General features: G+C 45.3%; 2 protein-coding genes across 2 annotated transcripts; both read right to left on the bottom strand.

Moving 5' to 3' along the window:
• Window positions 1-36468: 36468 nt before the first annotated feature.
• LOC119168012 (uncharacterized) lies at window positions 36469-45966 on the bottom strand. The gene is made up of 4 exons (XM_037419463.2): window positions 45446-45966; window positions 42065-42181; window positions 38727-38810; window positions 36469-36579 (listed from the first exon to the last, which is right to left on the bottom strand). Exons 1-3 carry the CDS (start codon window positions 45806-45808, stop codon window positions 38727-38729), a joined length of 564 nt encoding a protein of 187 aa, XP_037275360.2. The 5' UTR covers window positions 45809-45966; the 3' UTR covers window positions 36469-36579.
• Window positions 45967-57978: 12012 nt separating this feature from the next.
• On the bottom strand, window positions 57979-66312 carry LOC119168013 (uncharacterized). The gene is made up of 4 exons (XM_037419465.2): window positions 65944-66312; window positions 63665-63781; window positions 58983-59066; window positions 57979-58082 (listed from the first exon to the last, which is right to left on the bottom strand). The coding sequence occupies exons 1-4, from the start codon at window positions 66196-66198 to the stop codon at window positions 58038-58040; spliced, it is 501 nt and encodes a 166-aa protein (XP_037275362.2). The 5' UTR covers window positions 66199-66312; the 3' UTR covers window positions 57979-58037.
• Window positions 66313-72089: the final 5777 nt, after the last annotated feature.

Genomic DNA, 72089 nt, shown 5'->3' with positions numbered 1-72089 from the left:
TTTAGGACGATTTTTAGTGTGTGGTTTTGATTGCTGCGCAAGCAATATTGCGCGTTGTAAATGTGGTTAAAAGTATACCTAAAGGAACGTTGCATGTGTATTTTAACGCGAAAGAGTTTATTGCCGGCGTTCAACACGGCTCCACTTTCGTATTCCCTGCCTCAGTATTACTTTTCGAAACTACCGCTATGAGATGCAAAGAAAAAAAACTATAAAGATAAATTTCTCTCGCATGGAGTTTAATTTACAACCCTTCGTTCAGCAGTTACCCACGCTAAACGACTCGGCCACAAAGCACACGTTGATCAGCACAGTATCGGAGAGATATTTGTAGCTTCACGTCGTCTCGGACGTCCGTGGTGAAGTTCATTGGTCGTAGAACAGCACGGCTCTTAGAAAAAGGTGTCGGCTAAGTATGCCCTCTAAAAGGACAGCGTGCGCACTTGTTTTTTTTTTTTCGTGACCTGTGCCACTGGCCATGCATTTGACTCACTTTTACTCGAAATATATAATTTACCGTTGGCGGTGCAAGGAAATCGGGGGCACCCTTGCGTGTTCTCGTTATTATTACTGAGGTGGCGCGAAGGGCGCACTCTGGAGGCCGTGACCTGTGCGTGAAAGGTGCGCCCCCATTCGTGTCGTGGTTGGGATTGTTTGTACGTATTGTGCTTTCAGCACAAGCTTGTGTTGAAGTTACAGAAGGCACTGAAAGTTTGCTCATAGCAACGGCCCCGTTTGCGAAAGTATAGGTCGCTGTGAGAACTGTTACACAAATAACAATTGTGAGAGTTGTTAGTTCACTTTTGTCCAGTGCATACTTGTGTATTGCTTTCGTGATTCCTTCTTTGTGTTTGAACAGCCACTTTAGGTGTCGAGGTGCGACAGTCGCTGATTCGTGCTTCTCTTGTGTATGCTCTTTTGATGCGTCTTGTTGCTTCAGCAGTGCACAGGAATGTTCGGGCGACTCTGAGTTTTTCGTGTGACAATTACAATTTTCGCTTTCGCATAAATTGTTTCACTCGTGAGGCGAATAAGTGCACTACAAACGTTCAACTACCCTTGTGAATACACTTGCCACTTTTGTGTTATCCTGGTTCCTATGACAGAGGGATGAACTGTGATCCCCCTGTATACTATCATTTAAAGTGCCCAAAGGCCAGATTTTCAGATAAAAAAGTTGGCATATCCCACTTATTGTAGAAATTGATTATATGCGAAGCACAAATGAGGAAGATTGATTAGTCACTTAAAATGAACACTTTAAAATGAGTTAATAATGAGTTATTAGGTAGGCATAAATTAGGCCGTACATCCCTTTCTTGCCCTGATTATCATGTTTGGACGTGTCATTTATCTTCATCCTCTGTTCACGTGATCTGATACCGAATTTTGGTGAACCCGCAGGTCGCGGGATCGAATGCCGGCTACGGCGGCTGCGTTTCCGATGGAGGCGTAAATGTTGTAGGCCCGTGTGCTCAGTTTTGGGTGCACGTTAAAGAACCCCAGGTGGTCGAAATTTCCGAAGCCCTCCACTACGGCGTCTCTCATTATCATATGGTGGTTTTTGGACGTTAAATCACACATATAAATAATCATCTGATACCGAATTTCATGTACGTGAAGTAGCAAAACGACCGCGAGCACACCAAGAACGTGATGAGTAGTAATGACTACGCATAACATGAAAATTATGGCATGCATGTCATGATTTACACGTTATGGTCAGCCCCTTATGTCCTCCATGCAGCCATATCTTACCATACTAGTTTTGCAAAATGTCATGTGAACGAAACCACCGCAGGAGCAGCAAGATTATAACTGTAAATCATGACATTCACGACATACGCGTCATGGTTTTCATGTTATGACTTGTTAATGATGCTCGTCATACATTCATGTTATGCCATGCATATATGCGAAATAAAAAATACTGCGAAGACACGTTTTGACGCCTTGGAACTGCGTGTGACTGCTCTCGAAAACACATGCTCGAAAGCTCTGACTGAGCAAGATTCCGAGCAGCTTCGTTCCGAACTCGTTTGCTTAAAACGCACAGTGGCTGACATAACGGCTAAATTTGATGATCTTGAAAATCATTCACGAAGGAACAACATCATTATTCATGGTATACCAGAAGATAAGGATGAGAATCGTTACAGACTGCATTCCAAGGTAGTGAACGTGTTCAACAGGCTTGCCGTTGATTGTCCGCGTATTGAACGTTCCCATGGGTTAGGTAGAACACGTCCTGAACGTTCTCGGCCTGTCATTCTGAAATTGCTAGATTTCAATGACAAACTATTACTACTAAAGAATGCTTACAAGTTGAAAAATTCTGATATAAAACTGTCCGAAGACTTTTCCTCGAAAGTACGCGCCGTACGTAAAAAGCTATGGGACGCTTCAGCTGAGCACCGTAATAACTGATCAATTGTCAAGATGAGGTTTGATCATTTATTTATCGATAACGTTCGGTATAATTGAAATGGCCCCTCAAACAGACTAACAATAGCTCGTTGTTCTGACAGCAATGCCAGAACGACTAACGCATCTGCATCACTGCCTTGACCGTCCTATCAACCCGTCTTTTATCTTGCGTTTTTGAACGTTAATGCCAGAAGCATTACTAACAAATTCCCCCATTTTTTTTCGCTAGTTTCTTCATGTTCTCCTCATGTTATATTCATCACGGAAACATGGCTTCACGATGAAATTCACGATTCTGAATACACGCTTCCTGGTTACCTAGCTCTCCGTTGTGATTGCCAGAAAAAAAAAAGGGGGGTGGTGTGACCTTGCTTTTACGCTCATATTTAAGTTTTAAGGCTCCATCTAGTCCCCCTAATGTTGAATCAGTTTGGTGCAAGCTAATAATAAATAAGCAGAATTTAACCATATGTGGTATTTATCGCCCTCCTGATGGCCCAAACAATCTGTTCGATGATCTCTCACATTTCATACATGAGCATCACCTGGATAGTTTGAATTTGATACTTCTAGGGGACTTCAACATCACCGGCATTCACTGGCCTTCACTTACGTATTCCGCTTCTTAGTTACATTTCTTTGTCAGTTTCTTTGCTTAGTTACATTTTCCTTGTCACATAACCTAATACAATAAGTTCATGAAAATACTCGGCAGAATTCCATTCTTGATGTAGTGTTTGTTAGTAAAAGTCTTGCTCATTTAGGTGTCACATACTAGATCTTCGAAGGTATCTCTGATCACAATGCAGTCCTCGTGCACATTAACTCTCCCATTCCACATGAACGTTTCAGCTATACCACATATCATGATTTTTCTAAGGCTGATGATACGGCTATTGTTGATGCCCTGGCAGATAATCTTGATAATTTTGTGTCGCTCAATACAGAGTGTCATGTTGACGTGCTTGTCGATTACTTTGAGTCGCCAGTGAGGTCACGCATAACTTGCTACGTTCCACTGAAAACAAAAAAGATAAGCAATAAAACTTCCTTGCATTAACCGCGATATCTTGCGCCTATCACGATGTGTTACCAGGCTGCGTAAAATTAAACAATCTAATCCCGAGGCTCGCGTCTCCTTTGAAAAAGCTAAGGATGAACTTCGCACTATTACTAAAATGCTAAAGATTTATATTTTTCAGTGCAACTTCCTCAACTACTAAAATCAAATCCTCGAAAGATCTGGGCGTCAGTATCGCCTATTACGACTGGCAGTACCTGTTTTAATATTAACGATGCTGCAACCAACGGCCTTGATGTCATTTCGAATGCTTTCAACTCATACTTCCAATCTGTTTTCACCCTCGTAAACCATGCAGTTCCGGATTTTAGGTATGTCACTCAGAATAATAAACTAGAAAATATCGCAATTAGTTGTGATGGTGTCTTAAACCTTATCCTGAAACTTGATACTAAAAAATGTACTGGTTCCGATGGCATTCCTAATTCATTTCTCGCATGATACTCTTTATGGACATCAAAATACCTTACCGTAATTTTTCAGAAATCCTTGGACTCTGGTGTAGTACCACGATCATGGAAATCTGCCAATGTACTTCTCTTGCATAAATCAGGCGATAAACGACTTCTTTTTAATTACAGACCAATATTCCTTACACATTATTCTTGCAAAATGTAAGAACACATCATTCACAAACATAAAATCGAATTTCTTGACTCTAATATTATCCTATCATCAGCTGAACATGGTTTTCGTCGCGGATATAGTACTGTAACACAATTAGCCGATTTCATGCATGACGTTGCTTATAACTTAGACCTTGGTAACCAAATAGATGCCATTTTCATTCATTTCTCCAAAGCTTTTGATTCCGTAATCCATTCTAAGCTATTGTTAAAACTAAACCTCAATCTCGATAACCCTCGCATTGTTTCTTGGATAGCTAGTTTTCTTCATTCGCGCTCACAATTCGTTTCTTTCAGCTCGACAGATTCATCTCCCATTGACGTGACATCCGGTGTTTCTCAGGGATCCGTTCTATGTCCTTTTTTATTTTTGCTTTTCATTAATGATTTACCTCATAGCATCTCTTCTGAAATAAGACTCTACGCAGATGATTGCGTCCTCTATGAAACTATCAACTCCATTGACGATCATTACCATCTCGCACATTCACTCACGTCTTTTAGCAACTGGTGTGACACGTGGCAAATGAAAGTTGACTGCACTAAAACAGTCGTAATGTTTTTACCAATAGGCGCAACCCCTTCTCTTTTGACTATTTTCTAGGTGGCACCCAGCTCAATAGAGTTTCGCAGTACAAATATTTAGGAGTAATTCTAACCGAACACCTCTCATGGACTAGCCACAGTGATCATGTATGTCGTAAAGCTTTAAAAAAAATTAGGTTATTTGCGCCGCAATTTACCTAACACCCCTCGAGATACTAAACTGCTTTTATGTAAATCACTTATTTGCCCTGTTCTCGAATATGCATCCGTAGTTCGGTTCCCTTACAAACACTGTGAAATAAGCTTGCTAGATAACATTCAGCGAAAATCTATCCGTTTCATTTTTCATAACTATAGCCGCAACTTCTCGCCGACCACAGCCCTTCGATCATTAAACATCCCATCACAACTCTCGCGATACCAAAACGAAGCTTTAAAATTTTTATACGGAATTATTAACTCCTCCTCCGGCCTTCGTCATGGTAACCTCATCACATTTACTGATGATAGTTGTACCCGCAGTTCCCACGCTTTGAATGTAACACCTTTCTTTGCTCGTACTAATACCTTTAAATACAGTTTTTTCCCGCGTGCAATAGAACTGTGGAATTCCCTGCCTGGTAGCATTCGCTCCTTACCACTAACCGACTTGATAGATGCTGTCGATGAATATCTTACTGACGCGTAATTAACTTAATTTTACTTTTGCTTTGTTACAAGTGTACTTGCTTCACAATTTGTATTATTTGTTTGTATTTTTTTCTTCTGTTGCCTAGTATTATATAACGTCCCATTACTGCGATAGCCCTGAATAGGACTGCAGTATGTATAAATAAATAAATAAATAAATAAATAAATAAATAAATAAATAATATATATATATATATATATATATATATATATAGTGGGAGTAATAATTCAATGGGCCAGTTAGTCTTCGTGAAGGTATGGGATATGGCACAACGGGAGCGTTGTCAACAAGGATAAATATATTTATTTCCCAACAGTTTCGGGAGGGGACCTCCCTTCATCAGAGGATGAGTTATACTGACATGAGCTTCCAAACTTCCTTGCTGCCGCGGCAGCAAGGAAGTTTGGAAGCTCATGTCAGTATAACTATATATATATATATACATATATATATATATATATATAGTTATACTGACTATATATATATATATATATATATATATATATATATATATATATATATATATATATATATATATATATAAAGAGAGAGAGAGAGAGAGACGCTCAAAGTCGCCGGTGTTCGCTAAGAAATGCTTCGCATTTAAAAGATTTATTAATAGTTTTTATTTATTTGCGCTCTGCAATCACTTTTGGCGTCCAGCTACGTAGCAATCTACCTAGCCACCTACGTCTGGTGGCTCTCGTGACAACCCCTTTATCTTGTGCTCAACTGAAAATAGTAGGTGTGGTAATATGGTAAGGCGAAAACGAACCCCAAGTCATGACATTAATCATTTCACAATTCCTTCGTGTACGTCATCAAACACTTTTCGCCACACAGTGGCGCGTTCCCGCGGGAACGTACGCACCACTGGTATACGGTTATGTTTCACTGGTGCATGGCATCTTAACGCGATAGGGTTAGAGAGCCCGCTTCGCAGAAATTTCACTCTCAGCGTCGGTACCGTTGGTTGTGAGCGAAAATTCGTCCGTGAGCGCAGAATCGAGAATGAGGCAAATAAAATAAAGAATAAAATTTTCGGTTTCATTGGTGATTGAACCCAGGCCAACGCGTGGCAAGCAGGTGTCTTACCACAAAGCCACGATGTTACTTTTTTTAAAGGCGATGATCTTTCTTGGGGACCTTCGACGCAAAACTCTTGGTCTGTCTGTCTGTCTGTGCATTTGTTTAGTGAGCGCTAGGCCGCAGTACCATGAATACAGTGAAATAGTATATACCATGAACTCGAGGTGGTTAAAGGTGGGAAGTAGACCCGAAGTGCAAGCCGTGAGAAAGTGTACGTGTGCCACCTCTCGTTTAGTGGTATTGCGGATTAGTGGATGCATATTGGGTCTTGTATCAATTTATGCTCACTAACTTGACCACTCAGTGCTTCAAACTAAATATTTTCAATGAATCATAAATATTACGGGCGTTTTTGGTGGTAGCTTCATCTATAAATGAGAAATGAAGTTGTTTTATGCGAGTTCAAACATTCGCCGAACGCGGCGCAAATAAACAAAACGAAACGGGTAAAACAGGTGTGAATTATTTCTCCAGGCTTCATAGTTTGCCTCACAAGGTAAGTCTAGTCACCGAGCGTAACAAACACCAATCGTAAAAGGAGGAGGGCTGAGTATAATTCCCACTCGCACCACATTCCGCACCACATTCATTCCCACTCGCACCACATCAGCAGGCGGGGTGGTGTCATCAAGTGGCAAATTGTTTCGGTACGCGTTCGTCACGCGTTTACAGAAATAGCGTTGCCGCCGCGTCTTTAGTAAAGTGCAACTCTTCGTGTTTTGTGCGTTCCTTTGGGTTTTTTCATGCCTGTGAGGTTCGACATTGTGAAAGGAAGGACGCTGAGATGCCATGAGAATGATATGTATGTAGTGCTGCTTCGAAGGGGACACGACTTTTTTTTCTTTCTAGCCTTGCTTATGAAGACTGCTCAAATTGCACTTACTCTACAGAATACAAAAGTACCACAAAATAGCATGAAGAACCATCAGCTCTGAGCTGGCAATTACTTTGGCATTTGTACCAATGGTTCGGAGCTCACAGTCCACTCTGGTACATACTCTTGTCCCTTCACCACTTCAAGAAACTGGCACACTGATTCGCAGATATATTGTCACACAGATCGCATTTCTACATCCGCATTTTCGGTGGACGTTCCCAAATCTTGTAATCGCCAAGAATTTCAGAGTGAGCCTGTATGGACAACAAAGAATAAACCTGACTTTGACGCCCATGAGAATGGCCACATGGAAAAAATAGTGCTGACAATATACTGTAGCAGTGACGAACATTTTCGATGCGAAGCGTTTCTTTGCGTGCTGCAAGTACTTTTGGCGTCTCTCAGCGTATCGATCCATCTATCCCCTTGCGTCTGGGTGCTCTAGTTATCACGTGAACCGAAATTAGTATAGGAGGATAAGTTAACATCATGCTTATGACGCTGTACTCAAGACATGAATACTTTCATAATCCCGTCGCGTACGCCGTCAAACACCTTTCAATAGAAAGCGGCACAAACCTGCGGGCGGGTATGTGCCACTGGTATGCGGGTATGTGCCACATGTGATCGACACTACGAATCTACCCATCAACGACGAGAATACATAGGGGCAGTTTGAACTCGTGAGCGTTAAGAAAAACTTGACATCTGCAACGCCGATCCGACGAATGCAAAGATTAAATGTCCAGGTCTCAGCGGGAATCGAACCCAAGCATTATACTTGGCAATCAAGCATTCTACTACAAAGCCATGCCAGGTCTCAGAACTGCTTTTCAAATAGACCCTAATGTTGGTGAAACACTAATTGTGGCCGAATGGAGACGGCAAATGACTTATTGTGGTTGCCATGCGGGCTATCCAATTATAACAAGATTACATATGTACTCCTACAATACAGTCGTGACGTCGAGTTAACGTCAATTGTATTTAGTTGTCATGCGTTGAAGTCGATTTATGTAAGAGTGTTCAGGGTTACCATCCTGACGAGCACCATGCAGCGCTTCATATCAGCTTATCGCTTCTGGTGTTGCTAATACTTATGTTCCCCGTCGACATCAACGCAAAAGTGCAAAAAACTGATTATACAGACATCTGCAACGCGTGTCTGTACGTGCGAGATTTCTATATATATTTAGCGTCATTTTATGACGTGTCGCGATATAAAAATTGCAACATGGTCACCTTTCCTATGCATGCTTCCAATAACGTCGATTATTAAGGTACGTAGAATGCACAGATTTTTTTTTTGAAAAAACTGTTGCGGCAACCTCAATAGAAAACTTCTCGACGGCGCCTGTAAGTAAATATAAAGAAAACCCGCAACTTCCAAGAACAAATAGGCATTTTCGTGCTGATATAGCAGAAGCATAAAACAAACCTAGAGTCTGTAACTGTTTCACTCTAAGAAAAGTAATGCATTCTGATCTCTTTAGAAATGCTGACGTGATCGTGCTTGCTCGAAAAAAAACTTTAATGAAAATAAAACGACTACTTCATATGGAACCTCTTCTCAAAAGCGCTCCATATATTTACCGATCAGCCCCATCCTGAGACGTGACGTCATATTCGCAGGCAGGCTACTCTGCAACGACTCATTTACAATAAAACCATATGACTCCGAAGAAAGAAGAAAGATAGAAATATTGCAATACGTCATTTTTAGTACACTTTATTCTCGTTGACACATGTATATACGTGCGTAATATTGACACTTGCATAATTGTAATACTTCAGCTTTTTTTTTTCGAGTGTTCATCATACATTCTGAAGTAACCGATTGAAGTGTATATTGCCTTTTCCAGTGAATGGCAACTGATCTAGCAGAAAAGAAATCAATCTTGGATAGCATGTAAAAGTTTGAACACATGCACCATATACGCTACACGAACGCGATAGTCTATACAGGGAAGAAAAATGCAAATAACTATACCTTATGCAGCAATTGCATGTTTAGATCATATATCTTACTTTATGAGCAACCTTGAATGAACCCAGGAAGCTAGGTAACTCTCACTGATAATCTTAGCATCGCTGGCGTCGTCTAGCAGACGTACACGAGTGGAGGGTTCCCCTTCGAAGGGGAGTAAATGGTTAATAGCAGCGCCCTCTTCTACATCAATGCATTGAATGGGTGCGCATTCTATGCACTATAGTACGGGACAGATTTCGCGCACTGAATATTAGGGTACAAGACGGGTGGGGGGTGCGCCCACCGTGTTTCCCTCGTGTGCACGCCTATGCTGACAGATGTACTTATACTCCCTTTTATACATCAGGTGCAACGCTGTCAAATCTATGCAAGAAGTTCCGTCACAAACATGGGTGACTATACGCGTCTCGCGCTTAGCTTTCATCGTTGTAAACGCTCATGCGAGACGAGAACAAACGCGCCTGCAGAGCGTCGCGAAAAGCTATAAGTGAAATATCAATAAATAAGAACCAAGACAAGCCATATAACGGGGCGTTTTAATATGTGACGCACAAAGCAGAAAGAATAAAATAAATAAGGTCTCAGATGGTAAACTAATCGTACTATTTCTTAGTGCGAACGAATTCATTGCTAAAATTCTCGCCAGCTTTCACAGCGTTGCACTTGATGTAGGAAACCTAGTGCTGTAAAAGACATTTTTAGAACACATGGACATGAGCTCAGAGGTGTGGCTTTTATGTGGGTGCCATCATAACCCCTTATAATTTTCGAATATGCATAACCCCTCTTTATCCCGCCCTCCCACTAAATGCGGCGCTGAGCTCGATTGTGCTGCTACTTGATAATCTGCGTGTTCGTGCGATTACGTCGCATTTGGAAATCTGCTCTTGGCGAATATGAAGAATTCTCTAAAGCAAACACTTCGTTGGAGCTTAGTTTTCTATGATCTAGAGAGTAGCACAAAGATGGTGAAAGCAAGACGGGAAACAGCGTGAACCGACTTATGGATTATCCCATGTCATCACATATACCAGGTGGTTCACGTAATTCTCATAAAAAGTTTTAGAAAAACCATAGGCTTTAGGAGCTTCTAACTCCTCTATTTTAGTGTAAATCATTTGTTAAACTAATCATCAATGAGATGCACTTTATTTAGGTAATTGACCCTTTTGTTGTAGTTGGAGAGGGTGAAATTTAGCAAATAAACTCAGGAGCCTCATGTTATCTGTGCTGAAATGTGCCTGGCTGTTTTTGTAGAGTAAGGTACAATGGCGAAGGTTCAGCAGTTTCATGTGGCAAGAAAAACAAAAACAAATGACGTGCTCACGCGGCACTACATCAAGTCAGTGCCAAGGTCGTTACATCAAAAAGAAGGTTAGCGGCGATGCCATGTAGTGCACTCAAACGCTTCAAAGCGTTTGGTTGATGTCATCTTCAGTCGCTTTTCCATAGAGTTAAGTGAGCCAGAGAGACAGAGAGAGTGTGTGTTTGTGTATGTGCGTGCGTACGCGTGTGTATTCACACTTTGGTGAAACGACGCCGGTTTCAGTCTACCAGCTGTCATTGGGGCACCTTTCGTCGTGTCGTTGAAACGACGGCCACAGTTGGCGGATTTTAGGTGACGGACGCCGTCTGCATTTGTCCTCCTTGGTTTTCATCAAACGATTTCTGCCGCCTCGCGCGACATACAAGACACGCGTGAGGCGACGCTGACCGTACATGCGGGAGCAGTTTTCTCGCTTTTTGCAAGTGTCGATGAGTGGCGTCATCTTGTGTTCTTTCGAACTATTGCGAGAAGGAGGGAGTCGAACCACCACCTTAAAAGCAGACTGTGGGTCTCTCTGCCTAATCGGCATCCCCTGTCTCTCATTGCCCATTAGCAGCGATTGGCATGTTACAGTAGGAAACACCGGTTCATCACTGCGTGCTTTGCGCCTCCCTGGGTGCTCTCTCCTGCGCAACGCCACGATGAGGGTCAGCGTCAATCCCCCCCGCCAATGTAAGCGTCAGCGCCCACTGCTTCGCATCTTCATATAGTTCTTTTTAGCGGTAGATGGTGTAATCTTTACGAGCAAAGCTCCTTAAGCCGTGAGTCGTGCGTCCGCGATGTATGTACGTAGTAGTAGTAGTAGTAGTTGTTGTAGTAGTAGTAGTAGTAGTAGTAGTAGTAGTAGTAGTAGTAATAGTAGTAGTAGTAGTTGGTAGCCACCTCTCCTTTAGCAAGTAAAGTGTGGGATTGGGCTAGTTGGTAATCCATATAGAACTTCTAGGCGCGTAAAACTTCAGACAACTAACACAAGAGACGAGGACGAGCGCAGACTTTCAACTGATTTATTACTACTACGACACACATATATATGTTAGAAAGAAGATAAGATCACTTGCTTAAGCAAAAAAACAACACACAAAATCAAAAGGCGAAAAAAGAGAGACTGCAAAACACCACGTGCTCACCCTGGACCCTCACGTGCCAAATTTAAAAACGCCAATTCTTTTTCAGATAATGCTATCGATGGTTTGCTGATACAGCTGCCTCGAGCAATTGCTGCAGCTTCAATCACAAGTCTTGTGCCTTCATTAGGGTGGGACGCGAGAACCCTTGTCTTTTCGAACAAAGGCTGGCATCCACATTCGGAACAATGAGCGGCCAAAAAAGTGCTTCCGGTTCGTCGATGATTTCTTAATTTTGTTTGATTGCGATCTTGATGTCCTTAGTGAGTGCTTTCAGCAAGTCTTGCAAGTGTTCCAGGAATGCCTTGAACCACTGTCTCTCACGTATGAGTTGCCGGAAAATGGTTCCCTGAGGTTTTTAGATTTAATACTAACATTTTCAGCTGGGCACGTGTGTTGGACGTATGAGCCACGGGGGAAGAAACCCCTTTTGCCGTACGCGTCTTCTCACAGCAAACTGGTGAAGCGTGGAATTGCAAAGGCATGTTTATATAACGCTTTAACAAAATCTTGCTTCCACTCAGTCCAGCGAAGTTTCGACAGGCAGATTCTCCGTCTAGAGGCAGCGGGCTATCCCGGTTCGTTGCTAGTTTCTGTGTGTGAGAAGCTGCGCAGACAATCAAGGGCCGGTAACGATGGGGACGTTTTACAAGAAGCAACTCCCAAGAGGGTGGCGGTAATACCGTATCTACATGGTATCTCGCATAAACTCAAGAAAATAGGCCAGAGAGCGGGCGTGTCAGTGGTTTTTTCCGCACCGAATAAATTGTCAAAATTATCTGTCCAAACAAGCCCCGTAGGAACCACCGCGAGTAGTTGCAAAATTAAGCACCGAAAGAAGTTTGTTGAGTGTGCAACAGGGATTGTTTATGGCGTACCTTTGTCTTGTGGACTTGAGTACGTTGGTCAGTCAGGCAGGTGCCTCAATGTAAGACTTCAAGAACATTGTCAGAAAGTAAGAAATGCAGGACGGGACGGTTTTTTGGCCGCTCATTGTTCCGAATGTGGATGCCAGCCTTTGTTCGAAAAGACAAGGGTTCTCGCGTCCCACCCTAATGAAGGCACAAGACTTGTGATTGAAGCTGCAGCAATTGCTCGAGGCAGCTGTATCAGCAAACCATCGATAGCATTATCTGAAAAAGAATTGGCGTTTTTAAATTTGGCACGTGAGGGTCCAGGGTGAGCACGTGGTGTTTTGCAGTCTCTCTTTTTTCGCCTTTTGATTTTGTGTGTTGTTTTTTTGCTTAAGCAAGTGATCTTATCTTCTTTCTAACATATATATGTGTGTCGTAGTAGTAATAAATCAGTTGAAAGTCTGCGCTCGTCCTCGTCTCTTGTGTTAGTTGTCTGAAGTTTTACGCGCCTAGAAGTTCTCCTTTAGCCCTTGGAATGTTCCCTGGATGGCGGTAATTCTATATGATCAATATATATGATGAATAGGTACGAGATGGCAGTACTTGGAGTGTTCACTATATGGACAGATGGGTGGCCGCACGGATGAAAAGAGAGGCAAGCAGACGGACAGACGTACGGACGCGTGGACGAACAGACAGACAGACAAATCTACAGACGAACGAATAGATGGACGTATGGAAGGGCGCACAGACGGATGAATAGATTGCCACACAGACGAACGCACGGACTGACGCACGGATGAATGGACGCACAGATAGACAGAAGGACGCACGGATGGTCACATGGACGGACGGAAGCAAGAGCGAATGGACGGACGGGCGGTTGTGCGAACGGAGTTATGGACGCTTCGCCCACTCATCGTCGTTCACTCCATGGATATGCCGTGATGTTTTTTGTTGGGCCGGTTTTCGGTTTCTGTTGGGGTTTTGAGGGGTGTGATATACACCAACTAGGTTGGCTTTAAGGAGCTTGACCCCTAGAAGCTGGTATCGGCAGCGTTGACCGAACGAACGCATATAACAAACATGGTCTGAGCGGAAATCGAACCCCATCATTCTGCATGGCAATTCTATATTCTATTTCAGAGCCACTCCGGGTCTCGGAACTGCTTTTCAAGTAGACCGTAATGTTCTTACGGTTGCAGCGCTGGCTATCCAATATTATCAACAGCACATACGTTCTGCTACTATACAGCTGTCGGATAAGGTTAATCACAATTGTTGTGACGCGCCATCTCCTGAAGCACACTTACCCACCTGTCTCCAGCCCAATCATCCTCGCCGGTGCAATGGCTACAGATTACATTACCGCTTCTGGCGTTGCTAACCCCCATACTGCTGCTGGCATCGTTATGTAACAGTCAGTAAACATTTGACTGTTTAACTTATGTCTGTACGCACATGTGCGCATATCATCAGCGTCATTTTGTAACGTTCCGCTTTATTAAAAAAATATGACACATCACCTCCCCGACGCACACATGCTTCGCCTAACAGCGCTTCCCAAGATACGTCAGATCTGCCAATTTTTTCACCTTGTTATACGGCGACGCTTCAGCATCGATCAAACTGGCAGTTTCCTATATCAGTGACGTGCGTAGTGCTTACAATCATTATCTTTCATATAAAGCAGTGGCAGAAAGTGATTATTTTATAAATGAGCAAAGGAAAGTATTCGACCTATAGGGCTGTCAGCGCCTGCAGGACAGGGGGTGGCAAGCAGTCGCCATTCGCTGTGCGCCGCACATGCCCTATGAAGAACTGGTTTTAGGGGCGAAACAGGGAAGTTTATTGCAAACTGGTAACAACATTTCAGGAGAGTACAAGTGTCTGGTGTAACAAAATCACTTCAGTGGCGTGTACAAACAAGAGAACATATACAGGTGGTTTCTAGAGTTTTTTCTTCAAGTGTTCATGAACTGTTGCTCGCATCGGTTCCGAGAAGTCATTAGGATCCTACCGATACTATATTTGACCACAGTGAGTGAGTTTTTGTCAAGTTAGGAACAATTTCTTTTTCTGTGGAGCGGTGCCCTCTTTAACCCTAACGAGTGGCTCGGGAGACCGCGCTTTTGCTGGGCTTGTTCTCGCCTGCGGCCGGCCCTTCGGAGGCCCGGTGCGCGAAATTATTTGCTCACGATGGAGTATGAAGTGCACGGAGAAAATATTTCAGAAGAAGAGTTCACTCAAGATAAAGGTTGGCAGTCCACTGGGGCCAGAAGAGCTGGCGCTAAAACACGCACTGCTGACGCTAACGCACCATCGTCGCAGCCGGGCGCACGCCGCGGCAAATCGAGAGGCGCTGCGCTGAAGTACAAAGTAATACGCACGAGAAAGATGCCCTCCCTTCCTCAAGATGACATCAAGATTGTGATCCGACCGAGAGGTGGACTCAATATCTCGAAAATTGGCGCAGCTACGGTGGCTGACGCAATACTAGTTGCCGCTGGCATAAGCCAGGAACATTTGTGCCAGGATACTGTATGCCCGAATCTGCAGCAAAATATTATGGTTGCCAGTACTCCCAAGCGCGAAAACACAGACCGATACGTTCGGATGAAGCAAATACTCATTTCAGGCAAGGTGCACGAGCTAAGTGCCTATGAGACTGCCCCGCACTCCACTTGCAAAGGGGTGATTCGCAACGCCCCACTTCAAGACGGCCCTGATATCATCGGTGCGAAGATTGTCAACACAAATAATCCACTCGCCTTAGCAGCCAAAAGAATAGCCCAAACTGGCACGGTCATCATCGCTTTCGACGGGTATCGTGTACCGAACTTTGTCAGGTATGAACCAGTGCTGATGCAGTGCTGATGCAGTGCTCACTCTACCGCAAGCAAATCGACGTGTGTTATGCGTGCGGCCGTCTTGGTCATCGCGCTGACGTGTGCCCCACTCCCGGTGACACGATTTGCCAAGGCTGTGGTGCCGCAAGCCCTGACAAGCAACATGTGTGTACTCCCAAGTGCAAACTCTGTGGTGGCCAGCATCTCACGGCTAGCAAAGACTGTGCTGAAAGGTTCAAGATCCCGTACATTGTGCGCCGTAGTCGCAGTGAGCTTGCCAGAATGGCTGGTGCTGCGTCACAGTCCCCGCAACGTCACCTCGACACTGCGGACGAGTTCCAGTCTTCGTCACCCACCACGGATGCTCAGCACAGAGGACGCCCCCGTTCCAGGGGACGCTCGGGAGGCCGCTCCGGATCCGGGCGCCGTGGTGCCTCCAAGGGATGTTCCGGCTCGCGCTCCAGGTCGACAGAACGTGCCCGGGGAAGTTCCACTTCTCAGCCTCGCTCCAACTCAAAGCCGGGGCACGTTTCGTTGGGGCCGACCAGGTCCTGCTCCCGCACGCCCACCACCTCTAACAGCAAGAAGCCGACGCTCTCCTGGGCCGACAAAGCCCGAGGAAGACGTGAGTCTCCTAGAGGCGATGAATATAATCGCGGTTTTCCCCACACGAGTCAGCTCGACGAGATGCGACGAGCTAACGAGCAGCTGAGGAAAGAAAACGCGCAGCTTAAGCAAGAAATGAGCAGGCTAGCAGCGGAGATGGCTGAGATTAGAAAGCTCGCGTCCTCGCCCCCTTCGGCGCAGCCCGCCCCAACTCCGTTCGCCATGGATACGTCTGAGGCACTTCATAGGCCTAGCGGAACTAAGCGCCGAGCGGTTGAGAACACACAAGAAGAAGAGGCGCTAAACTTACTGTCGGAAGTCAAGGTTTCCTTTGTGAACATGCAGGCTACCTTAGCGAAAATTCAAGAAGCCGTGGCGCATCCAAAGATGAGATTAGGAGCACTGAGTGAACGCATAAGCAAGTTAGAAGAGGTCGATGCGAGGAGAGACCCCGGTCCGACTCCTTTGCAGGTCCCAGCACAACGCAATGTACTAGCACCACCGACTGAGGGCGCGATCCTCCGGGCTGCTATAGCTGCTCAACCATCCCCTCAGCCTAAACATGGATAGTGTGGACGAAAACTTCAGAATCTGCAATGGAACTGTGGCGGGTTTACTCACAAAAAGCCCATTTACAGCAATATTGAAGAACTCTCGATGTTAAGCCCCAAATCATCGCTGTTCAGGAAGTTGCGTCTGGCAGCCCCATCAAAATTCCGGGTTACCTAGTAGCATCATCACATTCAGGAGGTAGGGGAGTTGCCACACTTATCAGCAAAAGGTACAATTACCTATCGCGTGACCTCGGTGCAGTTGCCAATGGCATTGAGTACGTAATGACTGAAATTATAATGAACTCACCCAAGAAGGGTCTTCGAAGAAATAGCCTTTTTATTCTCAACGTATACTGCAGTCCCAGTTATCGCAGGGCGAGAGCAAACTCTCTCCTCAAAAGGGCTGTGAGCATGGCCAGTAGTTACCCCCTTGTAGTTGTAGGGGATTTCAACGCCCCACACAGCGTGTGCGGATACATGTATGATACCCCAAAGGGACGCGAGCTATGGCAGACTGCGACAGAAGCCGACTTAACGCTTATAACTGACAAGGATTTCCCACTAGGAAAGGTAACTCCATATGTAGGGATACCACCCCGAACCTGACTTTTGTGAAGAACATAGATGAGGTCATATGGGTCAACACGGCTCTAGACCTCAGAAGTGACCACTACAACATTGAGGTATCCTTCGCGATTGCCCGCTTTAGGACAAAAAAATTCAAGGTGGTCAACTGGGACGCTTTTCGCGAAGTCAGAGCTGAGAGAGCACCGACGGCTGGGACAGACTTTGAAGGATGGTACAAAGGAATCAGAGATGAGGCCACGGCAGCGACCAAGGAGGTCGTCACTGACCTCGATGTTGAAAACATGGACAGCCGGTTGGCACACCTACTAGAAGCCAAGCAAGCCCTACTCACGAGGTGGAAGGGACAGAAGCATAATAGGAGGCTCCGCAAGAAAATTTCCGATGTTAACAGGGCGATCGAGGAGCCCTGAAAAACCTTGTGTAAACAACAATGGCATGAGCTCTGTGAGAGGATCGAGGATCAGCTCAGATCTGTGAAGAGCTGGGGTCTTCTCAAGCACCTTCTCGATCAGGGCAGCACCAGGTCCAGTCAGAGGCGATCCCTCGCGCGAGCCATCCATCTTGCTACTGACTCTACCCCGGACGAATTGGTTGTCAACAAGCTTATAGACAGGTATCTGCGAGTCGCGGATAGCTCTGCACCCACACAGTTCCCAGACTACGCGGGGTGCGACGTGTCGGAGTTGGACCAGGACTATACTGTGGCCGAGATACGGCAGGCTCTCTTTTCCCTAGATGCCAAATCCGCCCCTGGCCCTGATGGCATAACCAATAAGATGCTCAAGAACCTTGATGATGACTCCATCGAATCCCTCACGGAAAAGATTAATGAGGTGTGGCGCAGTGGGGAGGTTCCCGCACAATGGAAGACGGCCTACACAGTTTTAATCCCGAAACCTGGTAAAGCACCAGGAATAGATAATCTGAGACCGATTTCCTTAACTTCCTGCGTCGGTAAGGTCGCAGAGCACGCCCTTCTGAACCGACTCAAGGTGCACCTCGAGACCAACGACATGTACACCCACAATATGATTAGTTTCAGAGCTGGTCTCTCGACACAGGATGCCATGAAGGTGATAAAGCATCAGATCATCGACCGGAGCACAGGAGATACCAGAGCCATCCTTGGATTAGACCTGGAGAAGGCTTTCGACAACGTTTCTCACGAATTCATTCTCAATTCTGTTGTCAGCCTAGGGCTAGGGAAGAGGGTCTACGACTTCGTGAGATCCTTTCTTTACCAGAGAACTACCAAGCTCAAGATCGAAGGGTACTTCTCACGAGAGATCAACCTCGGTTCACGCGGCACGCCTCAGGGCTCAGTTATTTCACCAACACTATTTAACATCGTGATGATCGGGCTCTCAAAGGAACTCGCGAAGATTCAAGGAATCAATCACACCATCTACGCAGATGATATAACCATCTGGTGCAGCGGCGGGAGCGACGGTCAAGTTGAGGATGTCATGCAGCGCGCCATCGACGTGACCGAACGTTTCCACCGTCCCACCGGTCTCAAGTGCTCCCCATCGAAATCTGAACTTCTGCTCTACAAGAAAAGACCCCGAGGCGGCGGCCACCGTGACTGGAAACCTGCGTCTCAAAGTGAAATACGGCTTTTCACTAGTGACGGGTCCCCAGTGCCAAGAGTGGATTCGCTCCGAATATTGGGAATGTATGTCGAGTCCAACGGCGCTAACGGAGCTGCACTGAGACAGATCACTACCAAGACGGAAAGTGCTCTCGGCCTCATCCGGAGGATCACCAACAGACACCGCGGAATCAAGGAAGGCAATCTCATCCGCATCATACATGCGTTTGTGCTCTGCCACCTTTCGTACTCGGCGGCCATGTATAATTGGCATGTTGCAGAAAGAAGTAAGCTCAATTCCCTCATAAGAAAGGTTTTCAAGCTCGCGGTCGACTTGCCTGTAAGCACTGGCACTGAAAACCTTTTCAAGCTCGGTGTTCACAATACACTCGAAGAGATAATTGAGGCGCAAGAGCGCTCACAGCCGCTCAGGCTTTCCGGAACCAAATCGGGCCGCAATATACTCGATGATTTGGGCCTCAACTCCATTTACCAGTGCCCCGATTCCATGCAGATTCCCAGAAACATCAGGTCTCAGCTGCGCATCGCACCCATTCCCCGCAATATGCACCCTGCGCACAACGTCGGTCGGCGTAGGGCCAGGGGTAGAGCTCTGCTCGAGCACGTCCGTAGCAACCCCACTGATGCAAGCTTTGTGGATGCTGCGCCATATGTCCAACAAGAGGCATTTGCTGTTTCCATCGTCGACTCAAATTCCAGGCTCACTTGCTCCGCCACAGTACGCACATCGAAGCCCGTGATAGCCGAACAGGTTGCAATCGCGCTGGCTATGCTAGATAGTCGCAGAGAGTCAATATACCGCGACTCCAAGGCGGCTATCAAAGCCTACGAAACCGGGATGGTAGCCCCTCAGGCCCTCCGCATTCTTCAAAGCGTCAAGAGTATCACCCCCCCATTCTCTCACTTGGTTTCCCGCTCACCTGGGGTCGATTGAGGGCCCTACCTCTAACCCGAACGAGGGCGCACACGAGGCCGCGCGAGGACTCACTGACCGCGCTGCCTCCACAGTCCCTCTGCTTCGCTGGGAACCCTTACTTACGTTCAACGAAATAACAAAGCACTTCTATCTGTCAAGAAGGGTATTCGCTCTCCCACACCCGGCCTTGTGCAGGGCGCAGGCAGTCACCCTAAGACTATTGCAAGCCAGTGCGTATCCCCTGTGGTTCTTCGTGCCATCTACCCTGAATGGTATCCAAGTGCGGATTGCCCCGCTTGTGGACTGTTAGCCACATTCAATCATGTGTTGTGGGAATGTGAAGCCATCGGCCCCGCCCTCAGCGAGGACAGGTGGGCTGCGCTTTTATGCAGCCCCGAACTTAAGGATCAAACCCTGGCCGTCCAGAGTGCCCGTGAACGGGCCGCCAAGCTCGGATTGACGGTCCCAACGTGGGATTAGCCGGGTGGCGCGGGGTCTCCCCTGCGTCTTCTCAGGACAAAAATAGAGTTTTAATCAATCAATCAATCACATATACAGGTTGTAACACACAGCACTTCCAAGATTCTCACAGATCACGAATCACTCAAAAAAAGAGAAAAGAAACACAAAAAAGCAGTAAATTGGAACAGATTCACATATTACGTGCGAGGACAAGCAAGTTTTCCCTCGAGTTAAAATGGCAGTAAAGGAAGCTCAGTATTCCCGTTCCGAACTCCAAAATATCCTGTATGCCACCTTCTGAAAAATGCTTCTTCACCCTGAGTTTCCATCTCTTCGGTGAGGTACCAAACCATAATCATTCTAATCTTCTGTAACAATGGGTATGCAGCTCGTTGGGGTCGTCGCCGTGCTTCGGCCATACAGCGGCGACGCCAAAAGACGAACATTGTGACGTACAGTGCGAGTTGCTCAAATAAGTCCCTTCTGCGCTGTTGGCTCGAAGGTATTGGCACTCCGAATTGACGACGCACGACGTGCCACACGCCTTTGGCCGCTACGCATAAAAACATCGTGTGGCGGATTGTTTCTCTTTTCCCGCAGTTGGGGCAGTAGTTAGAGGGAACGACGCCCCAATTCAACAGTCTCTGACGAGTGGGCAACGCGTCCCATCGCCGCAACCAATCAAATTCTCTAACTATTTCAGGTACGTGGTTTTTGGGCCATTTCTTCCACTTGCTGAGCCTCCATCTCTGTTTTTCCTCATCAGTCATTGAGCGGCTGATTAACCTTTCGCTAATGCGTGCGGGTGCGAGCTTTGCAAAGTATTCTTTGGTGGCATCACCGTCAACTGAACGCTTGAGGCCCTCTGCTGCCTTATAAAAGGCTTGTGGGTGTTCTACTTGAGGTCCCCGGTACCTTTCCGACGTGAATGCGGCTCCAAGAGTTCCGGTCGAATATATCAATAAGCTACGGCCAGGATAGTCATTTTCCTGAAACACCTTGTGAACTGTTTTAGCTGCAAGTGCCTTTGTGAATGTCGCAATATCTGGCAGACTGAGTCTTCCACAACTTTTTGGGAGCTTCAGAAACTTTTGTTGAAATTTTGGTGTCTTCCCGTCCCATAGGAAGGTTCCAACTAATGACGCAAGGCGGCTCGCAAAAAGTTTGGGTATGAGTGCACTGTGCCGGTTATAAAAAGCATATGCGTATGCTTTGGATTTCACCACCGTCACTTTGGCATCAAGTGACAAATTGAAGTCGGTGGCATACGCGAAGACCTGCATGGCTCGATGTACGGCGTCCTCTCAATTTCTTTTGGCCACCTCCCCGTCTTGAAAGTATACCCCGAGGACCTTTACGGCATCCACGTATTGAATACCATCCGGAAAAGAGCCGTGGAAGCTACCAAAACGAAGGGCTTTGCTTTTCTCCGCATTCAGGAAAGTACCCGATGAACTGGCATACTCTTCAAACAGCTCCAAGAAAGTGCGGTAACTGGCTTAGTTTCGCACGAACACAGAGATGTCACCCGCATAAGTGGTGATGCTAACTGACTCCAGACCTGTCATGGAAAGCCCTGAATAATAGGGCACTTTGCCACTTTTCTAAGGAGAGGATCTATGGAAAGAACAAAGAGCACCGGTGCGATTGGGCGTCCCTGACGAACACCTTTTGTTACTGGAAAGCTTGCTGTCTCCACGCCGTTGATGAGAAGTCGGCTGGTCATGTTGGTGTATAGAAGCTTTATACAGCGAACGTAGTTCTCAGGCAAACCAAACTTTCTAAGTACGCAGTATAGGTAGTCATGTTCAACCCTGTCAAAGGCCTTAGCTTGATCCAATCACACGAAAGCACCGGTAACGTTTTTGGCGTTCGCATAGTAGAACAAATCTCTTATGAAATTAAGTGTTTGAAAAATTGACTTACCCGGTACTGCACACGTTTGCGTGGGTGGCACTATATCAGGCAGAAAAGTCTTTACCCTCAAGCCAAGGATCGTAGCTACGAGTTTGTAGTCCGTGTTAACGAGGATAATCGGCCTCCATGACCGTGGATCGTTAGAATCCATGCCCTCTTTTGGCAGCAAGACTACACAGCCCTCACTGAAAGACCTCGGCTTTTGGCAACCAACAATGAACCCGTTAAACATGTCAGTAAGGGCGTCACCTAGAACGTCGAAGAAAGTTATATAAAACCCCGTCAGTATTCCGTCTCGACCTGGAGCCGTGGTATTGTTCATTTTTCTCAAGGCTTGCCAAACTTCATCTTTCGTCTCCTCAGCGCAGAGCATATCAGACGCCTCAGGACACAGCGTGGGCAAGCCTTCGCGAAATTCTGCGATTCTTTGATGCTTGTTGCAGTCTTTGAAGCGATGATCTGCAGAGCAGAGCCTTTCAAAATACGCCCTAAAGACCTCCTCGATTGATTTGATATCTGTGACGATGCTCCCACACTCTGTCCATGCTGCATCGGTAATACTGGGCTGGTGTTTCCTTACCCTTACTCGCTGTGCGTATGCCAAGTTACCTAGTTCACCCGTAGGCAGGTGCAGTTCCTCTGCGCGTTTAACATGCCCGGACCTTGCCCTCAACACGATGTCGTATTTAGCCTTTGTGGCCCCAATGTACTCTTGAATTGCGCCGGTCAGATTGCCTGCACGCTCAACGGTTTGAATACGCGTATATGTTTTATTCATTTGTGATGATAGACGTGCGTGGCGCATTTTTCCGGGCTCTTGCGCAATCACACACCATCTGGTCTTCAAGAGATCCCATGCTGTCAGCGTAATTTGTGGTGTGTCTTCCAAAGACGCATATATATTCATGCGCATTTCAGATACCGACACTTAATTTAAAATTAATGAATTCATTCGCCACAACTTGGAGTAATGCCTTCCTAGCTGGGCCTTCAAGGTGAACAGCACTGGCATGTGGTCGCTGAGCTTGCGTTGCCCAGGAACTAAAGAAATGACATCGCATGTCTCTAAACTTTCAACGAGCTTGTTAGGGATATAGACTCTGTCAATTCTGCTCTGAGACGTACCCTGAACGCGCGTGCCTCCAAAGGTGTTCCCGTGAAGCGTTGTCCATGCATCGACCAGCTTCAACTCTCTACATATGTTCTGCAACTCTTTCGAATGGTCTGTGCTTTGTCCTTGACTAGGGCCTCGAACATCTCGAATTGAATCAAAGACACAGTTGAAATCACCTAACAACACGCACTGTGCTGAATTTAGCAGGAATGACCTGGCACCTCTAAAAAGTCATTGGCAAGAGACCTATCCACGGGCGCATAAAAGTTGGTGAATCGAATTTTCTGGTCATTTATCCACATGTCCACCGCAATAACACGGCCTTCTGCATCGAAGAGGCAATGCGCACCCCGCCTGTACCTCGGATTGAGAAACACGACACGGGTGCCACATGACTGCGTCTGCGTTAAGAAGAAGAAGGCTTCAACCGAAAATCTTGTACGGAAGGTCATGATGCTGTGCCGCGTTCGAAAGCTGGTTTCTTGCAGAAAAAGCACGTCGACCCCTAGCGAGCGCACAAGGTTCATTATGTCCTGTTATTTTACAAGATTTTTGATACCGTGAACATTGAACGTCCTGAAAGATAGCCTATCCATTTAAAATAAATTTAGGGGGAAACAAAACAATCGTTTTTCCCCTTTTTTTAACAGCGACGCGTAAGGAGACGGCACGGCTTCTCTTGTTTCAAGCAGCAGTGGATGAAGTCAACGTGATGATACTCCAAGGACCGGTGCTGAGATTTACTCACGCGCACAGATAGAATGGACCCAGTAAGCAACACCAATAATAACAGAAATAGTACACGCAGCATGCAGCGTAACTCACATAATGCAATTACTATAACAGGGCATAGCCACCACAGCATGGATCACACAAATTGGCACATGAAGGCTTCATATTGAATGACAATAACATATGGAACACTAAACAGTTTGCATGCATCAGAGACAACAAATGTCTAGTTGCATGCTTCTTCTTGGGCCTATACAATGTGTGTGCGAGGTGTGTTAGGTCTCTTTGAAGACGTGGTCTTTACTTCTTTCATGGGCGTCGTCTTCACGCTACCTTCCCGGCCCGCAGGTGGCCGTTCATGGAGCTCGTCACTTGCACTTCTTGCCTCAGAAAGTCGGAGCGATTTTCCCGGTAAGCCAGCGCTCCGAAATGTTTGAGATGCTTCCTCCAGTGGTGATGCGTTCGAGGATTGTTCGTTTTCTGTGGCCTTGAGTTCCTCTGATGAAGACTTAGCAGACGCACTTGGCGTCTTCACAGCGTTGCTGGGATCCTGTGACGACGTTGTGGGAGATGACAACGCAGCGGTCTTTGTCACTCGTGCATGGCGACGCGGCATCAACGCCGCGGGCGTCTTCTGTCTTGGCGTTGCAAAACTTCCACGAACCTGGAGGTTCCACTTTGGGTTGTTCACTTCGAAGCACTCTCTCCAAGTTCTGGGAATTCTTTCAGTGACTGCGAGGTGCTCTGCGTCTGCGTATGACTTTAGACGGAAGCAATCTTTCGTCGCGTGGTCCCCATTACAGCGCTTACACTTGGACACACAATCCTCAGATATATGGCCGAAGGTGCCACATTGTCGACAGAAGGGCGTTGTGCAAGTGGCCGCAACATGACCTTCGCTGCTGCAGCGTGCGCATACTCTGCGCATACCACGATAGTCGAGCATCATGCGGTGACCTTGAATTGATAGGAAGTTAGGGGAGGGCTTGGCCATCTCGATTCGAACGATGCGGGTACCAGTGTACGTTGACTGTTGCCTTTGCAAGGTAACAAGTGTGATACCCTTCACTTTTCCGTATAGCTGAAGAGCTGAATTAACTGCGTCATCGGACACGTACGGCGGGAGGCGGAACACACTAACTTGTACGCTTGGTGCCCCGACTGCCTCAACTTGTACCTTGTGACCTTGTAACTTGAACCCTTGGTTTACCATCAACTGGGTCCTGTGCAGCCGACCAAGTCGCAACTAGGAACTTCGAAGCTCCGAGGTGTTGCAGGAACAGCACCCCTTCACTCCTCATGACGTCTTCGAGGTCATCAATGATCTCGTCGACGGACGAAGTTGAAGCAGTGGTCCTTGAGCGGGAGCGCCACAGGCCTTGACGCCATCCTCACTAGTCCCGGCAAGGGCCGACAACATGGGGTCAGGTCTCAATAAACTGGCTGGAAAAGTCGCGAGTGGACACCCGCAAGCGACGCCACCGGAACGCTGACCGCGTTGAAGACTGGAACGCCGAAGCTCCTTATAGCGGCACCCGTTCGTCCCTCGTAGTCGTAGTAGTAGTCGTAGTGTGTTCTCAGTCTTACATTTTGACCTCCAAGGTGGTGCCGGTGAGAGATTTCTTCTGTGCGTTGTTGAACAATAAAAAATTCACAGCGTGCGCGTTAACTAAAAGCCGAATTCTCCAGTCTCTCAATCCCCCTTAGACCCCTTAGGCATGTACATTGAGCACTATCAAACAAAAAAGGGTTGCTACGTTATACTCGCTGGACATAACCTTCTTGGTTTTAGAAAGGCTTAGCGAGCGTTGGGCCACAGTGCCATGAATATAGTGAACTAGTATATACCACGAACTCGAGGTGGTTAAAGGTAGGAAGTAGACACGAAGCGCAAGCTGTAAGAAAGTATCCGTGTGCTACCTCTCGTTTAGTCCTTGGAATGTCCGCTAGATGGTGGTGCATATGCGGTATATATGATGAAAATATGCGAGATGGTGGTACTTGGAGTGTTGAATAAATGGACGAACGGACACACAGACAGATGCATGGACGGACTCACGGATGGTTGCACCGACGGATGGACGCATGGACGGACGCAGGGGCGGATGCATGGACAAACGCACGGACGGACGCACCGACGTGCGGAAGCATGAACAGGCGCACGCACGGACGGGCGAATGGACGCACGGATGGTCACCCAGACGGACGCATGGATGGATGGAATCAAGAACAAATTAACGTACGGATGCTTCGCCCCACTCTCCATCATTCACTTCGTGAATTTGCTGCCATTTTTTTAGTTCATGGACTCTTTATTCTACAATCAAGTGTTTTTTTTTGAGACCTCCTTTATACAGTTATCAATGGTCGTGTGACTGCTCACTAATACATTCTTACCATTAATTTCGTATACTTACCTACAATAAATGCTGCAAATGCTCCTGTATGCACAACTACGGAGTCTCGGAATGAATTGAAACAATAGTGCTAGGTGGCCAAGTTGAAAAAATTCAGTTAAAAGAAAAGTACATCTTCATCATCATTTCATTGTCTTCCTAAATAAAAAGAGTTCGCTCATGTCACAATATCTTTATTAATGTTTTTGCTGTGAGGTTTGTAGGTGCGCGTTCGTGTATTCTCTTGTCATTTACTCACTGATCTACAGCGCTGTGATCCAAGTCATCGCTTTATGCGTCAATGATGTGGTTTATGACGAAATTATGCTGATTGAGTTGGCTTCTTCTATAAATGAGTTTGACAAAAATAAACCAACTTTTAGAGAGCACTGCTTCATGTGTGGTCTTTCCTCTTGTCCTTTTTAGCAGAGCACCAAGATGGTAAAAGCCCAACAGTGGTGGCATAGTGGCTAACGGTATTTGGATGCTGAACCGCAGGTCACGGGATCAGATCCCGCCTGAAGCGGCTGCATTTTCGATGGAGGTGCGAATTATGTAGGCCAGTGTGCTCCAATTTCGTGGACGTTGAAGAACCTCAGGTGGTAGAAATTTCCGGCGCCCTCCACTACGGTGTCGCTCATGGTCATATGGTGATTTTGGGACGTTAAACCCCACTTATCAATCAAATCAATAATGACATCAACCAACGCGGTAAAAGTTGCTTGAAAATACTGTACAATATGCATGCGCCCTCCTTCAGGTAACTTAATTCCAATAGCACTTCGAATTAGGCGAGTTGGTACATATTTGGGCAGGCTTCAGCACGGTGTCTGGTCATCTGTGTGCTGTGTGTCTTCATGGTCTTCGTCCAGATCGCGCTGAAGCATTCCCTTACGAAAATTCCATATATATGTCTATATAAAATTTCTATATAGGGATAGATCAGAAATTGGGCATATCATGCTTTATATGAAATCCCCATATATGAGCCTTATACAACCTGATATACACCTTTTTTTTAAAAAAACGCCTCCCTGGAGTCAGAGTCAGAAATGATTTTATTATGACATCAGGAGCATTACAAATTATTAGTATACAGAAGAGGACTATGGGCGCCGCCATAGTCCTCTTTGGGCGGCGCAAATAGGCGTGACCCTTCTAACATGCACTGACAAGGCTGCGCCCTTGACCTTTGTACTCCCGCACGCAGCCCATCATAGAGGTGCTTTTTCCCTCTTGTGAAAGTGTGTATGCCTAATTCTTTATAAACCCGTATATAGACGCTGCTGTTTAGGGTAAAATATGGTCTTCATCTATATGCGTTTCTATATAAAAGTCTCCAAATAAGGTTAAACTTGGTCTTATATGGATACCTTTATACAAGGCTGTTCAGTTGTTTCATCTACGCGAATTGTGTCGCCGGCATAAATTGTTGCCCCACAAATCATTCTACATCTAGAAATATTGCTGCTTGTTGAGAGGTCTGCATGCAGTCACTATCGCCTCCAAAACAAAGGTTGCACGTATCCTATCAACATTCTTGTTGAAGTTATCTTCAATATATCTCGAGTTATTCTCAAGACATTATTGCTAACAATTTAACTTGGCGACCTATTAAAATTTGTGGTGGGTGCATGTCAATGTTAGTTGAATTTTACTTAAGTGATACATAAATTATGTTTAAATTTAAGGCTTATCTATCGACACTTTACTTATTCATTTCATTACCCGCTGTGCCAATTGGCTTTACAGTGAGGGAGCGTTTACAAAAAGTAGAAACAACAAAAGATACATAGTCGGCCAAACAAATCTCATAATATGCTCATGTCACAATATCTTCAATGATGTATTGATTAATAGGTTGAGTTTAACGTCCAAGAACCATCATGTGATTATTAGAAACGCCATAGGGGAGGGCTCTGGAAATTTCGACCCTTAGGTTTCTTTAACTTGTACACAAATCCGAGCACGCGAGCCGACAGCATTTTCACCTGCATCAATAATGCAGCCGCCGCAGACGGGATTCGATTATCCGAACTGCGGGTCAGCAGACGAGTACCATAGCCAATATACAACCACGGCGGGGCCCTCTAATGATGTTTCTGCTGTGGGGGTTCGGCAGTTGCGCACCTTTTTATTTTGTTGTCCTGGACGCATTCATCTATCACACTGTGATCACAAGTGATCGCTTTATGCGTGAATGATGCGGCATATGACAAGATTGTGCTTATCGAGTTCACTTCTTCAACAAATAATGTGACGAAAATAAACTGACCATTAGACAGCACTGGTTCATGTCTGATCTTTTCTCTTGTACTTCTTATCAGCGCACCAACGTGCCAAACGTTACTTAAAAATATTGCAAAATATGCCTGCGCTGTCCTTAGGTAACTTATTCCTAATATTGTCACTTTCCTACATCCCGTGGTAATGGAATGTGATGCGAGCAGTTGGGTTTCGTGCGACTCGTTTGCGATTTTTTATGGCCCAACTGAAACAATGCGTGAACAGTTTTTTATGCGAATGCATTCCTCAGTTGGGCTATGTCAGGCATCCGGCGTTGTCCGCAGTGGTATCCCGCGCCGGCAGGTGTTATCTCTCCGCTCTCACTTCCTTACCCCTAGCAATGGCTGTGGGCGCACGCGCTTATCCTCACTCCTAGCAAGTGGACCATGTGGTGCGAGAGAACGTAGAAGAGGGCAGGTACAGCCAACGCCGACTAAATTTTAAGGCCGAAAGGCTGCCGCAGTGACGTCAGAGGTTGGGGGCCCAGTTTCCCAACTGAGCATGCTCAGTAAGACTTTTTTTTTCACATCGTTTATTCGGCCCAATCAAGCCGCAGCAGCTGCGAAAGCGGGAGCGTTGGTTCTCCTAAAACGTGAACGAAACACAGGCTTTCCGCCACGATCGCGGCGTAACTGGGACCCCTCCCTCTGACGTCACTGCGGCAGCCTTTCGGCCTTGAAATTTAGTCGGCGTTGGTACAGCACTCTTTCTCTCGCTGTACGCTTTCGCTCTTACCTTTGCCCCATTTTCCGTTCACTCGCGCCTCACTCTCGACCGTTCGCAGGCTGGGTGCCTCCCAAGAACATCCGGAATGTGTGCTACAAAACTGTGGGCTCGAGACGCCACCGCGAAACGTCACCGCCGAGCCTAGCGCGCTGTTTGTTTCATTCACTTCATAGTATATTTAACCGGGCACACTAGCTAGTAGAGCCGGAAATGAATACCACGTTTGTCGCGACAGAAAACGACATGTGTAGCGAGCGGCACTATTGGCTGCATGGTGCAAGAAAAAAAAAAGAAAACATTCTTCTAACGCTGGGTTCTCACTTGCGAAACGCCGTTATGAACGCTACGTAATGCATTCGCATTTCCTCACAATTACTTTCAGAAAGGTGGAGGAATTTCTTTCTGTTAATAAATGCATAGCACTTATTAGTGAACTTAAGCGACTTTGAGCGTATCTATCTATCTATCTATCTATCTATCTATCTATCTATCTATCTATCTATCTATCTATCTATCTATCTATCTATCTATCTATCTATCTATCTATCTATCTGTTACCATCTGTTACCGTCTGTCTGTCTGTCTGTCTGTCTGTCTGTCTGTCTGTCTGTCTGTCTGTCTGTCTGTCTGTCTGTCTGTCTGTCTGTCTGTCTGTCTGTCTGTCTGTCTGTCTGTCTGTCAATCTATCTAGCCGCCTACGACTTTTAGCTCTCCTGTTCGTTTCGATATTGTATCCATACCAAACTTGGTATGGCATAACTCTACTGTATGAAAAACATAATTGACTAGTCATACGATGAAACTCATGACATGTATGCCATGAATGTCATGATTTACATTTCATGGGCCTGCAGCTCTTGCGGTGGTTTCGTTCACATGACATGTTGCAAAACTGGTATGGTATGACATGAGTGCATAGCGAACACGAGGGACAGACCCTAACATTAAAATCGTGACATGCGTTTCATGTAACAACATGACTATATGCCACGCTCATGTTGCGCTCGCGGCCGTTTCGCTTCCGTCACATATACCAAATCTGGTATTACTGGACGTGAATAGGTGACGAAGTTATGATATTGATGCAAACATGATAAACATGAGATGCGTATTATGTAACAATATGACTACATGCTACGCTGATGATGCGCTCGCGGCCGTTTCGCTAGCTTCACATGTACCAAACTCAGTAATACGCGACGCGAACGGACGACATAAGTAAATGGCACATTCAAACACGATAATCACCACATGCGTGTCATGTAACAATATGACTACCTGCCACACTCATGATGCGCTAGCGGCCGTTTCGCTAGCTCCATATAGGTCAAATTTGGTATTACGTGACGTCAATGCATGACAAAGGTATGTGACTGATTTAAACATGACAATCATAAGACGCGTGTCGTGTGAGAACATGACTACATGACAAAGTCAAGGTGCCAGTACATTTCGACGTGACGCGGTGCGCGTGCTCGCCGGCATTCATTTTGTTGCGTCACGCCGGCGTTGCACCCAAGGCACCGGTCCTGCCATAAGAGAGTTTTAGTACTGCGGAATGGTGCTACGTACGCATCACGCAACCGCCTTGCGTTAGGTGGCGTCGCTTGCCACTAATCGACTTTTAGTACGCCGTACTACCCGCGTACGTAACGAGCGTGAAGCGTGTTGCGTCATCTGGTAGATCAAAATAGAAGTACGTGTTGTTGACAGCCAATGTGAGCCAATCCGAGTGTTATAGTCAGATTATGGTCATATTTTAAGTCACAGAGCTGGTCCGTGCTTGCCTTCGATGCCGCCATTTTGCGAAACGAAGTCTCGCGCTGTCGTGAACTTGTGCGAGAGCGGTGCGATCACCTCATACGCACGCACGCACGCATCTCATGCGTGAGTACGTAGCGGCTGCGTACGTAACGCGATACGTGCGCGTTGTGGTCTGCGCATGCGCACTACGCAGAACGTGGCGTCCTTACGTACGCAACGCCGCCACGTACGCAGCGTACGCAGTACTAAAACTCTCTATATACTTGCAGGCGCGCGCTGCGTTGCTTTGACGCATGCTCGTTTCAGCGCGTTCGGCGTCCATCTGTCAAAAAGAGAGAGATGCAGTGTTGTCTGGGTAACGAATCAGCGCGAAATGCAGAATGTACCATTTCACACGGGTTGCCGTCAGGCCGCGCTGACCGACGATGTTCGCGCCAGACGTGCCTGGCGTCAGACTATATCATAGAGTGCTCTCGTTTTGCTAAGGTAGTGTCGCTGTGCCCAGCGTGCGCACGCGTCAACGCTACATTGTAGATTGGGCCCTTCATGATGTGCTCTCGGATATTTTGCTAGCTCCGCATAACAAGTTTGATGTCACGTGATGTCAATGGATGATGACAGTATTTGAATGGTGCAAACATGATAATCCTGACCGGCGTGTCATGTAAGAACATGACAACAAACCACGCTCATAGCGTGCTCGTGGCCATTTTTCTAGCTCAACATATATCAAAATCAATTTCGCGTTACGTGAATAGATGGCGAAGGTAAACGACACATCCAAACCAAGATAATCATGACATAAAAGTCATGTACTGCATCATTTGGCTCCTCCTTATAACGATGTGCTTATTTTAAAGTGACATATCAACCTTTCTCATTCGTGCTTCACATATCATCGATTCTTACTGTACGTGGGATCTGCCAATTTTTTGTCTTTTTGCTTAGTACGCTTTTGAGGCCATCGCGTCACGTTTCCGAGCCCACATCAGTTGCATAGTTGCGTTTTCGGGGAGGTGGAGGGGGGCGTTAAGTCATACTTTAAAAGCATGTTCATCAGTGCGCTATAAGTATGTACATGCGCGCGCCCATGCGCGCGTATACACGCGCGAAATTGAAATTTTTCGACGGAGTGAGGAGGGAGGAAATTAACTTTCTCGAAGCTTATTTGACTACGCTAGAGATTCTCGAGATAACACAGATACCGAGAAAATATACAAACGTGCATTTCACAGCCATGACAAACAGTATTTTGAAGGACTTGCCAACCCACGCAATCCAACATTCCAAAAGAAGAGAAAGTGTCCCCTCGGAAACTGCCAAATCTGTCAACTCAAGCCTCGGAGACTGTCGTCGTCTGGCTAAAAGGGGTGAACTTGCCACCTAAGACCCACGGTTTTCTGCAGCGACCTGTGGATCCTCTCACCTTGAACGACTGCCGCCGACACTCTCATTCAATAAAGCTCTTTCGGCCTCGGCGGAGGGATTGTAGTGCTCAGTTGCTCAACCGACGGAGGCAAGTTTGATCCCGGCCACGGGGGTCACAATTCGACAAATTTAAAATGTCAGAGTTCCGTGTTCTCAGCAATATCAGTGCATGTCAAAACACCATTTGGTAAAAAGTTTCGGTGCCCTCGACTACGGCGCCCCTCCCCTTATCGCGAAATACTTTATGGCATCATGTGTCACTGCAGACGACGAAACTGTCTGTGACGGCTGGCGCACGACGTCTCGCTATTTAGGCCACCAGCTTGTGACCATAATGAGTCGTCTAGAACGGCCTCAAAGGTCTCAGTGTTCCGTTGTCACCAGCGAGGCCACAGCAGAGAGAATGAAGAAGTATGACACAAGTTTTTTAACACTGTAGATGCCAACATACACACGGGCCGCATCCGCGTACAAAGCATGTGTCAAAGACACTATGGTCGGGTAAGTTCAAGGGTGTGCACCCATGCCGTATATTTTTTTCACGCGAACTGCTTGTTATGACCAATAATAAAGTGGTATGGACAATCGTTAGTGCACTGAAGTGTCTTCCGTACTCAATGTTATATTACGCATGAAGCACCAAGGCTCAGAGGCAATAAAATGGCACCATGAAACTGAGCCATTTGATGTATTCAGCGCCGAAAGGCGCCCGCGTTAATACGGCTACTTATCCCGCATTACAAATATATTTGGCCGAACGCAAAGTGAAGACTGGCAGTAAAGCGTTGTTTAGGCAGCCCTGACTACACTCTTTCTCATCAAGGCCAATGCTGTCAATGCTATGCTAGAAATTCAGTCAGGAAAAATTTCTAACTGCGCTGGTGGGTTTTATCGATTTAGATTGCTCGCACGAGCCGAGAGTGAAACAGTAGCTGAGGTGTCGTGACCAGCCACAAATGTAATACCATACATCGAAAACCTAAAAAAAAACATTACAAAAGCAGTATAATTGACTTTATTTCTAAGGCATAAAAGACTGTGTTTTTAAAAAAGTATTCAGTGATTTTGAGTACTTGGCACTCAACTATGGGAGAGCAGTCAGCATACAAAGCAAACTTTAATCGCATTCTGAATGGTATAACAAATGACCTAAGCTCATTACTCACAAGAGGTCTCATTAGTCAGTGCTACACCTGCCGTGCGAGACGGAGTAAGTGAGAACGTAAGACCCTGATCGTCGAGCCTCGCAGTGTGCCAGCCGCATGGATTCTGACACGGGCGGCAGTTTTCTTATTCCGAATCGAGAAGTTACGTTGCCTTAGTTGTTTGCCAGAAGGGTGTAGCCCTGGCGAGAATTCAGGTGTCTCCTGCTGTTAAGTCTGATCTGGATGTACTGGCATCTATACCTTGCCACAATAACCAGCCCAGAATTTTCGTCAAACCACTCCACGGGTTGCTTATTACGAAGCTGAAGTCAATCTCACTTCAAAGCAAGGAATGAATTCATTCGATTGGAAGGCCTTCAGATGCAACGAAGTGCAGACGGTTGTAAGCAGTCACGAAGTCACACCTCGTTGCCAAGAACATGCTGCTGTCTAGTTCAGAATACTGGTCTTATACTGACGTACAGCCCACACTCAAGAATATACATGTGACGCTACGACGATTGCGAGACGTGGCCTGGCTCATACGCCATGTTTATTCCATACTGTGACTTCTTCCTTCTCTGCTTCTACCAACCATCACTTCATACGTCACACGATTCCCCCTCCCCCCGAAAGCTGGCACTGGTCACAAACTACATCAAAATGAAAACAAAATAAACAAAATAATGGCCAAATTCGCAGTTTCACGTCCCGACGGAGTTACACAATCTCACTAAATCTTCAAGGCCGAGGGAGCAGTCCGGTGATTTTTATGACGACTCTGGTGGACGAGCTTGACTGTTGCGTTCCGGACAGAGTGGGCTACACATGAACACTGACAATACTGCTTGACCTGTTCTGGGGACTGAGCAAGGTTGGAACGCATTGTTGCATCGGCAGCTCGGATGTCGTTGGGGTTGTACTTTTTGTCGTGAATGGTGCAATCCCAGTGCTTCTTGCTTTCGTGCTTTTTGACCGACTGTGATGAAGTGCCTGAGTGCTTGCGGTGCGCAAGCAGTGCTTCCGCGTCTTTCTCGGCGTTTTCTGTGGTGGTGCAGTCGATGTAATAGCTGAGGCAGGGAGTGTCTCTGGTGACTTTTCTTTGTACGAAAGTGTCTGACATCTTGAATTGGTCCTTGTTTTCGAGATCTCATTTTCCGATGTTCTTTTATTGGTGAGTGCGCTTCCGTTGAATTTTGCGTTCTTCGAGGCCCTCGTTGCAGTCTCTCCCGTTGTAGCATGAGTTTATAAACTTGGCTTTGCTTGCTTTCCTGAGGCTGCTCAAGAGATGGCTGTAGTGGCGCCCTTTCCGGAATGGGGCATTCATTTCCTTCAGTGTTTGACACGTCCTGTTGACATCTGATGAATGGTAAACTGGTGTCTTGCTTGTCTGGCATAGTTGGTAATGCGACATCATTGCTAGCATGCTCTTCAGAGGCTTCGGTGACGGGGTTCATTACGGGCGCTTCCGAAAGACAATTGTGTGCGAGGTTTGATGTATCATGCTCTTCTGAATTTGTTCGATTCCTGAATTGGTGAGCTTTGCATGTGGGCACCACAGGTGTCATGGCATTATTAGGTTTGAACTGCAGATTTTAGCAAGTCTGCGGTGCCGTAGGAATGACACGAAGCTCTTCAGGGGCTTCTTTTTCGCTGTTCACTGCGAGTAGTTCTTGCGCCTGGTAGCGTGAGACGTTCGATGCGTTTGAGCCTTCTGTTTTGTTTGGACTCTCGGGGGTGTGTGCACTGGACGGTGATACATGAAAACATACGGAAGAAGAATGGCTTGGCAGAGTATTTTTTCGATGCACCAGGTCATCTGCCATGAATACGGCGTCCTTATAAGGCAAGTGGTGAGCGTTAGGAGTGCTTGAAGAACCGCGTGACGAAAACCCAGGTGGTGGATCACGTATGCGAGACGAAGAGTGCAGGGCATCAGGTGGTTCAGCAACGTCTCGTGCCATATGCTGAAGCGATGACTTCGGAAATGCCGACTTTCGTGTACAAGAGAGGCGCGCTTGACGGTTGGGTTTTTCCCAATGTATACATGGCCTTCTGTAAGTAAATGAATGTGCCACTTCGTCTTGAGGCACTTGTCGATTCGCGCTGGACTTTCGAATGCTTGAGGACTGCTTAGGATATTGGCGATAGTGTGGAGTTTTTTCTAGATGGTTGGCAATGAGTAAGTCTTGGTCATAGTAATTAAAACGAGTGATCATTTCTTCTTTTATCTTTTTCCAAGACTCGTCATTTTCAAAGATGTGGGTGAGGTAAAACTTAAATGCCTCACCGGAGATGTAGTCAGTGAAGTTGATCATCATCTCCTGTTCCGACCAGGATGCGGCGGCGGCGTGGACCTCGAATAGGTTGAACCAGTCCTGTACGGGTCCATCGTCCGCTGATCCGGTGTACTTGGGGATGTCGAGGTCAGCCGACGGTTCTGTCATGGTGCTGGTCATTGTCCTTCTAGGCGATGATTCGGTAGTCAATGTATGGTCAGGGTGTCCTCTGGGGAACTGCGTCGATGATGAGTGACTGATGAAGGGGCAGGCAGGTCTCCATCCTGTCGACTTGTGTGACGCTACGATGATTGCGAGACGTGGCCTGGCTCATACGCCATGTTTATTCCATACTGTGACTTCTTCCTTCTCTGCTTCTACCAACCATCACTTCATACGTCACATACATATACACATACATACATATAGACATACATACATGAAAGGATTACATACTATAGGTACGTGCTTTATTGCATTTTATTGCATTCTCATGTCTACGCGTCTCTCGCCTGACGCTGGCACGCTTCATGGAGTCACAGTTAGGAAATCAGTCTGTGCATGCCAAGTAGCCTGAAACGAAAGATTACATAAAGACATCATGCAACAAATAGCAGTTACCGTGAATTGACAACAATAAACATTGCTGCTTTACTTCCAGATATCGCGAAAGTGTCAAATACAACGCAGAGGCAAGCTCCGGAAATTTAGACCATCTATAGATTGCCTTCCACAGCGGTAAATGGGTGATGCCACGTTTCAACACGTGATCTAATGGACTACCTTTTTTCACTTATTCACCGTCGCCGATGGCTGGCCAATTTGCCGCCGCCCCTCCCGGAGTGAATTCCAACAAACCGGGTGCAGTGCGAACAAATTTTGGTCTGTGTCTGTACGTTTATCTGTTTGTCCGCCACAACGATATTCCAAGTGATATCCCAAACGGCCCACCCCATGCGCAGCAGCCACGATATATTGCTCAAGTTTCAACGTTCATACTCGTGCGATTGTGAATGAAAAAGCAATTATTTCGCATATCTGTGGCACCACAACAAGAAGTCAGTATTTTGCATGTGTCTTTTTTCTACAGAAGGCATACATAAGTAATTTTAAGTACGTAGCGTTTATCACGCTGGGGGTGATAATGCAACGCGATGCTCAAAAAGGGAAGTGTTTTCAATGCATTGCTAAGACAAGGTGGCGGTGGTGGTGGAAGACTAAAGGTGGTGGCACCTGCCCGTCGCTTTATGATCTACTACACCTTATCCCCTCCAAGACCGGCGCACACGCTTATTTCATTTTCGCAGATAACTGCCAGATAGCGCTCGTGTCTAACGCGTCTCGTTGCGCTCGTTCGCCTTTGCTGCACAGATCGACAATCTCTTACGCAGCGTTTCTAGAATACAATTCACTGAATTTCTCGCCAAGAACATCAAATGTTTTGTTCACTTTCCAAACGCAAGAAGATAGTCTTTCGACGACATTTGCAGTGAAACATGCAGATATAAGGCCATTTTTTGTTTTTTTTTCCTCAGACACCATGCCCTGTCGCCCTATGGATGACAGAAGTTAGGTGCCACTTTCTTGCTTTTGCCACCACCCTTGCTCACCGTAGGCTGCAGGGCAATACCTAGCACATGCCACATTGCGACAGCGCCGCCGAGGAGAAGGCCGGGGCTCTTCGGTGCGAAGGAGCAATCTAGTTTTTCATAGACAATCCAGCTGTGGAAAACGGTCTGTAGGGATCTTCAACCCACACAGAACAGGGGACTAGAACATTCCCCTTTCATTCTAGTGTACCTGCAGTGGCCGAGGTAAGACCCCATGCTATGCGGGTCAGTGGCCGAGTGCCTTGAATCGAGGCACAGGTGCCCCAAAAATGAGGTTAACAACAACAAAAAAAAAAAAAACAGGTGTACTACATGTACAGCCCGGTGTTCCGAGAAGGTAAATGTACAAATTGCAGTGTGCGAGGAACAATCCGATGTATTGGATTTCGTCTAGAAAACGCACAGTACGAGGTACGTGAGCGAATCTTTCAATAGAAAAAAATTCATGCGGAGAAACACTGAAAACATGGGGACTGAAGAAAGATAATAGTCCGGTTTAAATTACCCTAACAAATAGTGATAATATAACGAGACACACTACGTTGGGGTGCTATTATTCCCAAGTTATATTTACCGTACACCCACATCAAACCACATTTTACACTAAGTTGCATGAACATGACACCTAAAGAAAAGATCAAGTAGGAAAGAAGTCTGTGTCCCACAAAAATACCCATCTATTTTGCACGGTTCGTGTCCTTGCAATATTGGATGACGTGTGCGTTATCAATTCATTTTTGAATGATCGCTTCGGAGTGCTATAGAGCGCTTTCCTGAGAGAGAGGCTAAGGAAAGGAAAAGGCGCAATATTTCTATCGCTTTTTCCACAAGAGGGCTCCAAAACGACCAGTCAAAGATGGCATCAGTGTGACATCAGGAAAGTGGACAGTGCGTTGTTTTTAAGAAAGGAAGCGCAAGCAAGCCGGATGATTGTTATGGGACAAAATGACACACTTTAGAGGCGATCTTTTTTTAGAGAGAAAGAGCGAACCAAGCTTTCTTGCGGCTTTTTTCTAAGTGCGACCAACCAGACACATACCAACAAGAGCAATATAAAATGAAATACACATTCGGAAATGTGCGAGCTGCGTTCATAAGAGTCGTACGTACTTAATCCATGCGCTTGCACCAAGATCGTTCGATGCGCAAGATGCTGCTACGGTAGTGGAACACTGCCTGGCATAGCCCGTTCACCTGGAACAATGAAAGACGAGAAGTTGGTATACACTGGCAACCATGATAGGTAAAATCGGGCGAGAAGCACCTTCTAAGGCACTTGCAATGTACCCGAAATAAGAGGAGCAGAGTGAAAAAGTGCGTAAACTGACTACACTTGTGCTTCACGAACGGTAGCCTGTACACGCTTTTATTGCCCAATAAGGTAGTTAGGATATACTTTGTGTAATAGTGGTCACTAAAAAGTATTCAAGATAGATTTACCAGGTTAACGAAGTAGGAAAAGGAAGTTACCTACATAGTCATAGTAAATGGCGTGAGCATTCAGTAACGCTTCATGTACCCTAAAAAACGTACGAATAGAAACACTTGTTTTAAGCATCGCTCAACTTGGCGGCAAGAGTAGTTTAGCTATAAGCTAAGTTTTTGTTTAGCCTTGAAGAAACACTACAAGGATGTAGAATGTGGCATGACGATGTAAAGTTTTGTTAGGGGATTGGTATTGGTTAAGGCATTGGGCTGCTGGCTGGGCACTTCAGGGCTGTGAAACTTTATACTACTGGTCGGAAGTCACGAATTCAATTTAGTTTGTCCTGCCAAAGAAGGTACAGGTGAGTGAACAGGTGTGAATATTGCCTAACAATACATGTATGCGTGCGACAAAATGTGGTGAGCCGGGCCGTAAAACACGCATAAATTTATTATTTCACCAAGAAAGTCATCAAGATTAACACAGTTCTGAAAGCAATGCTATAAGGAGCATGGTCGCTGCCTCTCAAGTATGACCAAGGGTTACAACCACTATGCAAACAAAAATTTGAACACGACTGGCTGTAGGTCATGATTTATCTTGGTGAACATTGTTGCTATTCGAAGTAACCATTTCAAGCCAGTCGCCATATTTTCGGAAATTATGCCGCAAAGCCTGTCTTGAAATATGAATATATACGTGAACGCCTATATTGAAGTTTACATGCTGCTTGTCCCCTTATTCGCGGGGCACACTACCCAGGTTTGACACTATAGCACCACCATTAATCCACTTCACAACATCACGCAAACTTATCGCCTAAATGCAAACAGAGCCATGAATACAAGGGCATCTCACTGCGTGTGATAGATGGCAGGTAAGTTCCAACCTACGACCCAACTGTAAAAGCATTGATAGCTGGCCTAATTTTATGTGATCTTCAAAACAGTGCAAGACGTGATTCCCATCAGAATAATATCCAACCGCTTTTGCTAGGTGTTTTTGAGCAGAAAGTCCGAGATACCTCCAAAAACGAGGAATTCGACCGGCGTGCCACGCGATCACGGGACCGTAAGACGTCGCCAGTCCCTGTCAAGTTTCACATGCCATTTTGCAGTTATCGAAATTGACATCCAACAATGACATCACACGCCTTTACCACGTTGTCAAAAGTGGGCGCATCTCGAAGGCACTGGAAAGCGAAATCTGGTGCCTCAGATCCTGGACGTGATGCGAAACCTCATCCGGTGCATCAATCGGTCTAAGTGTGTCGTGGCAGGAGCATTGCGCTGAAAATGAAGGTTGCTTTGGCCTTCCTGTGGTCATAGGTGCATGCATAAGAGACTCAAGAAGCGTACGATGTTCTTTTGGCGCAGTCTTCAAGATTATCAATACTCAGCCCCTTCCTTTTCCCCCGGCAGCCGGGCGCTTTCATCAAGAAACTAAATGACCACTGCCTAGAGAACAGGACTATGCATTAGTGTTAAGGCAAATGGCGGCTTCGATACAAATTTACGTCACCTTCTTTGTCAAGACATGCTTGGCGATGGAAATTCTCGTCAATGTACAGGGATAAGATAATGTAGATAGCAGACCTGCTCTCCAGGAGCAGGTGCGTAGCCAGAAATATTTGCCGGGAGGGGGGGCGGGGCGCACTACCTTGCTTGTGGGAGGGGCACCCTTTAAACAGGCCATTTTTTTAATCGTAAGCCATGGTGAAAAGCGCCAGGGCTGCGCGGTAGGTGCAACACGGTCACATCGAAAGCTTAAAGAGGGGCCTTTCAGAGCTTTTTCAAAACACTTATTGGGTAACAACTGCAAGCACAGTTGCTTGGTACACCCGAGGGTTATAATAATAAACTTTTCTTTTGCTAGTAGGCCGGCATTCGTTATGCTGTATGTCGTCATTCTTCCGAGAAGCGTGGTATTCGTTAAGCACTTGCGAGAAATTTGGTGCCAATTGTCCATGCAGTGGCTGACGACGAAGAATGATGGCTCTAGTGGGTATGTGCCACAGTTAATAGGGAAGCAAGAACAAGCTTTTGTAATGGGTTGGAGCATTGAACGGCCCACTCGTTATGCTAGTTGCATTGTGTGACTAGTGGTTGTTCTTTCGCTGTTTTAAAACGCTTTATATGTCGCATTAACGCGTTTGCTTTCTCGACATTAAGCCTGTCTAATGCAAGTTTGACAAGTCACAAGCACCAGTGTAGCTTAGTGGTAGAATACGGGGCTGGCACCCAGCGAACTCAGGTTCGAGCCCCTCTGTGCCATTGGTGCAAGGTCACGCCTACCTAAACCAAGTTTGACAACATGTTACAAGCAGCGGCGTAACTCAGTGAAAAATATTGGGCTGGAACCCAGCGGACACGGGTTCAAGCACCACTGTGTCAGTGGTGCAAGGTTTTTGTTTTTTTATTTCGCACGATGTGCTTACGGACACCGGCAGCAGTGGCGGACAATATGCAACTGCGCGTGACACGAAAAGTGATTTCATAACAGCTTTCGCTGTAAAAATATTTCGAGCGGATGCTTAGCTTGGAAAACTTCGTGTGCACGCTGTCCTACTTCAAGGTTTCACTGACGAGACAAAAATGAGTGAGAGGGTGCTGCGCATGCACAGTGGATGTCTCTGCTGGTTCGTTGGGTGCCCAAAGCGGCTTGGCTATTACTCTGACTTGGCACTGCTGCTCTTGGATTTCGCTTCGTGTGGAGTATCGGCTGCATGCGGCATTGTCAAGGAGAATGCTTCCGCTTTCATGACTAACCAAAAGTGCTCTAATTGCCACTGGACGTTAAAAGTCGGCTGCCTGTTCAGCTTCTTCACAATAACGACTAGGCCAACCGATATTCAGTTACTTCCATGTGACACTGAGTTACTGAAATGCATAGTTTTTTGCATGAAAATTTTCATGTATCTAAATTTCATTGTGATTAAATTGAATTACATCAGAACATTTCTACAAAGTGTGATGCCCGACTATGGCGTGTTGTTGCTTAGTGCTTCCAGAGGTGTTCTCACCTTGTCGTCAATGGGGGGGCACATGTGAACGGTGTAGTGACGTGAATGAAGGCAGGCACTCTGGCTAGTAGTAAACTCCAAGAGAAGGTTGGGTCCTTCCTTCACAAAATCTCGATCCTTCGTGGAAAAAAAACAGCACGACATTAGTAGGAAGATAGTGATGATTAAAAATGCGATGCTAACATAAAGGCCAAACGAGAAAAAACTCACTTTGTAGCTGCTACCACAAGCGAAATTCACAGACGAAATAATGTCAAGAGTTGTTGCGTACATAATAATGCTTCAAATATGTCCATGCAGCAGAATATTGCATATTCTCCTCTAATATACATAACAGCGCATACATGTAAACGAAATGCGAGAAAAGTAGAAGGGGGGAAGCACGAAGTTCGGATTTTCTGTTGCACCGCACTTGTTTTCGCAAGTGTGTCTTTTTCAAAGTTTGCACTAGTATGTATGTAAAGTTCGCACTAGTATGCAAGTCGAGTCTCGGCTTAGTGTTCGAATGTGAATTAGTGAACGCCTTCTTATGATACGGACCCCTAGAAAGCACATAAGCGAGCCTATACTTCGTGAAACAGAGGTTCCAATTAAATTATAGTAACACAGTGCCGGTTCCCGTGCCGCGCAGTTCCCAACCAGAAAAAAAAATCCGCGTGTTGATGGAACTGCATTAAGAGGCATGGGATGCGGCCTCACCGCTAACCACCGTCGGGAACACACTCCCTCACCAGAGAAGGATTGGCCACCCTGGTGCAGTATCTGGCCACTACCTCCAACATGCATACGTCAAATAACTCACGGCCCTCAGTTCCCAGCAGCTGCGAAGCAACTGACCATGGCGGCGGTCAGATCTGCAACGCAGCAGAGGGTGCTAAGAATCTCTTGACTACAGGCCGCCTTTGGAACCTGAACATGGCAACGTTTAACGCTAGAATCTTATCTAGTGAGGGAAGTCTAGCTGTACTATTCGAGGAGCTAGAGGGTTTCAAATGGGATATAATAGGGCTCAGTGAGGTTAGGAGGACAGATGAGGCCTATACTGTGCTACAGAATGGGCACGTCCTTTGCTATCGAGGCTTGACAGACAGAAGAGAACTGGGAGTGGGGTTCCTAATTCAAAGAAACATAGCTGGCAACATAGAGGAATATTATAGCAATAATGAAATGGTGGTAGGTATTGTTATTAAACTGAATAAAAGATACAAGATTAAGGTAGTACAGGCTTACGCGCCTACATCCAGCCATGATGACGCTTCAGTTGAAAGCTTCTATGAAGACGTGGAATCGGCAATGAGTAAGGTAAAAACACAGTATACTATAGTGACGAGCGACTTTAATGCAAAGGTAGGAAAGAAGCAGGCCGGAGACCAGGCAGTAGGAGATTATGGCATCGGCACTAGAAACGCCAGAGGAGAGCTAGTAGTAGATTTTTCAGAACGCGATAATTTGCGGATTTTGAATACTTTCTACCGAAAACGAGAAAACCGCAAGTGGACATGGAGGAGCCCTAATGGCGAAAATAGGAACGAAATAGACTTTATAATGACTGCACACCCAGGAATCGTGCAGGATGTGGAAGTGGTTGGCAAGGTACGATGCAGTGACCATAGAATGGTACGGTCTCGAATTCCCCTAGACTTGAAGAAGGAACGACAGTAACTGATACGCAAGAAGCCAATCAATGAGCTAGCACTGAGAGGGAAAGTACAGGAATTCAGAGTGTCGCTGCAGAACAGGTACTCGGCTCTTAGTGAGGAAACCAACCTTAGCGTAGATACAATGAATGATAATCTGACGAGTATCATTACGGAGTGTGCAGTGGAAGTTGGAGGCACGGTAGTTAGACAGGACACTGGCAAGCTTTCCCAGGAAACGAATAACCTAATTAAGAAGCGTCAAAGCATGAAAGTGTCAAGTACAACAGACAAAAGAGAACTGGCAGAGCTTTCGAAGTTGATTAATAGACGTAAAGTCTGCGATGTAAGAAGGTATAACATGGAGAGCGTCAACGGACGGAGGAAGCGTCAAAGCAGTGAAGAGGAAACATGGGATAGGCAAAAGTCGGATGTATGCACTAAGGGACAAAGACGGCAAAATAACTATCAATATGGATAGGATAGTTAAAATAGCGGAGGAGTTTTACAGAGATCTGTACAGTAGCCGAGACAACCACGACCTTAATACTATACAAATGAGCAGTAACCCAGATGACACCTCACCAGTAATGATAGAAGAAGTCATAAAAGCTTTGGAGAGCATGCAAAGAGGCAAAGCTGCTGGTGAGGATCAGGTAACATCAGATCTGCTAAACGATGGAGGACAGATTGTGTTAAAAAACTAGCCACCCTGTTTACGAGGTGTCTCCTGACAGGAAGAGTACCAGAGTCTTGGAAGAACGATAACATCATCTTAATACATAAGAAAGGAGATGACAAGGACTTGAAGAATTACAGGCCGATCAGCTTGCTCTCTTTAGTATACAAGCTATTTACAAAGGTAATTGCTAACAGAGTAAAGAAAACATTAGAATTCAATCAACCAAAGGAACAAGCAGGATTTCGAACAGGCTACTCAACAATTGACCACATTCATACTCTCAATCAGGTAATAGAGAAATGCTCAGAGTATAACCAACCACTATACATAGCCTTCATAGATTGCGAGAAGGCATTTGATTCAGTAGAAATATCAGCCGTCATGCAGACACTGTGGAATCAGGGCGTAGATGAAGTATATATAAACATTCTGGAAGAAATCTACAGGGGATCAACTGCTACCATAGTGCTTCATAAAGAAAGCAACAGAATACCAATCAAGAAGGGTGTAAGGCTGAGAGACACAATCTCCTCAATGCCATTTACCGCGGGCTTACAGGAGGTTTTCAGAAGCCTAGAATGGGATTAGTTAGAGATAAGAGTTAATGGAGAATACTTTAGTAACCTGCGCTTCGCCGATGACATTGCATTGCTGAGTAACTCAGGAGACGAATTGCAACTCATGATTACGGAGTTAGACAAGGAGAGCAGAAAGGTGGGTCTTAAAATTAATCTGCAGAAAACGAAAGTAATGTACAACAACCTCGGAAAGGAGCAGCGCTTCGAGATAGGTAATAGTGCACTTGAAGTTGTAAAATACTATGTCTACTTAGGGCAGGTAATAACCGCAGAGCCTAACCACGAGATTGAAGTAACTAGAAGAATAAGAATGGGGTGGAGCACATTCGGCAAGCACTCTCAAATTATGACAGGTAGATTGCCACTATCCCTCAAGAGGAAGATATATAACAGCTGTATCTTGCCGGTACTTAGCTAACCACCACAGTGGGGCCAGCTTAGCTCTCTGGATGAAAAGCTACAAAATGAAAAACAGTACGCTCACCTTGACTGCGGCCCGTGTGACGTTGTAGACCGTGTTGAGAAATTTAGGGTTCCGCTGATTGGAGGGTTCCTGCAGTACGGACTCGGCCAGCAATTTGTAGGACCTACCATACGTGCCTATATCAGTCTGCGGTACCAGGATGCATGTGTGCTCCGCAGTTACGTGTTCCGAACTCGACACACAGTCAGTGAGGAAGTCCGGAGATGGTGCGTTCATGACTGCCGTGCAGAGCAGCAGTTGTAGAGCGAACTTAAACATCGCAATGAAGCACAGTTGTTTTCCTGGAAAGGAAAAGATCTCGCTGAGAGCGATCGACTGAACGTTGTGTACCGCGGAAGGTAAGGGATGGTTGGCCCTTTTCATAAGGCCTTTCTGGAGGCGGGGCTTGGCTTAACCAAGCTGGGATAGCGAAGGTTATAGTTAGAATGAAAATACCGACATTGAGAGCCGATACTTCGTGCGTGTGTGCGCCACGTTTTTTGTGACTCTGCATACATTTAGGTTTGGGAGTTATAAAGGCGTCTGACGAAACGCACAGAACGCACTCTGTTCTTCGAATTTATACGCACATATGCACTTGCACTCGGTTGAAAGTGATAAGAGTCTTCGATAACAATTGCGCAGAATATGCATGTCTGAATGGTAGGATTTTGCTAATAAAATTGTGCAGGAATAAGCTGGACGAAATTTGATTTTTTTAATACGTTATAAAAGTTTTGTGCACTCGAGATGGACCTTTATGCTCTCGGCAGGGCACGCGGATTCTACGGCGTACAATTACCGCGCCTACGACGCATCTGCTACAGAAACACGCTCTGCAAAACCTCATTTTTGTGCAGCAGCTGGCACGCCAGCTTTTATTGCTATGTTACGTATCTAAAAACAACGTGGTCAGTTTTCTTTGCCAACTTTGGTGAAGCAGTTGGACGAGTCTGAACAGCAAGAAATGCTCACGCACTTTACTCTTACGTGTACTTACAAAAAACCGCTGATCGTCGTCGAGGTTATTCCAGACTCCTCGATTACAGTGTGCCGTTTGACCGGGCCATACGAGGCGCTTGAAACATCTCGGTTTATTTATATTTTGCACAATTATACAACATTTTACATCCTAGCAGGTTTCGCACAGGCATGGTAACGAAGCACCTGGAATCAGGCGAGGTTTTAAGTTTGTGGTTTCGATCGCTGCGCATGCAGTATTGCGCATTCTAAAAGTAGTTTTAAGCAATACACACAAAGCAAAATTGCATGTGTATTTTACCGCAAAAGAGTTTTATGCCGGTGGTCAACACACTTCCACTTGCGTATTTCCTGCCCCGGTATTACCTTTGAAAGCTACCGCTAAGAGATGACAAAGAAAAAACTCTAAAGATGAACTTCAGCCGCATGAAGTTGAATTTACTACATTTAAATCCCCAGTGCCTAAGGCGAAACTACTCGGCCATGAAGCGCACGTTCTTCAGCGCACCATCAAAAAGCTATGTGTATCGTCGCGTCATGTCAGACGTCTATGGTGAGGTTCATTGGTCGTAGAGCAGCAGGGCTCTTGACAAAACGTGTTGGTTAAGCGTGCTTTAGAAAAAAGACAGTGTGTGTACTTTTTTTTTCATGACCTGTGCCACCTGCCATGCACTTGTCCCACTACAACAGACGATATATAATTTACCGTTGGCGGTGCAATGAGATCGGGGGCACTTCAACATGTTCTCGTTATCATTAATGAGAAGGCGCGAAGGGCGTGCTCTAGAGGACGTCGTCGCCACATGCGTGGAGAAGTACGCACCCAATCATCTCGTGTTGGGAATGGTTAGTACGTAATGTGCTTTTACGGCAAGTTTGCGTTGAAGCTACAAGAGGCACAAAGTTCACTTACTGCAGCGGCCGCGTTTGCGAAAGTAGGGCGCTGTGAAAACTTTTACACAAATATCAACTGTGACAGTTGTTAGTTCACTCTCATCCTGTGCATACTTGTGCATTGGTTTCGTGCTTCCTCCTTTGTGTTTGAGCAGCTGCTTTGAGTGTCGAGTAGAAAAGGGCGGGAGGTAGGAAGGAAGGAGGAAGGCTCTTGTCCTGTGGATGTTCTATTAATGTGGTTTTTTTTTTGCTTCAGCAGCGCAGAGAAAGTTTAGATCTGCTTGCCTTTCTTTACGTAACAATTACAATTTCCTGATTTAGCATTCATCCATTCGCCCTCGTGGCGATACAGTGCATGCACTACAAACATTCGACTTCTTTGTGAATAAACTTGTCACTTTTGTGTTATTCTGGTTCCTATGACAGAAACATTTACAGCGTTCCTTTTATACCCCCTCATTTATTGTGCCTAAGGGTCAAATTTTTAGGATCTAAAATTCGGCAGTCCCACATACCGGGGAATCCACGTTATAAGAAGCATGCGGAAGAAAGCTGACCATGTTGCAATTTTTTTTATTGAGCAACACGTCTTCAATGACGCTAGAATATGTACAAATTTCGGGCACACAGATATACGTAGAAGAGTGTCGGATGTTTATACAACCAGTTGTTTGCACTTGCGCAACAATGCCAACTGGAACATGCATATTAGAAACACCAGAAGCTGATATGAAGTGCTGATGCCAGCGAGGATGCTTGCCCTTGACACTGCTACATAAATTAACTTCAGCGCATGGCAACTAACCACATCTGTCATTAACCCGACGTGAAAGCTGTATCGAAATAGTACACATGTAATGTTTATAAGATTGAGTAGGGAGCACTGAAACCACTATTAACGTTTATCGAAGATTATCGTCTATTTTAAAGGTGAATCCGAGACCTGACATAACTCTGTGATAAAATGGCTCATTGGCATCTAGAAGGCTTGGGTTCGATTTTAGCTGGGACTCGTCGCGTTGATGCCACCAACGTCGGGTATTTCTTAACGCTCGCGTGTTAAAATTGCCCATGTGTGTTCTCGTCGTTCCTGAGCAGATACCAAGTGTCAATCATTTGTGGCACAAATTCGCATACCAGTAGCACATACCCGCCCGTGGGTTTATGTGCCGCTATCTAGCGGGAATTGTTTGACGAGGTATTGTGGCACTATTCATGCCTTTTGAAGCGCATCGTATTCGTCGCAACATATTACCCTCTCATGCTTATTTTGGTTCACGCGAAGTAAATGGGGTGACAACGAGAGCTCCCAAACGTAAGCGGCTAGATAGATAGATAGATAGATAGATAGATAGATAGATAGATAGATAGATAGATAGATAGATAGATAGATAGATAGATAGATAGATAGATAGATACGCTCAAAGTCTCCGAAGTTCGAAAATCAATGCTTCGCATTTAAAAAGATGATTAATAAAGGTTTTGAATTGTTTGCGTACTGCAATCACTTTTGGCGTCCAGCAACGCATCTATATATCTAGCCACCTACGTATCGTGGCTTTTGTGATCACCCGCTTAACTTGTGGTCAGCCAAAAATAGTAGGTGAGACTAACATGGTCTGGCGAATACGACTCGCTAGTCATGAGAAAAAAATTGCCCGCAGCTTCCCTCGGGGGAACACTGAGGAGGATGCGGACCATATAATTGGTTAACGGGGTGTTAAAGTGCGACTTACTTGGGTCGATGGCTAAATTGGTTAACGTGGTTGTGAAATGGGGTGTTAAATTGCGACTTACTTGGGTCGATGGCTAAATTGGTTAACGTGGTTGTAGGAGGGGGTGTTAAATGAGTGAACACGTACACACGTATGCGAAAGGGCGGCGCTGGTCGAAGGGACGTCGATCATTGTGTTTGTGGATTCGTTGAATTCATTTCACCGCGACCTTGGACGTCGACGCGCCGTACAAACCAACCGACGAGCGGCAACTGAGCGAGCGAGCGCCGACCTTGAGTATATATACAGCACGACGGCGCATGCACTGTCAGCTGTTGAATGTTCTCGAAGCGCGACGCCACATGCGCGTCCACTGGAGAATCAGGAGAATTGTAGATGTCGAACGCGGTGTGTAGAGGAGGAAGGGTGCACAGATGGTGGAGGAGTGAAGCGCGCGCGGTGTGTAGAGGAGGAAGGGATGCACAGATGGTGGAAGAGTGGGCGATGGCGCGACGGCGCATGCGCGCGCGTCAGCTGTCGAATGTTCGAGAAGCGGTGCTGACGGCGCGGACGGCGCGGACGGCGCACTACGAGGCGCGAGTATAAGATGCTCCGCATCTAAAATAATGTCACAATTCCTGCGCATGCGTCGTTAAACAGTTTCCGCCATACAGCGGCACGTACATGCGGGAAGATATGCACCACTGGTATGAGGGTATGTGCCACAGGTGAGTAGCATTTCTAATCTACCCAGGAACGGCGAGAACTCACACAGACAACTTCCTCGTCTAGCACGTCCGAGCACGCTACACTGGCAGACGCTGCCCGTGTCAGCGTTGCAAGGCGAGAGGGACAAGCGTGGGAGAGGAAAGAAGTTGCGCATGCGCAATGGGAGCGCGAACGCTGACGCTACGAGACACAGTCATGAGCAAGAGATGCTTTGAATCTAAAAAAAAGACGCCACACCAGATTTGGTTCATCAGGCACTATTTGTGTCCTGTTTACTAATGAAGTGTACCTTGTGTGAAGCTGACGGCAAATGTTACTTGTCTTTGGCCTTCCTACCTTTAGGCTAAAGTCATATGTGGCTTTGGCAGGCCTGATATATGTGCTTCTGTCTTGAGAAGTTGGTAATGAAGAATAATGTTTCGAATAACAGCAATATTATATTATTATTGTTATTGTACAATGATGACATTCGGACTTCAATTTGTAGCGCAGGAACACGCGCAGTACGTCACTTCGGTGGTGCTCATCCGAGGATTATGGTAGATGATTGCCAAACACTTCCAGTTCACCTAGAGTGGCAAACAAAATACTTCAATGAGTAAATGCGATAATACAGGATGAAATGGTGACAATATTATTTTTGTTTTGTGTTAAGCTTTAGCCGTGCTGAAGACGCTGCTCTACAGACTCCCGACAACATCTACACGTACAGTGCATGTACATTTGTAATGGGGAGGTGTACATTACTTCAATCGAATGGTAATTCGAGCGAGTTGGACATAATTATCATGCGTAAAGGGCAGCACGCGAAGCAACGATGGGAGAAACGGAAGAAGCAAACAGGACTACTGCCAAGTCTCAACTGTAGTGTTTTATTAAGAAAAGAGCGATAAATATCTAGACTTCACAAATGATTTATTGATTCTTTTCTAATACAAGTTGAAAGTCAGCGCTAGTCCGGTTTGCTTCTTATGCTTCGGCCATCGTACTCGGGATGCTACTTTATCATAATTCGCTGAATGCGTGAGGTCACCTATTATAGTTCTTCAAGCACAATTGTCCTGATAGTGTTTTTAACAGCCCAAAAAGAGTATGGCGTTTAGAGTCCATGCGAGCACTGAATGTCTTGCAGATAGGCCGTAGATTCACAGTAAACGAATTTTCATCCTTAAGGGGGCTTTTCGTGTCTGTTAGCCAACACCTTACAATAAGGGTATTTTGACAAATAGTAGCACCTATGACAAGTGTATTTTGGTTTGTGAAACACCCATATTATTGGGTCTTAATTAATAGACAGAGACAGGAAACTTAAGCGTGCAAATGGTTAAGTGTACTGTGAGCACAAGCGTTTTTTTATAGTTTTATACGAGAGAATTCATCAAGCGAAATGCTGTATTAGGAGAATATATTAGCATGTGTGGAATTTTTACAAAGTATTCCAGATTAAATCAGCAGAATTCGTAGAAAGAAGACTACCCATGATGTTTTCCGTCATTACGACTAGAATGTCTTACCTTCTGGCCAATTTGCTGCGTGAGGTCTACTGCCCTTGGCTATGATACACGCTCACGACTGCTGAAATGGCTCCATATTTTTGTTAACATTCCACGCTACACATACTCAAGAGACTATGGGTCTCCCGGTAGATTGATACCCACAAAAAGTAGCCACAAACTCAACTTCATGCCATTTCAAACTTGTACTGACGTGTGTGTTCTTTTTTGTGATGTACATTCACCGCAGCAGCTAGTTGAAGTAAAGTAGTTAACTGCCAAAATTTATATATATATATATATATATATATGCCCTGCCCATGTCCATTTCTTCTTCTTGATTTCAGCTATGATATCCTTCACCCCCGTTTGTTCCCTAATCCACTCTGCTCTCTTCTTGTCTCTTAAGGTTACACCTACCATTTTTCTTTCCATTGCTCGCTGCGTCGTCCTCAATTTAAGCTGAACCCTCTTTGTAAGTCTCCAGGTTTCTGCTCCGTAGCTAAGTACCGGCAAGATACAGCTGTTATATACCTTCCTCTTGAGGGATAGTGGCAATCTACCTGTCATAATTTGAGAGTGCTTGCCGAATGTGCTCCACCACATTCTTATTCTTCTAGTTACTTCAATCTCGTGGTTCGGCTCTGCGGTTATTACCTGCCCTAAGTAGACATAGTCTTTTACAACTTCAAGTGCAGTATTACCTATCTCGAAGCGCTGCTCTTTGCCGAGGTTGTTGTACATTACTTTCGTTTTCTGCAGATTAATTTTAAGACCCACTTTTCTGCTCTCCTTGTCTAACTCCGTAATCATGGGTTGCAATTCGTCCCCCGAGTTACTCAGCAATGCAATGTCATCGGCGAAGCGCAGGTTACTAAGGTATTCTCCATTGACTCTTATCCCTAACTGTTCCCATTCTAGGCTTCTGAAAACCTCCTGTAAGCACGCGGTAAACAGCATTGGGGAAATTGTGTCCCCCTGCCTTACACCCTTCTTGATTGGTATTCTGTTGCTTTCTCTATGAAGCACTATGGTAGCAGTTGATCCCCTGTAGATTTCTTCCAGAATGTTTATATATACTTCATCTACGCCCTGATTCCGCAGTGTTTGCATGACGATGAAATGGACATGGGCAGGGCATGTAGCGCGTAGACAGGATAACCGCTGGTCATTAAGGGTAACTGACTGGATTCCCAGAGAAGGGAAGCGGGTTAGGGGGAGACAGAAGGTTAGGTGGGCAGATGAGATTAAGAAGTTTGCGGGTATAAATTGGAAGCAGCAAGCACAGGACCGGGTTAACTGGCGGAACATGGGAGAGGCCTTTGTCCTGCAGTGGACGTAGTCAGGCTGATGATGATGATGATATATATATATATATATATATATATATATATATATATATATATATATATATATATATATGGTCAAATAGATCTTCCGTGAGCGGTCACAACGTGGTTTATATCAACGTTTCGGTCACGAGTCTGGCCTTCTTTAGGGTTCATTCATCAGGAATCCTGATGAAGGCCAGGCTCTAGGCCGAAACGTCGAAATAAACCATGTTGTGACCGCTCACGGAGGATCTACTTGACTACTTGCGACGCTACGGCCACTCAATCACCATGCATACCTAAATAAATAAATAAGAATATATATATATATAAATATATATATATATATATATATATATATATATATATATATATATATATATATGAGATATAACAGACATTATTGCCAAGGAATGTACAGGGGAAGTTATTAGAACCAATGGAATGTAAATAAGAAGAAAGAAAAGTGGATGAAAAAATAACCAGCCGTGAGCAGAAGGGCTGGTTATTTTTTCATTCACTTTTCTTTCTTCGTATCTTATTTACATTCCATTGGTTCTAATAACTTCCCCTGTACATTCCTTGGCATTACTGTCTGTTAGATCTCATTAATATTGTGTTAAAACACGGAAAAACGAGCCCTTAGGTTTACACCTCTTTTTCTTATATATATATATATATATATATATATATATATATATATATTTGTGTGTGTGTGTTTTGGCAATAGTGTCATTGGAATCGCAACGCAGATAACGGCAACCGAGTAGAGTTAACCAAGTTTTTATGTGGCTGATGCAGTTACTAACTTTGTAGTAGCACACTTCCAATTCAGGTGAGTACTACTGACCTACTAAGCAATAAGAGTTCACAGAAATTCGATGGCCTACCAGTAACAATAGGGAAGTAATAAAAGGCCTAGAAGGCATACAAAGAAGCAAAGCCTCCGGCGAGGATAACATAACAATGAATTGACTGAAAGATGGTGAAGAAATTTTGTTACAAAAACTGACCACCTTATAAACGAAGTGTTCCTTGACGGGACGAGTACCAAATCTTGAAAGAACGCCATATCATCCTAATTCATAAGAATGGAGACGCCAAAGACTTAAAAAATTACAGGCCGATCAGCTTACTGTGCGTTATCTACAAACTAGTTACAAAATCAATAGATAATAGGATTGGTGGGGCATTAGAGTTATATCAAACAAAATACCAGACAAGCTTTCGTGTATGCTACCCACAATAGACCCTATTCATGTTATAAATCAGGTGACAGAAAGGCACTGAATACAACCGACCCCTATACATAACCTTCATAGATTACGAGGAGGCGTTTGACTCAGTCGAGCCATCAGCAGTAATGCAGGCACTACGGAGTCAGCAAATCGATGAACGCTACATAAACATACTGGAGGAAATTAACAGCGGATTCTCAGCCACCCTAGTTCTCCCTAAAGAAAGTGGCAGAATCCCAAAAAAAAAGAGAGTGTAGACAGACATACACTATGCCGCCAGAGCTCTTAACCGCTTGTTTACAGGAGGTTTTCAGGGCCCTAAATTGGAGAGAGTTAGGAATAAGAGTTAATGAACTGTATCTTTTTAACCAGTGATTTGCTGATGACATTGCCTTTATGAGTAACTGAGGGGATTAATCACAGGTCATGATTACTGAACTGGACACAGACAGCAGAAGAGTAGGCTTGAAAGTTAATATGAATGAAAACAAAGTAATGTGCAACCGTCTCGACAAGAAACAGTTATTTGCAGTAGGCGGAGAAACGCTGGAAGTTCCAAAGGAATATGTCTACTTAGTAGACTTAAGAACCGCGGAGTTCAACCATGAAAGTAAAATATATAGGAAAATAAACATGGGTTGGATCACATTCGGCAGGCATTGTCAAATCATGAATGATGGTCTACCACTCACTCTCAAAAGAAAGGTATATAACAGCTGCATCTTGCCGGTACTTACCTAAACGGAGCATAAACGTGGGGCTTGAATATAAGCTGAACCTAAATTGAGATTTGAAAGAATGTTTTGTAGCGCTAGGTGAAATAGGGAAGCAGGAAGGGATAGCCGGACAAGACAGAGTGCTACTAGCAACATTTTGTTTGTTTTTAAACTCACCACTTTTAAGACGTAGTCGTGAGACAGATAAGCACGTGTGATCACTCAGATAAAGGTGGGGCTATGTCATATGCTTAAAATAAAATAAATCGTAACAGATCATACCATTCATCACTACGTACGCAGGAAACCAAGCTTCTTGCTTGACAATGTTATCGAATGCTTGTTAATAGGATTATCGCCAAGAGCGTCAACATGTCCGACTTCAATAATGAAACACTCAAGCTAACCTAACACTCACGATGAGCGAAATTGAGACGCACAGTCATTGTTTCATATGTTCACCATCTGTCACCACAAAAGAAAAGGTGTCGTTTCGGGATAATATTAGGGGGGTATTTTCAGTGCCTAAATAATTTCGGAATTGTGCATTATGGCAAATTCTTCTCGAGGGAAAAGGCTCTGGTGCAGAAAAATGCATGCACACAAATTTGTTGAGTGCAAATCCTTTGTTATTTACCACGTTCTGTTCCCGCAGGGAAAACAATAAGTCGGCCAAACCAGTTTGTGTGAATAAGCGACTGTGAGAGCACAATTACAAATTGAATAAACTGCCGCCGGATGGTTTTCTCGCTCTCCACATTCATGCATGTTGTGTCCGGCCTTTGTTCGCAATTGCAGTCATTGTTGATCGACAAAAATGTGAGATGACTTGTTTGACCGTAGAATCCGGACTTATTGACGCTCTTGGCGACGTCTGTATTAGCAAGGCTTCGATAGCATCTCCAACCAAGGAGCTCGGTTTCCTGCGTATGAGGTAACACATGGTATTATCTGTTACGATTTATTTTAGGCAGATGACATAGTCGCGCATTTATCTGAGTGTTTTCTCGTGCTTATATGTCTGCCTGACGATTATGAACTAAAGGTGGTCTGATTTTAGAAATAAACATGTTGTAGCTATTAGCCCTCTCTCTGTCTTGTCCCTCTACCCATCCCTGTTTCCGTATTTCTCCTAGCGCTACACAAAAAATTCTTTAAAATTTATCACCAACAACCCCGCAATGTCACTCTGGTTGATTTAAATTGAGGATGACGCTAGCAGCGATGGAAATGAAAATAAGAGGTGTAACCTTAGGAGACAAGAATAGAGCAGAGTATGTCAAGGATCAAAGCGGGGTTAAGGATATCATAGTTGAAATCAATAAGAAGTGAACATAAACCGGGACACAGGCAGGATAGCCCCTGGTTATTCAGAATAACTTACGAGATTCCCAGAGAAGGCAGACGCACGCACGATGGGGCAGTATTGAAAATACTTATATCTTAGATACTACGTAAGATACTCTTTGTATATCTTGTATGTGTACCGCGATACGTCTATATTTTTATCTGTATTTGGGATATATTCAGTAAAGTGCCATGTATTTTAAGAAAAAAGATACTGCCATCGCAACACGATCAAGCAAAACATTGTACGCTGACTTCACTCCCCTTCTCAGACTAGTACTGGTGGTTTTCACACGGAGTGTTTCTCCAATTAGTGGTCTTCTCTGAGAGGAGTAGACTATTTGACATCACAAACAGCGCCACAGGTGGTCTGCGGTGGGTGCAACCAAGCGAGGCTTGGCATCGGCTTTAAGTGCATGAACTTTTGCCTGCGACCAACAGAAGCAATTTTTGCTGCCATAGCTCCGTTCCTATACACTGCGCGAGAGAAGTCGATATCGTCGTTATCGTGGCAGCACATTAAGAGAAGGCCGAGTGACGCTACAGCGCTTAAGTTCAACTAGTGGCGTTCACCGACAGCAGTAGACTTCAATGGGCGTCGGGAATAGGGTGTCATGAGACATGTGCTTTGGGTATATTAGTGTAACTTCGGTGAGACTATCTAGCCAGCCTAGTTTAGAAATTATGGCATCAAGGTATTCATGATAAGGCTGGCTATAGGTCCAAATGAGAGAACAGCAACATGAAATTTGTCCGTAGCTAAAAGCTGCGATGGTATGCTCTACTGCTTGAATCGCTAATGAGAAAGCAACAGAAGCTTTTCGTAAAAAGACGTGCCAAGTGCATTTTACGCGAAATGCAACATGCCGCCACGTTTAAGTAGCCGCAGAAAACACTACGGCCCATGCTAAGAGTGGTTTCAGAGGTACCGTGTTTTATTCTGTCACAAACGAGGCTATACCGTGATGAAGACTGAAAGGTACGTCGAGGACACTGGGATAGCAGGGATGTAAGCAAACACGTGCCCCATGCATTTGTCGATGTCATCATCATCGTGAATACTCTAGCCATGTGAAAATGCGGCGCATTTGCATGTAAAATATTTCGCCGTACGATGAATAATTGTTATAGGCGCGTGGAAACGGTTTTCGTCACGGACATCACCAGATCTGCCTACATTTTGAAGGTAGTATATAGCTGGCAAGGGTCCGGGGCACGAAGTGATTGGAATGAACCCCGCAGGAATGAACCCCGGTTATGACACAGAATGGCGGCAATAGCGCTAGTTAAGCCACAGTAAGAAGTGTCTTTTGCCGAGCTAAAGTCCACGGCTGGCAGTGCAGTTGTGGCGTATCGGCATACCCAACTGCATGTCGCGTCAAACACCAGGAAATGTATATGCAAAAAATTCGCTCACGAAAATGCGCAACTCCAAGTGACCTTTTCCACAGTGACGAGTAACGAGAAAAAAAAAACGCCACTTTCATGTGATGCGAAATGATTTGCTAAGAACCGTATAACGTAGTCCGCTTTTTTCCTATGGGAGATCACCCCGAAGAGAAAAACGTAACGATTTTCTGGGTGGTAAGGATACTGCCTTGTCTCGCTTTAGCTAGCGTTTCGACTGAAGTATAACGTAAATTAGATGAATGCGCTCATCGATGGCCGCTTGAGACTCGCACTTAAGTGCCCTTATCATTTGCCGTAGGGGCCGCAGTTTTCTTGTCGGCGAGGATGTTACTAACGCTGACGTAACGTTAAAGTAGAGCACTGTAGCTCTGACAACCTGTTTTCGTCGCCATCGGTTCTTGCAGTCCGAGCGGCATGGACCTGCGGCAACTGCCTTAGATCATTTCTCGCACCAGTTAATCATTACGACGCCAACTACAGTGCCTTTAGAACAAATAAAACAGCAGTATCCATTCGTAGAAATTGATGAGATAATAAGATGCAGCCGTCTAGAACCACACACGGACACTCAGACGCTCATGTACAGAGTTACACCTCGTTGCCCCAAACATAGCGTTTCCTATCGTGGGACTTTTCATACCGCATCTGACGAAATGCCCACCCTCAGGTGCATGGAGTTATGAAAGAGGTCAACACCAGATACATTTTTGAAACTTTATTTGTCATGTCTGCGGCTCTCTCACCTTGCGCATGCGCGCTTCAGGGTGTCACAGATGAGGAGTCGGGCTTCACATGATGGCCAGCCTGAAACGAAAAATTGCGTAAAGGCGTCGTTAAACATAATGCAGGTACCGTGATTTGAAAATAAACGCTAATGTGTTTTTTCTTCAGAAAGCCACAACATGATTATTGAAGACGTCACACAAGAGGGGAGGGGGTTGGAAATTTTCACCACGTAGTGTTCTTTAACGCGAACCTGAATCTAAGTACACAAGTTTCAAGCATTCCGCTTCCATACAAAAAAAAAATGCCCCCACCTTTGCGGGATTTGATCCCCCTCCCCTCCCCCCATGTGTGTCAGCAGTCGAGTAGTGCAAACTGAAAGGTGGGGGGGGGGGGGGGGTGCCGCGTAAATAAACTAAGGAGTACAAGGAATGTCAAATATGTATCTCAAACAAGTATCATCACGATAAAAAAGAAAGACCCATTTACGAAGTTGCGGTGATAAAATACAATGTGCAAGAAACTATTTGAGATGATCAATTTCACATTTTCGATTCAGAAAGTGCTAAACGAGATACCCGAGTTATGAGTTTGCCAAAAAAAAAAATATAAGCCGCGCTCAGGAAAAAACACGAAAGGAAAAGTCAGAACTAGAAACAAAACTCCTGGGATATTTGCTAAATAAATCAGGACAAAAATGGGACAACTATGATACTGTTCAGCTAAATGTGTTGTTTTAGGGAAGAAATTGTAACAGCATAAAACACAATATATTGTTGCACTCACCGCGCCTCGTTATCGCTGGAGAGTGTGCGGTCTACACTCATATCTAAGATTTCCTCTCAAAACTTTGCATAGAAAAAAATTTAAGGCGACCATCTTTTTTATGCGACCGACAACACTAAAATACGAACAAGAGTAAAAGCAAATTAAGAGCAACTTCGCCAAACTATACGTTGCTCTAAGTAAACAGATACGCACTTCGTTGACATGCTCGCACCATGAACGCTCGACTAGATAGACGGTGCCGTACAGGAAGAGTTGTGCTTGGCATACCCTGGTTATCTGAAAGGAAAACAGAAATAGAGTTGGTAAAGACCGAGAACAATGGTTCGTAACACGAAGGAACAACCTTCCAAGGCATATCGAACTTACTAAAAACGACGCAAGCGTGATTAACAAAGCTTGCGCAAACTCCGGAACGGAATGACCTCGACGAACGGTAGCCTATGCTTTTTTTCACGAAAGGAGTTGCTATGACAGATTTAGCGCAACAATTTACACGTGAAAATCCAAAATCTAGTTTAGAGCTGACAGATGGAAACACCTATAGTGGGGTAATCAGAGTGAACAGTGAAAGTGTCTTTAGACAGGCTGGCCGACATTTCGATAGAAGGACCTACCTTTGTCAAAGGCGCCTTGTTGTCCTTGGCGTGTTAGTAGTGAATACTTGAACGAGAAAACATACAAGTGTTTGTCGTGTGTTTTCTTGTTCATGTACTCACTAGTAACCCCATTACAACGAACACGCCAAAGAAAACAAGATGCCTTTGAGAAAAGTATGTCCTCGTATCAAAACGTCAGCCAGCCTGCCTGAGGCACTTCCACTGTTCACCCTTATCCCAATATACACATGAAGGAATTCAAGACTGATATGCCGGGGAGCCTGAATAGACAAAAACATTGGTTGACGTGAGTACAGTGGCTGATATCTCCGCGTATAACGCTTAGTATACCAACAAAACCTATGTAGCTTAAGAGGGATATGGTTATTCAAGCTAACTTCGTTATTTCATCGACGCAAGGTACTGAGAGAATTTTATCACGAGAGGGAAGCTGAAATGTCTACCTGAATAAATTTTTCTGGCGTGCAAATGAACGTTAAGTAAAAGGGATGGTAAAGAAAATAGAGAGAAGGTGTTGATGATCATGAGGACGAAGGCAAAGATGAATAGAAACCTTGAAAGCTTAGGTTACCGACAAAGTGTGCTGGTTGATCATTAATTTGTTAGTAAGACAGACTCTGCATTTACTTTGATGACCAGGTGTCATCAACGTACATGTAGACCTGACAAGCAAGGCTGAAGTGAGCATGCGAGCAGCTTGTCATGTAAAACAAAGAATTTCAACACCACAGCGTAGGGGTCATGAAGTTTCGCAACTCATCCTTTAGAAACTGTCGGAATTGGGTATCTGAATGCAGTTGTGCTACTTCCCGCAAAATAACGTATAGCCTGTTTTCTCGGTGATGAACACCTTACGTGAATGCTCATATTCCAGTGCATACAGGCTGCTCGCCAACCAAATCATGCGGCTCACAATCCAAGAGTACGGTTACTCCGCTATCACACTTTACAGACATAGCGCTAACTTATCACCCAAATGCAGACAGAGCCATGAATATCATCAGATGGTCACAGACCTGTGGTGTGTCTTTAAAGTAAATCCCTTAGATACCTCGTCAAACCCGAGAATGGCGCAGGCGTCCCACTTCAGTGTTTTCTGTAGGCGCTGGCATTATTGATGTGAACATAATGACGTGATGACGTTGATTGTTGCTTGAATTTGTGAAGTCATCATGGGTCTATGCTCTCATTTCAACTGACGTCACCTGACTGCATCACAAGATCTCGGAGGCGCTGCATAACCACTTATGTATGAAAAGCACCCGGAGAGCGGCGGAACTGGATGAGTACGCCGATAAAAAAAAGAAGATGCCTTTCATCTTCGAATGGTCATAGGCGGATGCACAAGGGAACAAGTGGGTTTCTTATGTTGGCCGTGCTCTATTGGCACTAGTCAAATTACACTGAACGCAGCCCTCAGCAGCCTTCACCTCATCAAAAAAGCTGAATACACGCTTTTGAGATAGCCGGATTAGACAATGCCAAGTTCTAAAATGCTCGTTTATTGTAAATTATAAGCGCTTTCATCATGGCGTTCTTGGCAACATTATTTGGTCTGCGTAACAAGATACGATGTTGTAGATCGCGCAAGTGTAGATTGAGGCGTTGCTCAATGGCCTCATCAATGCAAAGGTAGCCTGTTGCGAAGCTCTCACAGAAGCCCATGCGTCCAGGAAACAGAAGCTCATCAGCTGCCCGTGGGGCTTAGCGCCACCTGCGTGAGGAGGAACACTTTCGACGGAACTAAAAGTCAAACATATTACGGAAGATGCGGTCAAAGAGTGACGTCTTTTCTGGTCATTTGCGCGAGGTGTAATCTAAATGTACTTTTTATAGGCCCCAGAACTCCAGGCACGTCAAGTCTATTACGAATGAGCATTAAACAACGCCAGCTAAACCAATGTTAACCATCAGACTTGAGAGTGTCAAACCGCCGCGTAGTGCTCCTTGCTTTCAGTTGTAAACTTATTCTTGACATTTTTATTCAGCACTCAATAAATCTTCCACAGATGTATTAAACAAACCAGCAGCGTACCTTCCACATTTGCAGCGTTGTTGATTTGTTTTACACACACGCATGTTCCTTAAAATGTAATTGATTGTGTTATTCAGCTCCCGCAAGAAAGAGCACTTAGGAACGTCAAAGTAACAATTACCTTTTTCAATGGTCACCATAACGAGATTTAACACTTCCCACACCGAGCACCAAGTAGGGCAATAAGTATACGAAAAATGCCTGGACTTACGTGTGCTACTTTTCAAATCACGCTCGCACAAATTATCGTGACGTGCAACGTATGAAGATATGCAAATAGTAGCGCACTGGGTACCTTAGCGATCTGATCAACGATAACAGGAGTAATAGTAGGCCCAATGAAAACCGAGCCGCACAGCAATACCGATACACGAAAATCGAACAAGCGCAGTTCTTGGTGTCTCGTACAAAAGGCATGGGTCGCCTGGCGTTACTTTGTTGCTATTAGGTCCTAGCACAGCATATCGCTTCAGCTGCTACAGAGGCGCATGCCCGGCGTGTTGTCCGCCTCGTCCCGCCGCCGGTTGGACACCGTACTCAACATGATCTCCAACGACGAAACGCAGCTCACAACTTGGCCCATGGCAAAAAAAAATCCCACCGCAGTAGTTCAGATAACGCATGCAGGTGCGGAACACCAGAACGCAGGAAAGGCCGCGTCATCACAGACGAGCTTTACGAGGTGCATCTTTCCACGCCAGCAGGGGCTGTATCTACACTGAATATAGTTACGGGATGTGCTCTAGCAGAGGGTGCTTAGAAAAAAATGTTTGAATAATTTAGGCTTTCATGGATTCTTTAACCATTTCCCCCACATAATCATTTTTCGGGAAGTAAATTTCATTTGTAAAACATAAAAATTGTGTCGCCCTTGTGTTCCCTCCACGCACAGCAATGCTTCAATTGCCGCTCTCAGAAATACCCGTGCTGCGGACGCTGGCAATACAATCTGAACCGCTTTTCACCCAAAGCTTCTCGACCTATTTGTGTCCGCCTTCTCAACACGCTGGTCTCGTCATTTAACCCTAATTCCTCAGCGGCCGCCCGCGCCTACGTACCTTGCTTGTCGCTGCTGCTTCTTTAGCCTCTCTTGTCGTAGGAAATTGGTGCACTGACGCTTAGGCAGCGGCTGCTTGCATTAATATTTCAGCATTCACAACTAATCAAATGCTTCGTCTAACTTCATGTTTGAGAGAACTAAGGTACTAGGGTTTCGGCTAGTTATTCTGACAACTGAGTGACCAACTTTGATCACCTACTACTAGGGGACGTGCCGTTTCTAAAGAGCTAGGCGGTATACAGAGAGGAATTGTATGGCTCGTTAGAAAATGTTCATATGAATATACAATTTGTCGGCGTTAAATTGGATGGTATGAAGGAAACAGCCAATATCAATGCAGTGGCACAGCAATGAGTGCGATATGACAAATTGTACTGCTACAAGAAGAATGGCAAGCAAATCGAAATGTGCAGCATGCTGTTCACGCAGAAACGACGCACAAAAATACAGAAGACGAGAGCGATCTAAAAACGTTCCCAGTTCTCACATAACACGCTGCCCAAGCAAAATCAACACCAAAACGTACTGACAGGTATAGGCTGGATGAGCCCGAATCAACAAGGCTCATTTGTTACTTCGCTGGGTTTGAATGTGTGCTTCTTTCAAAAAGGGGGGGACTACGGCGAGTGAAGTAACCTTTGTGCCCTCAGTAAGATGAACGCAATCGTTTCAGTGAAAGCTGAACACGTATGATGCTCCCTGCACCGCAGCATAAGCGTACACGGGTGTATTTGTTCTCTTTATGTGGTGGAGGAGGGAGGAGTTGCGCATGCGTGGCAGATGAGATGAGCGGGGTGCTGCGTGGCCCCTTTGCGCCATATCGCCAGTACTGCGGAGAAAACGGCGATATTTTCCGCGAGATTGACATACCACCAACGGTAGGTGGCGTACATAAATAGCTCGACGTTTTAAAGTTGAGGTACGAGCACTGTAAAAGCTCAGCGGTTAAAGCCACAGGCGGTGGAGTGAGAGGTCTACTGTTTTTCGACGTGATTACCTATTTCGTGGCTTTAACAAATACATGTATACATATACGGAGAGTGATTGACATGAACGGTGAAAAGCAGCTTATAGTGTGCTTAAAACATCTATCGGAATGAAAATCTACAGAGCGCGTTCAAAAATTACAGCATAAACGTCTTGGTGCCAGAGGTTTTCTTACCTTGTCGTTCGCTGGTGGACACATATTAGGGAAGTAGTAATTCGAGTTTTTGCAGTCACCAGGCGCGGTCAAGAACTCCAACCGAAGGGTGCACCCTTCATCAGCATGCCGTGGGTACTTTGAAAAACCAAAAAAGCAGAAACGTTAGTATGAAGATGATCAAGCTTGATAACGTTATGCTAGCACACCTTGTAAGCGTGGTTACAGCCACTTTGTAGCTGTAACCGGCACCATAACTTTGGCACCGAACTATATAGAGGAACCGTTTCATTGATACTACTGCTTGAAATATGCCCATGCAGCAGAACTGTGCAGTCCGCACCATCAACTCGGCGGATAATGAACACTGAAAACACCGGAGGAGCGAACCCGTATACTGAAGTTAGTGCGATGGTTTCACGAGGTGAGAAGTGTTAATCGTGACTTCCTCAATTTAATTCAGCAGGACACGCTTCCGCATCTGGTCGCCGAGACGACGCCTTAGAACAAGGTTTATTCTTTTTTGGTGGTCAACAAGAAATTGGTCACACTGTAAATTCAAGATGTTTTAAATATGATAGCTGAAGAAACCTGAGTTTTTGGGACATTAGGTTTCGGGGATTGGCCACACGTACGATTCTTTTAAACGGGGACAAGAATAGACTTCGACAAAACCAAGAAGGTCCCTGTTACCAGTGTATCTTTTGGCACCACCAAAAGAGCGCTACTTGACCACAATATATAACAGTAAAAGAAGCATCTCATTAGGTCTGCGATCGACATAAATAGTGAAAAACAAGAAATGGACGGGATTGAACGGTAATAGATTTTTACAATCATGTATGCAGTGGCAAGAAGCATGTACGAAGCACATTTGAATCTTCAGAACACGATATGCTGAGAATATAAAAATAAAACATACTTGCCTTTATTAATAGTCGAGCATTGTACTATCAATTCAGCATTGCATATGTTTGAATTGATTCTTTTTGTACCATGCGGCTCAGGGTAAGAAGTTGAAGCACAGATGGAAAGAAACAGGTGTTATCAATCATAGCTGAGCAAAGAGCTATGGCAATATACAGAAAAAAAGTTACAGAGCAGATTGCAAATCAATGAAAGCGAGGAGTCCAGTTGGCAGCCTAGGCAGAATAAATACGATGAGAGCTATGATGAGAACTACATGTTGTAGGACTACCTCCTACTTGATATCTACAAAGAGCCTAGCAAGTCACCTACCGTAGTGGTGTAAAGCATGGATATGGCGCTCGACTACTCAGTAATGGGATCGAATTCCGGCCTTGACGGCCGCATTTATTTTGCTGGCTAATGTCATACGACCGTGTACCTAGATAAAGGCGCTCGTTCAGTAACACCAAATGGTCAAGAACTTCCTCGCCGCTTGGCTGTGGCATGCCTCCCAATATCCCGTCTTCTGTACGCGCCTTCGCCCCTACCTACAGAAAAATAAAGTTAGCACACTCTTCAGCTACGTACGCTGCTAAAGCTTCTTTATTGAGAATTACGTTTGGATGAGGCCGATAAATTCACGTTCAAACGGTTGGCTAAAAGTTTCTGCATGTCCGAACAACCGCATAACAATACCTTTAGCGTACGTAGTTGAATCTTGACAAGCGACCTTTTTTGGCCACGGTGAAATGCTGCGTTCTTGGCTGCTCATGATAAAGTGGCGTGCTCAAGAAAACGACACCATAGCTACCACATCGAGCGCGATATGCACCCAGGAACAGTTCTAAGAAATGAAACGTGGGTATTTGCTCTTGCGACTGCAAGACATTCAATCAAACTGTGACAATATTTGGAGTTTCGCGCCGTAAAACTACGATATGATTGAGCGATTGATATGTGGGGTTCAACGTCCCTAAACCACCATATGATTATGAGGGACGCCGTAGTGGAGGGCTCCAGAAATTTCGACCACCTGGGGTTGTTTAACGTGCACCGAAATCTGAGCACACGTGCCTACAACATTCCCGCCTACATCGAAAATGCAGCCGCCGCTGCCGGGATTTCATCCCACGACCTACAGGTTAGCAGCCGAGTAGCTTAGCCACTAGACCACCGCGGCGGGGCTACGATATGACGTACACCATAGCGGAGAGCACCAGAAGTTTCGACCACCTGGTGGTGACATTGCAGGGATCTCTGCCGTTTCGCCTCGATCGAAATGCAATCGCCACTCCAAGGATTGCACCAGCTGTCGTCGGGTCAGCAAACAAGCACTGTAGCCACTGCTCTACCGAGGCGGGCTGGCGTACAATCGAAAGGGGAACGCTTACCTTCAATGCAGCACGTGTCACATTGTAGACTGTGTCCGAATATTTCTTGTCCAACTCATGGTGCTTCCGCAGAGCACCCACAGCGTACATTCTGTACTCCGCTTTCTTGGTCCGGAGGTCTTTCTTAGTTACCATTATGCATTTGTTCGGCACGAAGTGGTTTCCCGAACTACGCACGCAGTTTTCGAAGTAGTCTTGCACTTCCACGCTGAAGACAGCCGTGCAGAGCAGCAGCAAAACGGTGAGCTTAAACATAGTAACCGAGCTGTCTGGTTTTTTTCGGAGAGAACTGGTCTTGCCGACATTGATGCGGTGAACCGCAGAACGTGCCAGCAAGTTGCTCTGCTTTATAAGGCTTTTGTGGAGGCGGACCTATGCTTCACAGCGGCGATGATGATGACTACAATGATAGGAAAGATTGTGACGCGGATAGCGAGAAGTGCGTGCTATTTTAGTGAGCCACGTTTTCGTTACACTGCACATTTAGAAGTTCTGAAAACGGCTGACGAAGCGCACTTGATGCGCTCTGATTCTTCCGATTCATGTGCACGTTTGCGCATGCACTCACAAGAAATTGATAGAATTACTCGATAATAGTGTGCACAGGGCCGATGCTTGCCTTCTGAGAAGGTTTCTCTAAATACAACTGTGCGGAAAGCGTGTGCATAAGTAGTGATGTTTTTATGTCCCATAAAATAAACGTACACTGGAGAAGCCCCTTCAGCGATGGCCGCGCATGCGGCAACTACGGGGTAGAAATCTTGAAGTATTTGCGCAGGAAAACGGGGACAATGAGGACGGACAGAAACAGGCGCACATATATTGCGCCCGTTTGTTCTTCTCATCTTTTTCAATTTTGTTGCAGTGCTTCGACAAACAGACCGATGGAAGAGGCAGACAAGGACAGTGCTTACTCTCCCAACTGAAAATTAGAATTGTGAACATAATCCAACTTGTCTAACTTGTCATCATCCAGTGTTTCTAATCTTTGTGCTTTTCTGCCTGCGCAAATGCTTCAAGATGAGTATGCTACAACTATAGACCAAGTCGCAGTTTTGTTAGGGGCGTTGTATTAGGCACCTTGACGAATGCGCAACATGAGCATGTTCCGCAGAGCGGTAAATTTGCGTAGCAGCAGCTGTGATGGCTTTTATGGTCGTGTGGTTAAGATATTACTGTCAACGTGCCACTTTTTTTTTGCAAGCTTTAGTGGCAGCAGTTCGACCAGAACAGTTCAACCACTCAAGGGGCTCACGTACTTTTCTTATATTGAAGAAAGTAAATGACCACAACACGTATGGGCATTTTTCTCTGTTAGAAAAGAACATATTTTGCCTCACCAATTCCTCTCTTTTGGCGGTAACTGCGAATGAAGGAACTGTTACTTTCCTCCGCGCAGTTAAGCTACTGCTAATTTTCTCGGCTCATTTTTACAACATTCATTATGATTACAGCATATGAAAGGAGAGGCAGTGGTAAGCCCAACGCGCAGTCAGCGTTTTACATGACTCTCACCTTGAGCAATGCTAAACTTTCACTGTATAACAACACGAAAAGTATTACGAACTATTTTTGATTCATAAAGCCGGCCCTGAGCACTAATTATTCGTGACAATAAAAAATAGAGATGCCAATTAGTTTCATTTAAAAAGTGTACCAATGTCTTTAGAACGAGGGAAACTTGTGGCGTGGCCATGGAAACCAAATGCTAGAGGAAGGTTTCATCCCAGGTGCGTCGGCACCGTGCCTACAGAAAACAAATTTTAATATTACGGTGTCAAATCTTGCACTCCCGTACCACATCATCATCATCAGCCTGACTACGTCCACTGCAGGACAAAGGCCTCTCCCATGCTCCGCCAGACAACTCGGTCCTGTGCTTGCTGCAGCCAGTTTACACGCGCAAGCTTCTTGATCTCACCTGCCCACCTAGCTTTCTGTCTCCCCCTAACCCGCTTGCCTACTCGTATGCATGTGGGAGGTATTGGCCAGATACTGCACCAGGGTGGCCAATTCTTCTCTGGTGAGGGAGTGCGTTGCCAGCGGTGGTCACCGATGAGGCCGCACCCCAGGCCTCTTAATGCAGTTCCATCGCCATGCGGATTTTTTTTTTACCTGGTTGGGAACTGCACGGCACCGGGATTCGAACCACGGACCTCTTGCGTGCGAGGCTGATGCTGTAGCCACTACGCCATCGCCACTATATCCCATACCAAACATAATTGATTAAATTGTGATGTTTTAGCTAAAATGAACCCGACGATTGTCAGAAACAGAATAATGTAGTACTGCACCAAATGAGGGGGTTTTACGTTCTGAAACCACAATATTATGAAGACCTAGGTGAGGGCTGCAGAATTCAATAATCCGGTGTTTTTAACATGAACAGACATCGTACAGTACACAGGCCTTCACAATTTCACCTCCGTCAAAATGCTACCGCGTCGAGCAGGCCCGAAGTCGGGACGTTTGGTTCAGCAGCCAAGCAACGTAGCCACTGCTCCACCCTGACTGACATTAGACCCCGCATGAACCATGACAACTTTCAGGTGTGACATAATATATGCTCAAAATGTCTTAGGGAGTATCTGCAGCAGTGAGTCTATAAGGGCGTTTCGCTCCAACAAAGCACGAGCTGTGTGCAAAAGTTTGTACACGGAACGGCAGAAGGCCCTTACCACCCTTGTGGTGATGAACACACCCTTTTTCAGAAGCAGCTGCAGGAATATACGCACCATGTGAAAATGTTCTAGGGTGAATTATTTGTCCCACGTCGCAAACTGAAAATTGTATAGCGATCAAGTTGTTTGGTGGGTTCGTTGATTGATATGTAGGGTTTAACGTCCCAAAACCACCATATGAATATGAGAGACGTCGTAGTGGAGGGCTCCGGAAATTTTGACCACCTGAGGTTCCTTAACGTGTAATTAAATCTGAGCATACGGGCCTACAACATTTCCGCCTCCATCGGAAATGCAGCCGCCGCAGCCGGGATGTTCGACGGGTTTGTGTGTAAATCATTGTTTTTGGGGCGGGGATTTAATGTGTTCAACGCACACGCCAGCGCAAGAACAAAAATTACCTACTATATGCTGGTGACACAAAACTTAAGGTACTAACCAACAGCGACATCTCTTCTCATTCATTTTGTGCCTAACAATGAAAAACGAGGAATTGAATTACCACCACTTTGGAAAGGGGTGTGATAGTTACTACAACGCAAGTTTTTTTAATGTCTATCGAATTCTTTTAATTAGCAAGTGAGAACAACACTGGCATATGATTGCACAAACCTTTCTTTGCACGTGCACGTATTACTATCTGGTTACGCAGGCTTGTTGAGCACAAATCTCGTGTCAACATAACCACGGTAACAATGGAGCAAGATCGAATTTCGGAGACCACGTCAAATCACTGCTGGAATCATGCTGCATCACGTTAAACCTCTCCAGATTTCGGTAATCCTCTTGAAAAACATTCGCCTATGAATCTTTCCTATTTGGCATGCAATGTCTCCCTACTCATGGCGTGCACAGTGTTCTCGTTCCTAGGAGAGGAGGGCAACTTTTGCCATAACGCCGTACCTTTATTTGGAGGCCATACGCAAGTAATCATGGTAGACAGTGGGGTTTATTTGATTAATATGTGAGGTTTGACGTCCCAAAACCACCATATGATTATAAAAGACGCCGTAGTGGAGGGGTCTGGAAATTTCGACCACCTGCGGTTCTTAAACGTGCACCCAAATCTGAGCAGACGAGCCTACAACATTTTCGCCTCTATCGGAAATGCAGCCGCCACAGCTGGGATTCGATGCCGTGACCTGGCGGGTCAGCAACCGAGTACCTTAGCCACTAGACCACCGCGGCGGGGCAGGCAGTGGATACAAGAATTAAGTAAAGTGCTGACTTGCTTTTCATAGGGACCTGCCAGACGCGTAACCAGAAATTTTTTTTGAGGAGGAGAAGGTGGGGGCAACACTTTGATTTCAGGGGGGGGGCACCCCCTTAATAAGTCATATTTCGCTCTTTATACTATGGCGAGAAAAATTCGGGGAGGGGGGCATGTGCCCGGTGTGCCACCCCCTGTCTACGCCCCTGCAACCTGCCATCGGTGCCCGACTTGCTGGGCGTGAAGGTTCGAAGTACAGCCATACGGAATGAAAGATGCAGGTTCCTCAAGCTCCTGATCGCCAAATCGATTGCGGGGCCGTAACCTTGAGCGTTGAACAATAACGCGACAGGCCCAGCTGGAAAGAGTTAGGGAGAACAAGTGGCTCCCCCTTTTAGATAATTAAAATAAGAGTGGAGACCTCTTCCACTCTCCTGTGTGCGCACTAATTTGTTGGTTGCAATAACGTATCAGAACGTGCAAAGACCCTATAGGTGCCTTACATACCACTGTTTGCGTTCAGACATCACCGTGCCGTCGAGTGGTATAGTCGTGTAAGGATTTACAAGACGTTATGCCTGTTGCGCACAGATCTCGTGTCAACATCACCACAGTAACTATCTAGCAAGATCGTATTTCGGAGACAGCGTCAATCTACTGAGGGGGTCATGCTGCTTGACTTTAAACTTCACAACTCATGCCCTTGAGTTGATGCATGTATTCCACGGAACTCAAAGGTAACATACCTAAAAGGGAAGCGTATGCCTGTGCGCCCATCGAAATGCCTGTGTGAATCCTCACAAGCATTGCCTGTGAAGATTCGGCTTGAGGAAAAAGGTATTTAAGTACCTTAGTTTGTGAACTGTTTGCTATGCCAAAAGCCTGAGACAGTGGAACATACATCTATAGAATGTTTGACGAAGATTTTTTGTGTGTTATTTCATGAAGTACTTACTTTAAAGAAGGGCCAGCACCGATCAACAGATTACGCCACCAGGAATTTGTTTTTCGTCAACAATACATTGGGGCACTGTTCCTTAGGACATGCTTGACCTAACCTAACGTAGCCTAAAGGTTATGAGCACACATAACCTAACGTAACCCAAAGGTTATGTTAGGTTAGGTGTGTTTATATGCTTTACTTGCATCGATTGTGGTAAAGCATAAGATAATGCACTATGAACTAAATACTAGGCCAGCAAGGAAGAACTTCATTGAGAACATGTGTTATATGAAAGAATTATATAGCTTGCAGCAATAGGAACCACTTTTATAAATGCTTTGATATAATATTATTATTATCCGGTACTAGAAGTCCCCAAACTATGATATGAGTATGGGAGACGCCGTAGTGGAGCACTCCGGAAATATTCACCACCTGGGGATCATCGACGTGCTCCTAAAGCTATGTACATGGACCTCAAATATTTTCGCCTCCACTGAAAATGCAGCCGCCGCCACCGAAATTCGATCCCATTACTTTCGTGTTAGCAGCTGAGACTCTAAGTGAATGCATTGAATGAACTTAGGCACTTGAAGTGCCTTTAGCTTTCTGTCAGTCAGCATAAGGCAGGCACTTTGATCTTCATTACCATGTCTTATTAACACATATCTTGTGTTTGTAAGTTTCGCCAAGCAGGTAATGTAGTGAAAAATACGCCATGTGGTTTAGTTGTTAGCAAATGCGCACGCTGATTCAGTGGTCATAACTACGAATGCTTTATTTGCAAACTTTCTTAATTTATTGCTGAATAGATGACTGCATGTTGATTATGTATACAAAATGTACATGTGAATGAAACTTGAAATGATGGATAAGTAAACCGGCAGCTGTTTCGGCAATTTCGGCAACTTTGAGCCTATCTATCTATCTATCTATCTATCTATCTATCTATCTATCTATCTATCTATCTATCTATCTATCTATCTATCTATCTATCTATCTATCTATCTATCTATCTATCTATCTATCTATCTATCTATCTATCTATCTATTTAGCCGCCTACGACTCTTAGCTTTCCTGGCCGCTTCGTTAATGGTATCGATGCCAAACTTGGTATGACACATGACTGTATGAAGAACATATTTCACTAGTAATAACTTGTATGTTATGAATGTCATGACTTACATTTCTTGATCCTGAAATTCTTGCGGTTGTTTCGTTCACGGACTTGCAAAACAGGTATGGTATGGCATGATTGCATGGCAAACACAAGCGACAGACCCTAACATGAAAATCATGACACACGTGTCA

The sequence above is a fragment of the Rhipicephalus microplus genome, chromosome 6, assembly GCF_043290135.1.
Source record: "Rhipicephalus microplus isolate Deutch F79 chromosome 6, USDA_Rmic, whole genome shotgun sequence".
NCBI lineage: Eukaryota > Metazoa > Arthropoda > Arachnida > Ixodida > Ixodidae > Rhipicephalus > Rhipicephalus microplus.
Note: the sequence above shows the minus strand (reverse complement) of the source record. Positions and strands in the feature narration are given on the sequence as shown.

Coding starts and splice junctions, on each gene's coding strand:
- LOC119168012 (XM_037419463.2), bottom strand. CDS start 45,808: ATGAAAAGGGCCAACCATCCCTTACCTTCCGCGGTACACAACGTTCAG. Junction 42,182..45,445: donor TCACACGGGCCGCAGTCAAG/GTGAGCGTACTG, acceptor TTTTCCACGAAG/GATCGAGATTTTGTGAAGGA. Junction 38,811..42,064: donor GCCCCCCCATTGACGACAAG/GTGAGAACACCT, acceptor TCATTGTTCCAG/GTGAACGGGCTATGCCAGGC.
- LOC119168013 (XM_037419465.2), bottom strand. CDS start 66,198: ATGTTTAAGCTCACCGTTTTGCTGCTGCTCTGCACGGCTGTCTTCAGC. Junction 59,067..63,664: donor GTCCACCAGCGAACGACAAG/GTAAGAAAACCT, acceptor TTTTCCTTTCAG/ATAACCAGGGTATGCCAAGC. Junction 58,083..58,982: donor GGTGCGAGCATGTCAACGAA/GTGCGTATCTGT, acceptor TTTTCGTTTCAG/GCTGGCCATCATGTGAAGCC.